General features: G+C 42.8%; 2 protein-coding genes, 1 long non-coding RNA gene and 1 pseudogene across 4 annotated transcripts; 2 read left to right on the forward strand and 2 right to left on the reverse strand.

Moving 5' to 3' along the window:
• Nucleotides 1-6,600: 6,600 nt before the first annotated feature.
• On the reverse strand, nucleotides 6,601-8,909 carry LOC113884802 (annotated as a pseudogene).
• Nucleotides 8,910-11,405: 2,496 nt separating this feature from the next.
• On the forward strand, nucleotides 11,406-15,903 carry CDKN2AIP (CDKN2A interacting protein). 2 transcript variants are annotated; one of them, XM_027529929.1, is made up of 3 exons: nucleotides 11,406-12,787; nucleotides 13,233-13,332; nucleotides 13,792-15,903. In XM_027529929.1, exons 1-3 carry the CDS (start codon nucleotides 12,018-12,020, stop codon nucleotides 13,798-13,800), a joined length of 879 nt encoding a protein of 292 aa, XP_027385730.1. In that variant the 5' UTR covers nucleotides 11,406-12,017; the 3' UTR covers nucleotides 13,801-15,903. The 2 variants fall into 2 exon arrangements, with proteins under 2 accessions (XP_027385730.1, XP_027385729.1); XM_027529928.1 differs by having other exon boundaries at nucleotides 12,270-12,787; nucleotides 13,233-13,363.
• Nucleotides 15,904-30,651: 14,748 nt separating this feature from the next.
• LOC113884823 lies at nucleotides 30,652-53,332 on the reverse strand. The gene is made up of 4 exons (XR_003509022.1): nucleotides 52,192-53,332; nucleotides 45,527-45,598; nucleotides 31,458-31,932; nucleotides 30,652-31,360 (listed from the first exon to the last, which is right to left on the reverse strand). It is a non-coding gene; the product is annotated as an uncharacterized LOC113884823 (long non-coding RNA).
• Nucleotides 53,333-53,453: 121 nt separating this feature from the next.
• On the forward strand, nucleotides 53,454-60,355 carry ING2 (inhibitor of growth family member 2). The gene is made up of 2 exons (XM_027529815.1): nucleotides 53,454-54,073; nucleotides 58,899-60,355. The coding sequence occupies exons 1-2, from the start codon at nucleotides 53,890-53,892 to the stop codon at nucleotides 59,567-59,569; spliced, it is 855 nt and encodes a 284-aa protein (XP_027385616.1). The 5' UTR covers nucleotides 53,454-53,889; the 3' UTR covers nucleotides 59,570-60,355.
• Nucleotides 60,356-60,948: the final 593 nt, after the last annotated feature.

Consider the following 60,948-nt stretch of genomic DNA (forward strand, 5'->3'; position numbering starts at 1 on the left):
GTTTCCTTCCTTAAAATTAATTGAGGTTTTTAAAAACTCATCCTTATTCAACCAACATTTGCATAGAGGGGGAGACAGGAAGAAGATGGTATTTTTAAGTGTAGCCTTTGGTAGCCCAGCAAAGGCTTCCAGCACATTCTGTTTGGACCACTTGCTGAACACTTTTCTGCCCCTCAGCTTTATCCCTACCCCAATTATATATTATAACATTGGTCTCATTGATATGACCCTTGGTAGGGAGTTAATAGGTACTTGCTAGAATGAGAGAATGAAGGATTGAATCCATTGACCCAGATATTCCTTATAAGCTTGCAGATTTTTCACACTACGACTCTACTTATTCAGTGGGGTTAAATAAATTGCTGATTAAAAATTTAGAAGTAGTGTCTAACATTAATATCTGAGGGGTCTTGGTAGATAGGTCAAGGGGAGCCTCACTGACTGAAGCTGTCTGCCCTGACCACGCAAGATAGTAACCAATTGTATGAGTTACTTTACACAGGAGGTCCTGGTAAGGAATGCAGAACTAACAAGCTACCACCAAACTGAAGAATTTGGGAAGGGTCAAGAAGAGAGAGGAGACGCCAGTCCCTGTCCTACCAACCTCCCAGAATCCTCCTTGCTGGAATCCATCTTGGCTGAGCAATGCACACACACCCAGGGAGGACCCTGAGTCAGAATGATTGGCCAGAGACAACCGGGAAGCTAATCCCATCACCATAAAACCTGAAACTGTGAGCCACGTGGCAGAACAGTCCTCCTGGGTTCCCTTACCCTCCTGCCTTCCACCCGAGTTCCCATCCCCAACAAAGCCTTTCGATCTGTCAGTACATGTGTCTCCTTGGACAATTCATTTCAGAGTGTTAGGCAAGAGCCCACTGTCAGGCTCTGGAAGGGGGTCCCCTTCCTGTGACAGATATAGCTAAAGATGCTTCCTTTGCCCATTTTCCTCAGAATTCCAGAGGTGGCTCTGACTTCTGTTACCATTTGGCCAGTTTGTGATGGTGGAGGGGGTGGGGAGGGGAGGGGAGCTGTGGTCTCTGCCTTTTGCAAGTTGCAGCAGAATGTAGAAGGCAAAAGACGTATTATCAATGTGATCTTATTTATTCCTTATAATTCATATGTACCATTTTCCTTGTTTTAAAATTAAGAAAACAAAGACTTGGGGCTCCCCTGGTGGCTCAGTAGTAAATAATCCAGCTGTCAATGCAAGAGACACTGATTTGATCCCTGCTCTGGAAAGATCCCTTATTCCTCGGAGCAACTAAAGCCATGCTCCACAGCTACTGAGCCTGTGCTCTAGAGCCTGGGAACCACAGCTACTGAGCCCATGTGTACAACTACCGAAGCCCCCGCCCTAGAGTCTACGCTCCACCAGAGAAGCCACAGCAGTGAGAAGTTTGAAGAACTGCAATTAGAGAGTAGCCCCTGCTTGCCACAATTAGAGAAAGCCCTCACAGCAATGAAGACCCAGCACAGCCATAAAAAAATAAATACAAATACCTAAAAAAAAGAAAACAAAGACTTGCCGAAGTTAAACACTTTGCCCAAGGCGGCAAAGGTGATATATAATGGAGCCAGAATTCAACCCTAGGAATGTCTGATCACCAAATGGTTGTTCTTAACCACTAAGTTAGGCGAAGTACCAGCCTCTCATTTGGTATCCTGGATCCCTCCAGGAACGCACCTTTCTGCTTCCTCCCCTGCCCATGGTTCCAAGGCAACCATACTTTCATGTATTGGAGTCCAGAGCATAATGAAGCACACATTTCAATGTTTCCTCTTTCTAGTTTTCAAATTGCCCAAGAATTAAGTGGAATATTGTTGTCCTATTTTAGTGCCTGGACTTAGCAAGTGTTGATTTAGTTCCTATTTCTTTTCAGCCACTACACCTTGACACTTAATCAGAATTAATTAGACTTCACCAAGGAGCAATGGCAACTCACTCCAGTATTCTTGCCTGGGAACTTCCACATCAGTTCAGTTCAGTCACTCAGTCATGTCTGACTCTTTGTGACTCCATGAGTCACAGCACGCCAGGCCTCTCTGTCCATCACCAACTCCTGGAGTTCACTCAAACTCATGTGCGTTGAATTGGTGATGTCATGCATCCATCGAATCCTCTGCCGCCCCCTTCACCTCCTGCCCCCAATCCCTCCCAGCATCAGAGTCTTTTCCAATGAGTCAACTCTTCACATCAGATGACCAAAATACTGGAGTTTCAGCTTCAGCGTCATTCCTTCCAATGAACACCCAGGACTGATCTCCTTTAGGATCTCCTTTAGGATCTCCTTGCTGTCCAAGGGACTCACAAGAGTCTTCTCCAGCACCACAGTTCAAAAGCATCGCTTCTTTGGGGCTCAGCTTTCTTTATAGTCCAACTCTCACATCCATACACGACCATTGGAAAAACCATAGCCTTGACTAGATGGACCTTTGTTGGCAAAGTAATATCTCTGCATTTTAATGTCTGGATCACAGTAAACTGTGGAAAATTCTGAAAGAGATGGGAATACCAGACCACCTGACCTGTCTCTTGAGAAACCTATATGCAGGTCAGGAAGCAATAGTTAGAACTCAACATGGAACAACAGACTGGTTCCAAGTAGGAAAAGGAGTACGTCAAGGCTGTATATTGTCACCCTGCTTATTTAACTTCTATGCAGAGTACATCATGAGAAAAGCTGGGCTGGAAGAAGCACAAGCTGGAATCAAGATTGCCGGGAGAAATATCAATAACCTCAGATATGCAGATGACACCACCTTATGGCAGAAAGTGAAGAGGAACTAAAAAGCCTCTTGATGAAAGTGAAAGAGGAGAGTGAAAAAGTGGGCTTAAAGCTCAACATTCAGAACACGAAGATCATGGCATCTGGTCCCATCACTTCATGGGAAATAGATAGGGAAACAGTGGGTACAGTGTCAGACTTTATTTTTTGGGGCTCCAAAATCACTGCAGATGGTGATTGCAGCCATGAAATTAAAGACACTTACTCCTGGGAAGGAAAGTTATGACCAACCTACAGAGGAGCTATAGTCTGTGGGGTCACAGAAAGTCAGACATGACTGAGCACAGCAGCAGGGAGCAATATATGACAGGGGACAGGGTCCTAGACCAAAAGTCAACAGGCTGACTGTTTTTCTTAGTTTCTCATTCTTGCTTTCCCATTAACCCACTGTTTGACCTTCGGCAATTATTTAACCACTCTCACCGTCAGCTCCCTCACGTATGAAATAAGCACGACCTCATGGTTCCCTTCTGGTGCTAACTTCCCATGATTTCGAAGAGCCAGGATCAAGTTTATTCTTTTATGGGAGCTCAAACTGCGCTTCTTCAAGTACCAACTCTTGTCTGATCTCTATCTGTATCTCATTCCTAGATTTAAACCTAAGGATAAGGCACAAGGAAAGACTGTCACAAACATACGGGAAAATACAGGTAATAATGACCTCATCTTATCAGCATTAGGAGGAACATGAAGACTAAAAAAATGGAATTGTTTTCCGGAAGGATCTATATGCTCCTCTGTCCGTAGGATTCTCCAGGCAAGAATACCTGGAGATTGCCATTTCCTCCTCCAGGGGATCTTCCTGACCCAGGGATCAAACTTGCATCTCTTGTCTCCTGCATTGGCAGGCGGGTTCTTTGCCACTAGCGCTATCTGGGAAGCCCAATATTGGGTAAGGAACTATACTAGTTGCTGTGAAAAGGTTTTATCGCCTTGGCTAAAATGTGGAGGAAAGGAAGTCATTTTATAAAAGGGCTTCCCACAGGAGGATTATCTTGTGCCGTCTGAAACATTATTATCATCCTTTCTTTAAAATATTTTCTGGTATTTGGTGATCCTACAGTGCATACAGCTGTTACTCCCACTTTTTTGAGTGTGAATTCTTTATTTATTGATTTTGTTATTTCTCTTGCATAACATTGACCCTACTCAGATGTTTTATTGTTCTTAGGGTAGACACATGACTCAGACCTGCACAACCAGAATACTTCACATTCCGGGCTAGACTGCTTGACGAATAAAAATACGCCTCAACAGAATGAATGAATTCCCAAAAGGACCTCCAGCTGATCACAGAAACTACCAGGAAAGGCTCTTTCCAAAGTCTTTGCTGAGGTCTGGCAGATGTACATGCTATGGGCCGCTGGGGACCATCTTGCCATTTTGCAAGAAGAGCTTATCTGAGATTGAGGCTAACATAGAGAAAGCAAAGTCTAGAGGTGAAAAGAAACAGGCTTCCTGATTACATTGAGTACCTGGATCTCCAAAAGTCTACTTCCTGGAATATCAGTAATATAGCCAATAAATTCCCCTTTTTCTGTTTAAGCAGAAGCTGTTTTAACTCATAATTAGTTTTGTCACGTGCAACTAAAATTAATCAAACTAGAATTTGTGAACCTGTAGAGGAAGCCCACAGTTACCCCACTTCTTCACATCAGTAGATACCCAAAAAGCCCTTATAAAATTGAGGTTATTGCTGTGCCACAGGTAAAGAAAGCAGAGTGCTATCACGTCTTATCTGACTTTCATTTTATATGCTAATTTTTTAGAAACTAACCCTCATGAAAGATGTAACTTCACAATCCTATTTAACTCACACAGCAGCAAACACATTTATTGACATTTATTAATGTCAAGGCTTAATGCAAAAACAAAATGGAGGAACACTTTAGAATTCTCTACCTGAGGCCAGTTCACCACTAGGGGTTAGATTTTCTCTTCGAGCCAGATTTTTCCTGAATGTCCAAATATCTGTTATATGGCCTCTGCCCCAGAATTTTTTTACCTTACATGGGAATCAAGAGCTAACCATCTAAAGTTGATAGATTAAGAAATTAAAGATTAAATATAATATTTAAATGTGTGACAGGTGACCAACAGAAGAACACGAAATATTTAACAAACATTGGGTGAGGGAAGAGACTGTGTAAGTGATACAGATTTATCATTTTTCACATTCAGAGGTGAAATTAAATGCATAAAGTTTAAAAATCAAGAAATAATGTAAGTATGGGCTTTCCAAGTGGCACTAGAGGTACAGAATCCACCTGCCAATGCAGGAAATGCGGTTTCCTTCCCTGGGTTGGAACGACCCCACTATTCTTGCCTGGAGAATTCCATGGACAGAGGAGCCTATTAGGCTACAGTCCATGGGGTCACAAAGAGTCATCAGACATGACTGAGTGCGCGCACGCACGCGCACACACACACACACACACACGATGTAAGCATATAATGTGGAGTTATGAAAATAGCTCCCCAAAGAAACCAAGACAGAGACTGATATTAATTATAATCTCTATAGAGGGCAACCAGGCTGAGAAGGGAGGGATGTTTTCACTTTCAATTCTCTTTAGACATTTTCTTTCTGTATGTATGTATAATTTACAATTTTAAAAAACTTTACCAGAACTTAACTGTTTATCTAGGCAGCTTGCTCCCTGTTCTCCAAAACGTCCATTTCAAGCATTCTCTACTCCATCACACAGACTCCATCTCACCTCCCATCTCCAATCTTTACAAACTTTTTTTTCTTTTAAAATGGAGGCAAGATTTCTCCATCTACCTGAGGTTAATCTCTCCTCCTCCATGTTGGATCCCAGACCCTCTGACTTCTTCAGAAATTTTCTTTTAACACCCTTTTCGACCGTATCCTCAAACCCTCTCTCCTTTAGCTCCTCCCAGTCAGCTGGTACACACACTGAAGCTACTCTCATCTTAAATTTAAAAACTGCCTGGATCCATGACCCTCTCTAGCTTCCTCTCTCTTCTCTCTTTCACAGCCAGTGTCTCCGCTTCCTACTCCTGAAGTTACTCCAAGACAGAGCCTGCCTCCATCACTCCACCAAAACTACTTTTGCTAAGCCAATGGTTCCAGTCTCTAATGTGTGTGTTCTGTGTGCTCTGTCATGTCAGCCTCTTTGTGACCCCATGGACTTTAGCCCACCAGGTCCCTCTGTCCATGGGATTTTCCCGGAAAGAATACTGGAGTAGGGATTGAATCCATGTCTCCTGCATTGACAGGCGGATTCTTTACCACTGAGCCTCCTGGGAAGCCACTGGATCATTAATACCAGTATTCCTCGCTTTTGATTTCTCCACAGGGTTGACCTAAAACAATAAGACAGTCAGTTGTTTTCCCAGTAAAAATGGATTTACTCAGGAACAGCAAAGGATTGCAATTTAGAACATGCAAATTTGGATTGCCATTTCCTTCTCCAGAGATCTTCCCAACCCAGGGCTTGAACCCAGATTTCCCGGGATTGTAGACAGACGCTTTACCGTCTGAGCCACCAGGGAAGTATATAGGCCAGATAGAAAAAATAGGCAAGTCCAAAAACCAAAGGAGAGGAGGGCTGTTTTATAGAGGAGAAGGAATTGGGTAGGGCTAGTATAAACAAAGAGTCCATTGGAGGAAACTGGAAGTTTGAAGTGTAGTGGCTTTTTAAATTTTTCATTTTTAACTGACAGATAATTGTGTTACAGTATTGTGTTGGTTTCTACCAAACATCAACATGAATCAGCTGTAGGTTTACCCATGTCCCCTCCCACTTGAACATCCCACCCACCTCTTTCCCATTCCACCCCTCTAGGTTGTTACCGAGCTTGAGTTCCTCGGCTGATTTTCAGTCTCTCATTGACTAGGTTGTTGCCTGGGGAGGAGAAATTCATCCCCCAGCTGGGTTGTGAAGTAATAGCCTGTTTCCTGTTGAAGACACAAAGGCACCTTTTCTTACTGGGTCAGCAATTGACCTTGAGTGTAACGGCTTGAGCAGGCTCCCTTCTGGACTCCCCACTTCATCGTATTTATTTTTTTTTTTTAAGGGACTGGTGAGATGGCAACACTTTATTAGGCTGGGCCAGCCAGGAAGCAAAGTGGACTGAGCCAATGCATGCCCAGCATCTGCGGGGGATGGGCTCCAGGGCACAACCCTGGTGCTCCCCACTCAGGGCGGCACCGTGGAGGGGGCACCGTAGGTCTGGAAGTGTTCATGGGCCCGCTGGTATGTGAGCAGTCTCAGGGACATGGTGGCCACAGCCACCTCTAGCCCCAGCTGCTGGGTGATCTCCACTGTGTTGTCATTAGCCAGCTACAAGGAGGCCAGCACGAAGCGACACACTTCAAAAGCAGCCTGGCCTGCCACCAGCTTTGCAAAGGGACGCCACTGGTTGAGTTGGCTGAACCTCGAGACCTGGTCCCCACAGGTATGGATGTCAAAGGGCATGTGCTCCTCCTGTTCCGGGAGCAGGGTCTGGATGGTGTCCTCCCAGTCCCGGACGTGCTGCTTCAGCTCTGTCTCCTGGACGAGCTCCTGCTTCCAGGTGGTGACGAAGAGCTCCACATTCTTTTGGACCAGCTCCTCCCAGTGCAGGGACACTGGTGTGGCTGCCGCTTCCCTCTCTGCCTTTTCCCCGGGCTCTGCCGCCTTGGGCTCTGTGTACTCCTCGGGCTCTAGGAAGTCATCTGCTGCTCCCAGGTCTTCCACGGAGTCCTACAGGCAGTCTTCCTCCACAGACCACGGCCCCTCCTCAGCCCTTGGAAGTGGCACTGCTCAGCCACCTTCCTTCTCTGCAGCTTCTGGAATGTCTCCAGCTGCTCCCTCACATGCTTCCAGTACAGAACCTCCATGGCTGCGAAGGAAGGGCCCTTTTCGCCAGGGCCTCCTGCTGCCGGCGTGGGGCCGAGTACTAGTGGAAGTCCTGCAGCTTGACGCCACCCTTCCTCTTTCGCTTCTGTCCTGGCACCTCCTCCTCGAGGGAGGCACGGAGTAGGGCCTCCCTTTCCTGCAGCGCTCAGAATCCAGGGACTCGAAGGGCTCCAGGCCCTGCCAGGGGTCTGGGGTCTCCTTCAGCCAGGATGCAGGCTCCAAGGCCTCCTTCCGCTCCCGGAGTGGGCTTTTGAGGCTCGATCGGGACCTCAAGGGCTGAGGCCTCAGTGGGCTCCGCTGTCCGCTCTGCATTCTCTTCAGCCTTTTCCGCACCCCAGCTTCTGGGCACTGGGCCCTCCGGAGAGGTGCCTGGCTCCTGGGAGATGCTGAGCACCAGGCCGGGACTCCCCCACACACAGAGATTTCCATGGGCTGCTCCTCAACCCTACCAGGCTCCTTCTGGTTCCTTGGCAGCAGTGCCTCCATGAGAGACACTCCCACCGGCTCCAACAAGAACATTATTCTGGGGCGGGGATTCATCCTAAAATCCTTCCAGCGGGCCAGGACCTCCCCCTGCCGGCTGTACAGGGGGTTACTATTCTTCATCTCGTCAGGGGCTACCGGGGCATCGGGCAGGAGGCTGATGAGGGTCCCACTGAGGACCTGGTGACCCCGAGAGCCGCATTAACACAGGAGTCAGAGAGGTCGTCCAACGACAGGAACTTATGCGCCACCTCCTGGGGGGCCCTAGAGTTGCCTCCCCTACGGTCCCATCTTCCAGCTCGGAGAAGGGCTGCTTGGCCCGCTTCTGGCCAGAGATGAAGTCGACATCCTGGTGCGCCAGGGAGTAGAGCTAGTCCGCCTTCTGACTGGAGATACAAAGGAGCCTTGCATCAACTGTGCCGCTTCAGTGAAGTTCATTGTGGTTTTGCCTTTGTCAAAAGAAACGCAGATCTGGTCCAGCTCCTCTAGATATTCGCCCAGCTGGGCCGTCACGTCCACCTCCCAGTTTCTGCTGAGGTAGCGGGTGGGTAGCAGGAGGTGGGCGAAGAAGCTCCTCAACGTCCTCCATGTTCTGGAGGGGCCGGATCAGCCCGGGGACCGCAGTGCCGGCTTCAAGAGGGGCCAGTGTGCTCAGCCCGCCACTAGTTCTGGAGCCATTTTCCTCCACTCCATTTTAAATGGTTTCTCTCTGTTCACAGAACAGCTTCTGACACAGGGGACTATGCTCTTCTTAAAACAGTCTCGTCATTGACTTTCAGGACACACACACATCACCACTGTGATTATGTTATCAAAAGCTCGGCCTCCCTGTACACCAATGCTGAATCAAATCCTGGAAACAGAGTTTTGGGAGAAGTAAAAAAGGGTAGATAGTTTTATTGCTTTACCAGACAAAAGGCGGCAGACTAGACTTCTGCCTCGAAAAACTGTGTCTCAACCCTGGAGAACTTGCTAAGGGGTTTGAACAGGAGTTCAAAAGGTGGGGGTCTCTGACAAGATTAGGGCATGAGCACGGCTTGTGTGTGTGTGTGTGTGTGTGTTGCTCATATCCTCTGTCCGTGGGATTCTCCATGGCAAGAATACTGGAGCAGGTTGTCATGCCCTTCTCCAGGGAAAGATTTCCCAACCCAGGGATCTAACCTGGGTCTCCTGCATTACAGGCAGATTCTTTACCACCTGAGCCCCCAGGGAAGCCCTTAATCTTGTCTCACGTGATGGCCTCCTAATCTTAATAAGTTTGTCTGATCCCTTTAATCTCATGTCAGGTGATTTCTTGATCTTCTCTGTGCTCACTTCTCTCCTAAAGGCCAGCCCAACCTGGTTCAGGGCACTAGTGGCTTGTCTTTTTCCAAAGGTCCAGGCAGAGCCTCCAAGCCAGGCTTTAACAATACATGAACTATGAACTTCCAGATGTTCAGGCTGGTTTTAGAAAAGGCAGAGGAACCAGAGATCAAATTGCCAACATCTGCTGGATCATCAAAAAAGCAAGAGAATTCCAGAAAAACATCTATTTCTGCTTTACTGATTATGCCAAAGCCTTGGACTGTGTGGATCACAGTAAACTGTGGAAAATTCTGAAAGAGATGGGAATACCAGACCACCTGACCTGCCTCCTGAGAGATCTGTACACAGATCAGGAAGCAACAGTTAGAACTGGATATGGAGCAATAGACAAGTTCCACATAGGAAAAGGAATACCTCAAGGCTGTATATTGTCACCCTGCTTATTCAACTTATATGCAGAGTACATCATGAGAAACGCTGGGCTGGAAGAAGCACAAGCTGGAATCAAGATTGCTGGGAGAAATATCAATAACCTCAGATATGCAGATGACACCCCTTTATGGCAGAAAGTGAAGAAGAACTAAAGAGCCTCTTGGTTTTTCCTTTGATGAATTATCTGGCATGGGGGAGACAACAAGTATGATTCCACACCTAGATGATATCTGGACATTTTATTTTTTTTATTTAAATTTTTTATTGGAATATAATTGCTTTACAGTGTTGTTAGTGTCTCCTGTATAACCAGGTGAATCAGCTATATGTATCCATATACCCCTCCCTCTTGAGCGTCCCTCCTGAGCCTCCCTCCCACACATGCCACCCTTCTAGCTCATCACAGAGCACTGAGCTGAGCTCCCTGTGCTATACAACCTCTCCTTCCCCCGTGAGTTCACAAGTCCATTCTCTTAAGTCTGCATCTTTATTCCTGTCCTGCAAATAGGTTCATCAGTATCATTTTTCTAGAATCCACATCTATGCATTAATATACGATATTTGTTTTCCTCTTCCTTTTAAAAAAAATACGCAGATTCTACTTCGCCAAAAAAGAGGCTAATGATTTACATTTAATAACTTCAAATTATATGTGTGTGTGTGTATATATATATAAACTTAGTCTAAAATAAAAATGACCTTTCAATGTTCCTAGCTATTCAAAAATAAATTACTTTTATTTGTAATATAGAGAAAACATGATTGCTACTTTGGGGTATTTAATAACTTAGTAAATTGAGTTATTTGCGGTTTTCCTCAAATAACATAATTTCAGATTAGCATTACTGTAGAGTGCTCAGTCTCTAAGTCCTGTCCCACTCTTTGTGACCCCATGAACTGCAGCCCACAGGCTCCTCTGTCGATGGGGTTTTCCAGGCAAGGATACTGGATATCTGGACATTTTAAACCAAAAATTTCCTTTTCTTTCCCTGTTGCTTTGGAGGGCACTCAAATAGAGCCTGGATTTCAAAATTGATTGTTAAAATTATAATAAAAGCATTTTGGGCTGAAAGCTGGAGTATTTGTTCTTTGAAGGAGCCAGATGCTTGACCTAAAAGATACGTCTTTTTTTTTTTTTTTTTTTTTAAGGTTTACTTTGCATATGAAGGTTCAGGGCATAGATCACGGACCACGAAGTTAAGAATAATAGCATATATCGTACTAAAAAAAAAACCTGCCTTCTCACTATTAGGAGACAAATCACTGGACTAGAGGGAGGAAGGATTCGTAGAGAAAAGGAGAGAAGGGAACTTGTGAAAACCAATGAGGGTAGGGTAGGCTGAGAGGGAGGGACTGTTGACTCCGCCTCAGTTCAGTTCAGTCGCTCAGTAGTCCGACTCTTTGCGACCCCATGGACTGCAGCATGCCAGGCCTCCCTGTCCATCACCAGCTCCCGGATTTACTCAAACTCATGCCTATTGAGTCGGTGATGCCATCCAACCATCTCAACACCTAATATTGGAAACATAAGCAAGTCGGGAGTAATGTTAAGTGTGGACATTCTAAAATGGGAGAAAAAAAATGCAAAGAAAAAAGTGCTCTAAGAGGGTAAAGTTGGGGTCATGGAGACAAATGACTTCTTTCCGTCCAGCTAGACGTCACTCTTTATAAATTTAACGAAATACGGAGCCAGAAGTTCCTGGGGCAGCGTTTGATATTGACCAAAAATCCACCCAAGAGGAAGCAGTACAGCTTGAGTTGAACTGTGGAAACCAAACCCAAATCTGCGGGGTCAGGGCTGGTTTCAAAGACTGGGCTCCACAGAGCAACATCGACCTGGATAAAAGTTATCATTGATCTTTAATAGCACAATTTAAACGAAAATGCCCCTGCACATCCCTAAATGCCCCGAGACCCGAACGGCTTCAAAATGCCTCGCCTATCTATATTCGAAACGGCGCTGGATGCTGTTTTCCACATAACCAAAAGATGAAAGCGAGCTTTATTTTGGCCCTGCTCGAAACCAGCGTCCTGGGGCCGAGACGCCAGACCTCGCGTTGGGACAGCAGCTCGAGTCAGCGGGGACGCGCGCCACACGCGAGGACTCGGCCGGCCCCGCCCAGCCAGTCCGCATTCCCAGATGCCCTCGGCCGCCCCCAGGAGCGGCGGGCCAGGGGCGGGAGGGAGGAAGCCGGAGCGCGCGGCGTCACAAAGCCGACCCGGAACGGGGAGGCGGGCGCAGAGGTCGAGGGTACCCCAGGCCAACCCACAGGCGAACCGCCCTCTTGGGGCGGGAGGCGCGCGCCCGCCTGCCCTTGCTCCGCCTCCCCTCCCCCCGCTGCCGTCGGGGCCGCGGCGTCGCGGCAGCTCGCGCGCCGCAAAGCGTCCTGGGAGAACCGGCTCGCGCCGGAAGGACGCGCGGGCGCTCGGCGGCTACGAGGTTATAAAAGGGAAGGAGCCGGCGGCGGGCGGAAGTGGGCGGTTCAGCTGTTCCCGGCGCTGTTGTTTGGGCCTCTGGAGGGGCGTTCTCTGGAGGGCCGCCGGTGCAGGCCGCAGTGACAGGGCCGCTCACCTCGCGCCCCGCGCCTGCCTCCCGGCTCAGAGTCCGCTCCCGGCCTCCGCGACCCGCAGGCCCAACATGGCGCAGGAGGTGTCGGAATACCTGAGCCAGAACCCGCGGGTGGCCGCTTGGGTGGAGGCGCTGCGCTGCGACGGCGAGACCGACAAACACTGGCGCCACCGCCGAGAGTTCCTGCTCCGCAACGCCGGGGACCTGGCCCCCGCCGGCGGCGCTGCCTCCGCTCCCCGGGAGGAGGCCGCCGATGCCGAGAGCGGGACCCGCAATCGGCAGCTGCAGCAGCTCATCTCCTTTTCCATGGCCTGGGCCAACCACGTCTTCCTCGGGTGCCGGTGAGTGAGCCCGCGTCCCCGAGCAGCTCTCCCGAGGCCCGGAGCCGTCGGCCGAGAGGGGGAGTGGTGAAGCGCGGGAATCCGCGGGACCTGCTGCCCTCTAAGGGCGAGAAGGGCGTCTCTTGGCAGAAGCCGACACAATTCACGGTCCGGAGGTGCCCCCGTAGCGTGGGGGAGCTGCCGTTGGTGTCGTTGGCGATGAGCTGACAATGCTCTTGTGGGGAAAGTGACACTAAATCTAAATTAGGATTGTAAGAAAGGGCCCCGCCTCCCAGACCCTGGGCGTTTGTGTGTGAAGTTCCAGGAAACCGAAAGTTCCTGGCGGTTGGTTCAGTTTCTTGTTTACTACCAGGAAATGCAGTTCCTGTGGCCTGCAGTTTTTGTACCCTAGAGGTGGCAGCGGAGCAGAAACACTTTCTGAAGCGTCTCTCCCTTCTTGTTACAGGTACCCTCAAAAAGTTATGGATAAAATACTTAGTATGGCTGAAGGCATCAAAGTGACAGATGCTCCAATCCATATCACAAGAGACGAACTGGTTGCCAAGGTGAAGAAAAGAGGGATATCGAGTAGCAATGGTTAGCAGATCATAGATGTGAACATACATAGGAGTTTAGAACTTAAGTTTGATGTAATTAGGAATTATCGTTACTAATTTTTTAATGAGTTATAATTTTTATAATGTTAATAATCAAGTTGGAATGTTAAATTATGTGTTTATATGCTTTAGGCTTTGAATTTGATAGTTTCCTTTGACTGCCATGAGATTTCGAAGTGTCAAATGTTACCTATGCTGTTAATGTTTTAATGTTAGAAATTATTGATGTTATTCAACGCTGTTTTAAGAATTAATGAAGTTATTCCACACTTTGTAAAGAATTTACAAATCCTGAAGTAATTTCACCTTACCTTGTGCCTTTGTTTTAATATGTGTATCTGTCTTGTACATTTTGAGCTGATGTGTGTGTGTGAAGTAGACTTATATATCTGCTTTCCTTTTTTTCAGAAGGGGTAGAAGAGCCAGCCAAAAAACGAGCCATAGAAGGGAAAAACAATTCTGCAGTTGAGCAAGATCGTCTGAAAATTCCTGCTAAAACATCAGGTCAGCAGGAGAGCAGCTCAACCTGTTCGGGTTCCTCTTCCAAATCACAGAGTAGTGGGAACTCAGCTCTGAGCTCCAGCAACCCGAGTCAGAATAGCAGCGCCACAAGTGATGGAGAGCGGGCAGTTGCCAGCCAAAGCAGCAGCAGCACTGCCTCTCAGGTGACAGCGGTAGGGTCTGGAAAAGCTTCTGAACCAGAAGTTCCAGATAAACATGGTTCGGCATCATTTGTTTCTTCATTGTTGAAATCCAGTGTGAATAGTCATGTAACCCAGTCCACTGATTCCAGACAACAAAGTGGATCGCCGAAAAAGAGTGCTTTGGAAGGCTCGTCCACCTCAGCCTCTCAAAGCGTCTCAGAGATTGAGGTGCCCTTATTGGGCTCCTCAGGAAGCTCAGAAGTAGAGTTGCCACTGTTGTCTTCTAAACCTAGTTCAGAGACAGCTTCCAGCGGGTTAACTTCTAAAGCCAGTTCAGAGGCAAGTGTTTCATCATCGGTTTCTAAAAACAGTTCGTCATCAGGCACATCTTCACTAACCCCCAAGAGCAACACCTCAGTGAACACAATGCTGACTTCCAAAAGCGCTTCACAGGTAGCTGCGTCACTGTTAGCTTCCAAGAACAGCTCCCAGACCAGTGGCTCTCTGGTCTCCAAAAACACTGCAATAGCAAGTGTGTCCCAGCTGGCTTCTAAGAGTAGTTCTCAGACCAGCACGGCACAGCTGCCTTCCAAAAGTACTTCACAGTCGAGTGAGAGTTCTGTCAAGTTCTCTTGTTGCAAGTTAACCAACGAAGATGTGAAACAGAAACAACCTTTTTTCAACAGACTGTATAAAACAGTGGCATGGAAGTTGGTGGCTGTCGGTGGCTTTAGTCCCAATGTGAATCATGGCGAGCTCTTAAACGCAGCTATCGAGGCTCTGAAAGCCACACTGGATGTGTTTTTTGTCCCGCTAAAAGAACTGGCAGATCTGCCTCAAAACAAGAGTTCTCAAGAAAGTATTGTTTGTGAATTGAGATGTAAATCTGTGTATTTGGGCACTGGCTGTGGAAAAAGCAAAGAAAATGCTAAAGCAGTTGCATCAAGAGAAGCCTTGAAGTTATTTCTCAAGAAAAAGGTAGTGGTAAAAATATGTAAAAGGAAATACAGAGGCAGTGAAATAGAAGACTTAGTACTCCTCGATGAAGAATCCAGGCCTGTAAACTTGCCTCCAGCATTAAAACATCCTCAAGAATTACTGTAATATGTCCAAAATATCAGTGTGTACATTATCTGGTATTTGAAGAGACAAACTGGCTTACTTTTGTATTTGAAACACAAGCTTTCACAAATTTTGTATTGCTTTTTTCCAGTTTTGCAGAAAATTTACATTCTAGTTCTCTTCACACAGTGGAAGTTGTAAATAATTTGTGAATGACAGTATACATTAAAAGGTTTATGCATTACCGGCATACCAGTATGCTGTTTTATTTGCTGAAGAAAATACCGTCTTCTATTTTTAATGACACATTAGGTACGATGTGTAGTTCTGTAGTCTTGAAATTTTTGTACTACTTTCAATTTGGTGAAAAATGTATAAGTTGTCTACCATGCTTTTTCTTTTCCTAGCTGAATAAACTTTCACATCAAAGAAAAGGGGACCATAGTATTTGAATGTCTGAAAGTCTGTGAAGCTTAAGGTTTTAAGAATGTTGCCCATAATACTGAACGTCTGTTAAAGAATAAGAGAAAATAGTTGCCTCAGACTATTTTTATGAGAAGTTGTAAGCATTTTTAAAATATAAAGCAGTGTAAAATACTTGTTTATTTTATTCTGAAGTTGTTTGAAATTCACCATGATTTTGACCTCTGCAGATTCTTTAAGTGGGTTAATTTATGTTTTGAGGTAAACTATATTACCCTTTTTCTTAAAGACATAAATGTGGGTTTCTATATTAAGCATATTTTGTGACTACTATAATTAACGGATTGATTTGTTTAGATATTAAATGCTTTAAGCTGTTTTACCTTTTCGAGAAGTTGTGGGTTTTTTTGGTTTTTTTTTTTCAGCCCCGAAGTCAGAACCAATTCTTGCGAATAGGCTTCATGTTACTAGTCATCGTAAGTTACAACTGGGTAATTTTTCACAACTTGATGCAGTTTTCTATGGATAGTGAGGTTAACAGTTTGCAAATCTAGAAGCAGAACCAGGTGTTCTATTTTTGTTTACAAATCTCAGAAAAACACTGGGCAGGCAGTAGAAAAGCTAAGCTCAGCTCTTTAATGAGCCTGTTCAATTGAATTACATTTGTAGGTAATGAAATGAAGTCCTGCTTCTGTGTCCTAAGTGATTCAGACTGGATTACTCTCTGGCCTTCTGGCTTTCTAAAATTGCTGCACTTTGACCATTGATGTGATAATGTACCGAGAAAAATCAGGACATGACCTTTTACATGGCAGTTGTGTTGGAGTAGGAAAATTGGGCATAAACAGTAAAATTTAAGTATGCAGAAGTTACTTCTAAATTTTATATTTTAGAAATAATAGAAGACAGTACATATACTTGAAATAATTTTTTATTTCACTGGACAACTTAAAAATGATTCATTTTCGAGCATGTTAAATTGGATACCAAAGTTTAAAATGCATAGTCTGTGAATGGGTTGCCTTTATATATTGTGAGGAGCAGTAACATGAGTGTTGTGAAAGCTGTTTTAATTACCTGTTTCCTCAGCCTTGTAATTTGTGGGTCAGTGATTACAAGAATAAATTTCTGTAATGTATCTAAATTAGATGGTTTAATAATTGTCTAAATTGGCTAAATTTCAAGTTAATATAAAAGCAATTGAAAATGTTTTAAATTACAGTAAACTTTTTATATGGTAGAACTGGAGGAAGCTGCTTAGTGTAAAAACACATCTAATTTATAAACACTTGCTATCACTATTTAAAGAATCCCTGGTTTAAGAGAAACGCATATTTTACAGTTCTTCATAATAGCATAGGACAGAAGAAAAGCAGCTTTGGAATCTTATTCTTGAGATAGAATCTTGGCTCTGCCCCTTTAAGTAGGCATGTAACTGGGATTTCAACCTTTTAACTTCATCTGTAAAATAGACAAGCTGCCTCAGAACCTAGGGGAACAAACAAGGTAATACCTGCAAAGCGCACCATAACTGAGGAATTGCCTGGATGTGTGTTCTCATTTTCTCAGATTCTGATGAGTAGCTTTTATCATTTGGCCCATTTTCAGATGAAACTAAAAAAGTAATGTGGTCAAAGAGCAAATTCAAATCCTATCTGATTCCAGAGTCCAAGCTTACTATGTTTTATTGCTTAACAATCTTTCTCACTTCTCTAAAGGCCAACATTTCTGAAAATTCCTTAAACTGGTTTCCTACTAGTTTTAAGTGACCACATTATTCCAAAGGCTCATTTCCTTGAACTGAGTCACTTTCAGTTCAGTCCAGTCAACTGCTCAGTCGTGTCCGACTCTTTGCGACCCCATGAATCGCAGCACACCAGGCCTCCCTGTCCATCACCAACTCCCAGAGTTCACTCAGACTCACGTCCATCAAGTCAGTGATGCCATCCAGCCATCTCATCCTCTGTCATCCCCTTCTCCTGCCCCCAATCCCTCCCAGCATCAGAGTCTTTTCCAATGAGTCAACTCTTCCCATGAGGTGGCCAAAGTACTGGAGATTCAGCTTTAAGCATCACTCCTTCCAAAGAACACCCAGGGCTGATCTCCTTTAGAATGGACTGGTTGGATCTCCTTGCAGTCCAAGGGACTCTCAAGAGTCTTCTCCAACACCACAGTTCAAAACCATCAATTCTTCAGTGCTTAGCTTTCTTTATAGTCCAATTCTCACATCCATACATGACCACTGGAAAAACCATAGCCTTGACTAGACGGACCTTTGTTGGCAAAGTAATGTCTCTGCTTTTGAATATGCTATCTAGGTTGGTCATAACTTTCCTTCCAAGGAGTAAGCGTCTTTTAATTTCATGGCTGCAGTCACCATCTGCAGTGATTTTGGAGCCCCCAAAAATAAAGTCTGATACTGTTTCCACTGTTTCTCCATCTATTTCCCATGAAGAGTCACTTTAGGAGCCCTAATACTTGTACTTTTTATACTGTTCATGGGGTTCTCAAGGCAAGAATACTGAAGTTTGCTATTCCCTTCTCCAGTGGACCACATTCTGTCAGACCTCTCCACCATGACCCGCCTGTCTTGGGTGGCCCCACAGGGCATGGCTTAGTTTCATTGAGTTAGACAAGGCTGTGGTCCTAGTGTAATCAGATTGACTAGTTGGTGATAGCCAGGGAGGCCTGGCGTGCTGCGATTCATGGGGTCGCAAAGAGTCGGACATGACTGAGCGACTGAACTGAACTGAATATTTGTACTGCTTCTCCTTAGTACTTGCATGTCTTGAATATTCTTAACTGGGGAATTGTCCCATATGGATGCAGTTGAAGTTTGCTAATAAAATAATTTGCAATCAAGTTTACTGAATAAAATGAGATATTGAGATGGGAAATTCTGGTTTTTCTTCTAAATCTGAGAGAAGATGCTGTCCTAAAACTAATTTCCCTCGATGGTGCTAAAGTCCAGGAATTTTTTTTTCTCCCCTGATAAAGTTGACTTTAAAAAATGGTATTGTTATGAGTTTTTAACCCAAATTTGGGGGCCTTCCACTGCTGCCATTGGCTGAAATAATTGTCATGAGGATAACATGTAATTCCAAGGCTTTTGATACATTATCAAAAGCATGCTCCATTTTAAATTAGATATAAAAGGGCCATCTATTTTCCCTGCCAAGTACAACTTTCCTTGGTACAGATTTCTCCTTTCTCTTTGATTTCCTGAGAAATGAGAAGGTAACCAAAGCAAGCAGCGGCTGGGAACCAGGCATCTTGTGTTGTTTGAGAGGACTTTGTCGACTTTGTCTTAAAAAGGGGTGCCATCTATTGACTCACTTCCTAGATGCTGGCAAATCGATGGGTATCTGTTTAAGCATGACTTAAAAGAAATTTGTGTGGTTGATGATTAAAGGAATTCTTTGTGGCTTTCTACGGTTTAAACAAATAGATAAAGGCAGGGTTGTCAAGTCACTAATGTTGCTACTCCCTCTGCAAAAGAAAATGGATAGAAATTTGAGTGAATGTTAGCTTAGTTGCCATTCAGCTAGAACCATTCCTTTCTCCATTTCTTTCCTTATTACCAGTTTTACTCTCCACTTTTTTGTTTTTTCTTTAAAAAGACTACTGGAGAAAGATCATTGTCTTAAAATACTAATTTTTAAATTTCTCTTTATTCCTTTGTGGTTTACACAGCAAGAAAAATGGTATACTTAGTGGACAAGCTCGCAAACAAAACTGACTTAACTTGGTGGTGGTGGGGGTGGGGCTGGGGGAAGGGGGCGTGGTGCAGGGAGGTGGCAGAAGGTAATACCAAACAGGAAGGGTTAGATACAGGATATTCCTTTGAGTAAAAACTGGAGATTTCATATGCCAATCCTTAAACACTTTATGTGATCTTAAAATTTTCATGAGTAGAATCAGAATTCTTGGAAGGTGTTAGGAACAACCAAACTAACAGCATAAGCAGTAAGCATACGTAGCTATAAAGCTGTGCTATGATACAGAAGTGGCACTGTTTTTTATATATATATATAATATACATAAAACTTGAAGTATAGATGCAAATGTAAGAAGATGATCACCTAGTGTTTTCCTTATGACTGTGTGCATGTTTGTCAGTTTAGCAGGGCTTGGACATTGAAATGATAAAATCCAAACTCTGAATATGCAATCAGTGGTTTTCAAACTTTTAGTCATATTTCTTAAAAGATGGAATCCTGTGTGTAAAATTGACAGGAGCCGACCTACTTAGAAAGAGGGCAGCCATACCCCATGGCTGAATTCCTCTACCTTCTGTTCTCAATTCCTTGGCATCTCCTTGGGCTGAAAAGAAGGGGGTTTAGCAATAGATGAGACCTTGTGTAGACGCCAGCTTCCTTCTGCAACAGGTATTTCAATGGATGGAGCAGAAAGCCTCCAATTTACTCTAGAACTAATCTGTTTTAAAGTAATAATGTGATTAGAATTTGCAATTAGTAGAGACTCAGGCTAAAGGGACCATCACAGAAATTAACCTTTAGTTAACTCCCAAAATAGCTATCATTTTTTTCTTTTTTGTGAAATATAATGGCAGAAGTTCATATATAAAGCCCAATAATTTATAAATGCCCATATAATGAGATCATCTAGCTCAAAAAACAAAACTATCAGCACTGCAAGAACGCACCATGAGGACAACTACCATTCACTGGGTGCCTGCAATACACTGATGCTTTATGGACAACTTACTTAAGTCAGTCTCCTTACCTGTAGTTGGATTGCTATTGTTGATCTATTTCACGAATGAGAAAACTGATGACCATTTTGACTTGTCCTCCTCAAATCACAGGATGAGTAAATGTTGAAGTAGGAACTCGAATCCAGTGTTCTAGAACACTAAACAATGTTCAGTTCAGTTGCTCAGTCGTGTCCGACTCTTTGCGACCCCATGAACGGTGGCACACCAGGCCTCCCTGTCCATCACCAGCTCCCGGAGTTCACTGAGACTCACGTCCATCGAGTCAGTGATGCTATCCAGCCATCTCATCCTCTGTCGTCCCCTTCTCCTCCTGCCCTCAATCTTTCCCAGCATCAGTGTCTTTTCAAATGAGTCAGCTCTTCGCATCAGGTGGCCAAAGTTTTAGAGTTTCAGCTTCAACATCAATCCTTCCAATGAACACCCAGGGCTGATCTTTAGGATGGACTGGTTGGATCTCCTTACAGTCCAAGGGACTCTCAAGAGTCTTATCCAACACCAGAGTTCAAAAGCATCAATTCTTCAGCACTCAGCTTTCTTTATAGTCCAACTCTCACATCCATACATGACTACTGGAAAAACCATAGCCTTGACTAGACAGATCTTTGTTGACAAAGTAATGTCTCTGCTTTTTAATATGCTGTCTAGGTTGGTTATAACTTTCGAGTTGGTTCTAATTTGGGGCACTGAATATCAACCAGTGATATATGCTCTCCCATGATACTTGTTTGTATCCTAGAAAATAGTGTAATCACACTTTGAAGGAAATTTGAAATTTTTTATTTAACAATTTAAATTAGGAAGTTTCTAAAGAAGTAAACTTAAAAGGAAGTTGCTCATATGTATCTGAAATAATTGTTAGGAAATAGTTTCTAGACATTCTATTTGTAGAATTTTAAAGGCACAGTCTACAGAGGCAGTGGTGTATAATCAATGATGTAACCAATGGTTGAAACAAATTTCATATGTAATAAAACCCATCCCATTATGCTTTACCATTTGTTTGTTGTTAAATCTTTTTCTACACTAGCTGATAAAAAAAGAGGATTCTCATGAAATCAAAATTAACAGAGGTTCACAGAAGCAACTCTAGTAAATCTTACCTGTGTGCACTGTGGTGGATTACTTAATGAACACCCATGCTCAGTGGCCTCCAGTTTGGAAACCAACATGGGATAAAGTATGTGGACCTTTGTCATCATTTTTCATTTCAAAACATTGAATGCAATTAACAAGAGAGCAGATCAGATCAGATCAGTCACTCAGTCGTGTCCGACTCTTTGTGACCCCATGAATCACAGCACGCCAGGCCTAACTGTCCATCACCAACTCCCGGAGTTCACTCAGACTCACATCCATCGAGTCAGTGATGCCATCCAGCCATCTCATCCTCTGTCGTCCCCTTCTCCTCCTGCCCCCAATCCCTCCCAGCATCAGAGTCTTTTCCAACGAGTCAACTCTTCACATGAGGTGGCCAAAGTACTGGAGTTTCAGCTTCAGCATCATTCCTTCCAAAGAAATCCCAGGGCTGATCTCCTTCAGAATGGACTGGTTGGATCTCCTTGCAGTCCAAGGGACTCTCAAGAGTCTTCTCCAACACCACAGTTCAAAAGCATCAATTCTACACCTCTCAGCCTTCTTCACAGTCCAACTCTCACATCCATACATGACCACAGGAAAAACCATAGCCTTGACTAGATGGACCTTTGTTGGCAAAGTAATGTCTCTGCTTTTGAATATGCTATCTAGGATGGTCATAACTTTCCTTCCAAGGAGTAAGCGTCTTTTAATTTCATGGCTGCAGTCACCATCTGCAGTGATTTTGGAGCCCAGAAAAATAAAGTCTGACACTGTTTCCACTGTTTCCCCATCTATTTCCCATGAAGTGGTGGGACCGGATGCCATGATCTTTGTTTTCTGAATGTTGAGCTTTAAGCCAACTTTTTCACTCTCCACTTTCACTTTCATCAAGAGGCTTTTTAGTTCCTCTTCACTTTCTGCCATAAGGGTGGTGTCATCTGCATATCTGAGGTTATTGATATTTTTCCCGGCAATCTTGATTTCAGCTTGTGTTTCTTCCAGTCCAGCATTTCTCATGATGTACTCTGCATATAAGTTAAATAAACAGGGTGACAATATACAGCCTTGATAAACTCCTTTTCCTATTTGGAACCAGTCTGTTGTTCCATGTCCAGTTCTAACTGTTGCTTCCTGACCTGCATACAAATTTCTCAAGTGGCAGATCAGGTGGTCTGGTATTCCCATCTCTTTCAGAATTTTCCACAGTTTATTGTGATCCACACAGTCAAAGGCTTTGGCATAGTCAATAAAGCAGAAATAGATGTTTTTCTGGAACTCTCTTGCTTTTTCCATGATCCAGCGGATGTTGGCAATTTGATCTCTGGTTCCTCTGCCTTTTCTAAAACCAGCTTGAACATCTGGAAGTTCACAGTTCACATATTGCTGAAGCCTGGCTTGGAGAATTTTGAGCATTACTTTACTAGCGTGTGAGATGAGTGCAATTGTGCAGTAGTTTGAACATTCTTTGGCATTGCCCTTCTTTGGGATTGGAATGAAAACTGACCTTTTCCAGTCCTGTGGCCACTGCTGAGTTTTCCAAATTTGCTGGCATATTGAGTGCAGCACTTTCACAGCATCATCTTCCAGGATTTGGAATAGCTCAACTGGAATTCCATCACCTCCACTAGCTTTGTTTGTAGTGATGCTTTCTAAGGCCCACTTGACTTCACATTCCAGGATGTCTGGCTCTAGGTCAGTGATCACACCATCGTGATTATCTGGGTCATGAAGATCTTTTTTGTACAGTTCTTCTGTGTATTCTTGTCACTTCTTCTTAATATCTTCTGCTTCTGTTAGGTCCATACCATTTCTGTCCTTTATCGAGCTCATCTTTGCATGAAATGTTCCTTTGGTATCTCTGATTTTCTTGAAGAGATCCCTAGTCTTTTCCATTCTGTTGTTTTCCTCTATTTCTTTGCATTGATCGCTGAAGAAGGCTTTCTTATCTCTTCTTGCTATTCTTTGGAACTCTGCATTCAGATGTTTATATCTTTCCTTTTCTCCTTTGCTTTTCACTTCTCTTCTTTTCACAGCTATTTGTAAGGCCTCCCCAAACAGCCATTTTGCTTTTTTGCGTTTCTTTTCTATGGGAATGGTCTTGATCCCTGTCTCCTGTACAATGTCACGAACCTCATTCCATAGTTCCTCAGGCACTCTATCTATCAGATCTAGGCCCTTAAATCTATTTCTCCCTTCCACTGTATAATCATAAGGGATTTGATTTAGGTCATACCTGAATGGTCTAGTGGTTTTCCCTACTTTCTTCAATTTCAGTCTGAATTTGGCAATAAGGATTTCATGATCTGAGCCACAGTCAGCTCCTGGTCTTGTTTTTGCTGACTGTATAGAGCCTCTACATCTTTGGCTGCAAAGAATATAATCAATCTGATTTCGATGTTGACCATCTGGTGATGTCCATGTGTAGAGTCTTCTCTTGTGTTGTTGGAAGAGGGTGTTTGTTATGACCAGTGCATTTTCTTGGCAAAACTCTATTAGTCTTTGCCCTGCTTCATTCCGTATTCCAAGGCCAAATTTGCCTGTTACTCCAGGTGTTTCTTGACTTCCTACTTTTGCATTCCAGTCCCCTATAATGAAAAGGACATCTTTTTTGGGTGTTAGTTCTAAAAGGTCTTGTAGGTTTTCATAGAACCGTTCCAACTTCAGCTTCTTCAGCGTTACTGGTTGGGGCATAGGCTTGGATTACTGTGATTTTGAACGATTCTATCATTTTTGAGATTGCATCCAACTACTGCATTTCGGACTCTTTTGTTGACCATGATGGCCACTCCATTTCTTCTGAGGGATTCCTGCCTGCAGTAGTAGATATAATGGTCATCTGAGTTAAATTCACCCATTCCAGTCCATTTCAGTTCGCTGATTCCTAGAATGTCGACATTCACTCTTGCCATCTCTTGTTTGACCACTTCCAATTTGCCTTGATTCATGGACCTGACATTCCAGGTTCCTATGCAATATTGCTCTTTATAGCATCGGACCTTGCTTCTATCACCAGTCACATCCACAGCTGGGTATTCTTTTTGCTTTGGCTCCATCCCTTCATTCTTTCTGGAGTTATTTCTCCACTGATCTCCAGTAGCATATTGGGCAGCTACTGACCTGGGGAGTTTCTCTTTCAGTATCCTATCATTTTGCCTTTTCATACTGTTCATGGGGTTCTCAAGGCAAGAATACTGAAGTGGTTTGCCATTCCCTTCTCCAGTGGACCACATTCTATCAAATCTCTCCACCATGACCCGCCCATCTTGGGTTGCCCCACCGGCATGGCTTAGTTTCATTGAGTTAGACAAGGCTGTGGTCCTAGTGTGATTAGATTGACTAGTTTTCTGTGAGTATGGTCTCAGTGAGTATGGTTTGAAGGTCGGGAAGGGCGGCGGTGAGGAGATACCCCTCGTCCAAGGTAAGGAGCAATGGCTGCGCTTTGCTGGAGCAGCTGTGAAGAGATACCCCACGCCCAAGGTAAGAGAAACCCAAGTAAGATGGTAGATGTTGCAAGAGGCCATCAGAGGGCAAACACACTGAAACCATACTCACAGAAAACTAGTCAACAAGAGAGATATGATACAGGTAAAATAGGTAAAATCAAAATACTATTTTGAAAACTCATTCCTTTCCCCTGAAATTGGCATTCTCTGGCAGTCATTCCACCATCATGGCTCATATAAAAAAGGAGAGAAGGATAAGGGGACTTCAGCAAAGTCCATACAGGACTTTCAAGGAAGTGAAAATGCACCATTCCAGCCCTGGCAGATTTTGAGGAGGGTCAAAAGATGGAATTCCAGCTGAGCTAAAGATGATGCTGTTGAAGTGCTGCACTCAATATGCCAGCAAATTTGGAAAACTCAGCAGTGGCCATAGGACTGGAAAAGATCAGTTTTAATTCCAATGTCAAAGAAAGGCAATGCCAAAGAATGTTCAAAATACTGTACAAGTGCAATCATTTCACACACTAGCAAAATAATGCTCAGAATTCTCCATGCTAGGCTCAACCGTACATGAACTGAGAATTTCCAGATGTTCAAATTGAATTTATAAACAACAGAGGAACCAGAGATCAAATTGCCAACATCTGTTGAATCATAGAAAAAGCAAGAGAATTCCATAAAAATATTGGCTTCATTGACTATGCTAAATAAAGCCTTTGACTGTGTGGATCACAACAAACTGGAAAATTCTTAAAGAGATGGGAATACCAGACCACCTGACCTTCCTCTTGAGAAACTTGTGTGCAGGTCAAGAAACAACAGTTAGAACCAGACACGGAACAATGGACTGGTTCAAAACGGGGGAAGGAGTATGTCAAGGTTGTATATTGTCACCCTGCTTATTTAACTTATATGCAGAGTACATCACGCGAAATGCTGGGTTGGATAAAGCACAAGCCGGAATCAAGATTGCCAGGAGAAATATCAATAACCTCAGATATGCAGATGACACCACCCTTATGGCAGAAAGTGAAGAAGAACTAAAGAGCCTCTTGATGAAAGTGAAAGAGGAGAGTGAAAAATCTGGCTTAAAACTCAGCACTCAAAAATGAATATCATGGCATCTGGTCCCATCACTTCATGGCAAATAAATGGGGAAATGAAACAGTGATAGACTTTACTTTCTAGGACTCCAAAATCACTGCAGATGGTGACTGCAGCCATGAAACTGCTCCTTGGAAGAAAAGCTATGACCAACCTAGACAGTGTATTCAAAAGCAGAGACCTTACTTTGCCAACAGAGGTCTGTCTAGTCAAAGCTATGGTTTTTCCAGTAGTCATGTATGGATGTGAGAGTTGGACCAAAGAGAAGGCTGAGCACTGAAGAATTGATGCTTTTGAACTGTAGTGTTGGAGAAGACTATTGAGAGTCCCTTGGACTGCAAAGAGATCAAACTAGTCAATCCTAAAGGAAGTCAATCCTGAATATTCATTCAGTTCAATTCAGTTCAGTTCAGTCGCTCAGTCGTGTCCGACTCTTTGTGACCCCATGAATTGCAGCACGCCAGGCCTCCCTTTCCATCACCAACTCCCGGAGTTCACTCAGACTCACATCCATCGAGTTGGTGATGCCATCCAGCTATCTCATCCTCTGTCGTTCCCTTTTCTTCTTGCCCCCAATCCCTCCCAGCATCAGAGTCTTTTCCAATGAGTCAACTCTTCCCATGAGGTGGCCAAAGTACTGGAGTTTCAGCTTTAGCATCATTCCTTCCAAAGAATACCCAGGACTGATCTCCTTTAGAATGGACTGGTTGGATCTCCTTGCAGTCCAAGAGACTCTCAAGAGTCTTCTCCAACACCACAGTTCAAAACCATCAATTCTTCGGCGCTCAGCCTTCTTCACAGTCCAACTCTCACATCCATACATGACCACTGAAAAAACCATAGCCTTGACTAGACAGACCTTTTTTGGCAAAGTAATGTCTCTGGTTTTGAATATGCTATCTAGGTTGGTCATAACTTTCCTTTCAAGGAGTAAGTGTCTTTTAATTTCATGGCTGCAATCACCATCTGCAGTGATTTTGGAGCCCCCAAAAATAAAGTCTGACACTGTTTCCACTGTTTCCCCACCTATTTCCCATGAAGTGATGGGATCAGATGCCATGATCTTCGTTTTCTGAATGTTGAGCTTTAAGCCAACTTTTTCACTCTCCACTTTCACTTTCATCAAGAGGCTTTTTAGTTCCTCTTCACTTTCTGCCATAAGGGTGGTGTCATCTGCATATCTGAGGTTATTGATATTTCTCCTGGCAATCTTGATTCCAGCTTCTGCTTCTTCCAGCCCATTGTTTCTCATGATGTACTCTGCATAGAAGTTAAATAGGCAGGGTGACAATATACAACCTTAATGGACCCCTTTTCCTATTTGGAACCAGTCTGTTGTTCCATGTCCCATTCTAACTGTTGCTTTCTGACCTGTATATAGGTTTCTCAAGAGGCAGGTCAGGTGGTCTGGTATTCCCATCTCCTTCAGAATTTTCCACAGTTTATTGTGATCCACATCGTCAAAGGCTTTGGCATAGTCAATAAAGCAGAAATAGATGTTTTTCTGGAACTCTCTTGCTTTTTCCATGATCCAGCGGATGTTGGCAATTTGATATCTGTTTGCTCTGCCTTTTCTAAAACCAGCTTGAACATCTGGAAGTTCACAGTTCACGTATTGCTGAAGCCTGGCTTGGAGAATTTTGAGCATTACTTTACTAGCATGTGAGATGAGTGCAATTGTGCAGTAGTTTGAGCATTCTTTGGCATTGCCTTTCTTTGGGATTGGAATGAAAACTGACCTTTGCCAGTCCTGTGGCCACTGCTGAGTTTTTCAAATTTGCTGGCATATTGAGTGCAGCACTTTCACAGCATCATCTTCCAGGATTTGAAATAGCTCCACTGGAATTCCATCACCTCCACTAGCTTTGTTTGTAGTGATGCTTTCTAAGGCCCACTTGACTTCACATTCCAGGATGTCTGGCTCTAGGTGAGTGATCACACCATTGTGATTATCTGGGTCGTGAAGATCTTTTTTTGTACAAGTCTTCTGTGTATTCTTGTCACCTCTGCTTAATATCTTCTGCTTCTGTTAGGTCCATACCATTTCTGTCCTTTATCGAGCCCATCATGGTCAAGAAAAGAGTCTGAAATGCAGTACTCGGATGCAATCTCAAAAACTACAGAATACTCTCTGTTCATTTCCAAGGCAAACCATTCAGTATCACAATAATCCAAGTCTATGCCCCAACCAGTAACGCTGAAGAAGCTGAAGTTGAACAGTCCTATGAAAACCTACAAGACCTTTTAGAACTAACACCCAAAAAAGATGTCCTTTTCATTATAGGGGACTGGAATGCAAAAGTAGGAAGTCAAGAAACACCTGGAGTAACAGGCAAATTTGGCCTTGGAATACGGAATGAAGCAGGGCAAAGACTAATAGAGTTTTGCCAAGAAAATGCACTGGTCATAACAAACACCCTCTTCCAACAACACAAGAGAAGACTCTACACATGGACATCACCAGATGGTCAACATCGAAATCAGATTGATTATATTCTTTGCAGCCAAAGATGTAGAGGCTCTATACAGTCAGCAAAAACAAGACCAGGAGCTGACTGTGGCTCAGATCATGAAATCCTTATTGCCAAATTCCGACTGAAATTGAAGAAAGTAGGGAAAACCACTAGACCATTCAGGTATGACCTAAATCAAATCCCTTATTATTTTACAGTGGAAGGGAGAAATAGATTTAAGGGACTAGATCTGATAGATTGAGAGCCTGATGAGCTATGGATGGAGGAGGTTCGTAACATTGTACAGCAGACAGGGATCAAGACTGTCCCCATGGAAAAGAAATGCCAAAAAGCAAAATGGCTGTCTGAGGAGGCCTTACAAATAGCTGTGAAAAGAAGCGAAAAGCAAAGGAGAAAAGGAAAGATATAAGCATCTGAATGCAGAGTTCCAAAGAATAGCAAGAGATAAGAAAGGCTTCCTCAGCGATCAATGCAAAGAAATAGAGGAATATTCATTATAAGGACTAAAGCTGAAGCTCCAGTACTTTGGCCACCTGATGCAAAGAGCCGTCTCATTTGAAAAGACCCTGATGCTGGGAAAGATTGAGGGCAGGAGGAGAAGGGGACGACAGAGGACGGACGAGATGGTTGGATGGCATCACAAACTCAATGGACAGGAGTTTGAGCAAGCTCCAGGAGATGGTGAAGTACAAGGAAGCCTGGCGTGCTGCAGTCCATGGGGTTGCAGAGTTGGACATGACTGAGTGACTGAACAACATCATCAAAAGAGGGGGAGCGGGAATTTGAGACAAGTGGATCCTGAGGGACATGGACTTCACTTGTGTCAGTATCGCAGCAGTGGAAGTAATGACAGTTTCCATGTATGAGCCTGCCTCATCTATCCCCTGGCTCTAATCAGAGAATGCATCCTTCCTTAGGAGGGCCCAAGAGATTGAAATAAAGAGGGTTTGAGTAAGAAATCCCCATTATCTTATCCTGCCAGAGTTGCTTCTTTTCAAAGTCTGGGAAAACAGGATAGAAATACAGATAATCAAGTAAATTGAATTCATAGTATTAATACTTTGGTATGATTTAGGAATACGTTTTATGATCCTTGGGATATTTTGTGTGTTTTTGTTTTTCAAGGTGTTCAAAATAAATATGGCATATTAGAAGGGGGGGAAGAAATAAACCAACAACCTTAAATCCAAAGCTGCTGAGTTGCACAACACCAGGAGGCCGCATTCTGGTGGAGTACTGTGGATGTTGTGCAGTACACTGATGTCCTTGGAGTGTGGAACAAGGTGGCCCTTTTTGGAATTTCTGAGATTGCTGTACAAGTAAACTTAGAAAACTCTTACTTAAAAAAAAAAATTTGAAAGAAACATTGGTGGTTTTATGAAGATGAAAATCCCAACAAACTGTTCTTGGGGGCAGCATATGCTAAAGTGACTTGATAATGCTGGGGGCACTATTTATACTTGGTCAGGTATTACTTTGGCCAACACATTCTTCTATGGGAGAAATTATTTCAAGACAGTAGCCTAAAAGATCATACCAGGTGAAGTAAAGGCTACTTGAGTTATGATAAAGAATTGTACCTTACCACTGAGCAAGACATTGTGTGGAAGGTTGTACAACTTAAAAATGAGTTCTGCAGAGCAGGTTGATAAATTAAAATGATTTACTTATTTAGTGATATCGGATCACAAGTACTTCCTCAACCATTTAATCCCAAAAGTCTAATAAGGGAACCTCTTTTTACTCCATGAACCTTCAAATAAGAGACCGTAAGGGTCAAGTAATAGAAGCAAAATGGAAGCTTCAATGGCAAACAAGTTGTTGACAGTTTTTCAAGACTTCGTTTGGAGCGTAATAGATTGGAGAGAATTGCAAGTTTGCCCTAAAGAGGCTGGAGGGTGTGGAAATGGATGGAAAGTAAGTGCTCTATGGCTGACTTCATTTACCTGTTGCCTGCTTGACCTCGAAATTGTTGAAAGTCAGCTTCTCACTGTTGAGCAAAATACACCTTAATGTTGTAGCTCTCAAGTATAGCTGGACAAATGGTCAAAAGGCATGCATAACTATTCAAACAATCATCTATACATTCTTTATAGTTATATAAGTATATAATAGTTAAATAATTGTAGGCATTTGAAAAATCATGTTAACTTTAAACACCTAGCATGTCAGTGCAAGTATCTCAGGGTGTAAAAGGTTCATGAAGAACATGGCAACACACATCCTGCTGCAGATAATATGTAAACATCTCAAATCAGTTCTGTTTAAAGAAAAAAAAAACAAATTTACAAATCCTGATTTTGTGTATTTCAAAGAAAAATTTTATTTGAAAAGAGCATCTTTATTCCATTATACTACTACTTTCAAAACATTTTTAGGGCACCTCGTTTGGAATGGCCTTTTGTTCCAGAAGCATATTCTTTTGAATTGCCTTAGCAATTTAGTGGTAGAAAATATTTGTATTTTGTTGATTGACTTGTTTTTTATTTACTTGAGTTTATGGTACAAAGTACACTGATCAGACAGGTCCTCAAATATTCTCATCAAGTTAGAAGATTCCCAAGCCCTCACTTTAGAGTTTAGAGCTGCGGGACCAGAACAAAGGGGAGTTACTTCTGAGTTTCCAAAGCTGGCAATAGCTCTCAGACCAACTAAAGAGGTGGTCTTGAGCTGGGCATGTTGATTGACATCTGAACTGAGACCATGAGGCTAGAGGGGAGAGAGGTGTGAGGGGAGGTGGGGGTTGGGGATAGTACAATAAAGTTCTCAGGGCCTCAAGGGTCATTCTACAGAGGGATGTTTTAACCACTGAAAGGGGAAGGTGTGCTGGTACAGATGACCTGTAGGTCGACTTAAAGAAAAATTAGCTATTGTGATACCCAGTGAGTTCTTCCCAGGGCCCACACTGAGAGAGGATGGTCATTACAGCCACCCAGCTACCCAGGTGGTGGAGAACACCCTCTTCCCATTCTCAGAGTCTTTTCCTCCAACAACATCTCAAATGATTATGCCCTGGAAAGAAAAGAGGGCAAGGGCTTTACCTTAGACACTTCCCCAGACAAGTGATAAGAACAGGCTGGTGCTGGAATCTTTCCCACAAAGCACTTACCTCTTGTTTTCCTTCCTCCTGGATGTCAAGCTGCTACTGCTCCCAGCTGAAGCGGCTCTTTGCTGTCCATGCTGTGGACACCTTTGCCACCAGATGTCTGCGGATTAAATCCACTGGGGAGTGGCTGCTGAACAGCGTTAACAATCTCACTTTGCCAACATCATTGGGTTACGATGAAGAGTTGTGCCTTATCACCAAGCAAGACATTGTGGGGAAGGTAAGGAAGTAAGTGTTAGTTGCTCAGTCACGTCCAACTCTTTGCGACCCCATGGACTGTAGCCCGCCAGTATCCTCCGTCCATGGGATTCTCCAGGCAAGAATACTGGAGTGGGTTACCATTTCCTAGCTTTTTGGTCATCACAGACTTCCTGGAGAAGACTGTTCTCATTAAAATAACCTCCAATGTTTTGTTCCATTCTGATAGTTAAGAGATGGCCATCACAAACACAGTACATGCTCTAAAATCCGACATGACCTATAAAAAGAATAAATCATTCAATCAATAAAATTGGCGAAATATCAGCAAAAAAAAAAAGACTTGTGATGTAATAACCAGTGGATGTCACACTAATGAAAAGGGAGAGGAGAGAGCCAGTTCTCTCTTTTGGACAAAGTTCATCTTAGGAGAGTCTGATAGCAGCCTAGCTCTCTAAATCTCCCTCCTTCCTTGAGAAGTCTTCGTATTGCACACAACCCTCTGCCTCCAGGAGGCAGCATTAGGGCATTGATTTCTCAGGGGATAAAAAACGCAGGAAACAGATAAACATGTCATTCATCAAACATGTACTGGGCATCTTATCTGCCAAACACCTAAGGAGTTTACATTGACTGGAGAATATTTGGAATGGTGCTAACAGGTTTCAGGAGCAAAGCTGCCTACTTCCAATTCTGCCAGTAGTTCAAGCTGCAACGACGTGATCCCTTCCAAATATGCCAGCTTTCATGTTTTTCTATTTCTCATTTCCAGCCCTTCTTCCTGTGATCAGCTCTCTCTTTAGATGGATGATAGTTTAGGAAATGCTCTGATCACTTCCAAGTGAAGCAAAAGAATGGTTACTATTCAGTTCAGTTCAGTCACTCAGTCGTGTCCGACTCTTTTTGACCCCATGAATTGCAGCATGCCAGGCCTCCCTGTCTATCACCAACTCCCAGAGTTCACTCAGACTCATGTCCATCGAGTTGGTGATGCCATCCAGCCATCTCATCCTCTGTCATCCCCTTCTCCTCCTGCCCCCAATCCCTCCCAGCATCAGAGTCTTTTCCAATGAGTCAACTCTTCACATGAGGTGGCCAAAGTACTGGAGTTTCAGCTTTAGCATCATTCCTTCCAAAGAAATCCCAGGGCTGATCTCCTTCAGAATGGACTGGTTGGATCTCCTTGCAGTCCAAGGGACTCTCAAGACTCTTCTCCAACACCACAGTTCAAAAGCATCAATTCTTCGGTGCTCAGCTTTCTTCACAGTCCAAATCTCACATCCATACATGACCACTGGAAAAACCATAGCCTTGACTATCCTTGTTTGAACAAACTCAAAAGATTCCAGACGGTACATGAAAGGCTTCTGTCTGCTTCTTCGATCACCCTGGCCTCATTCTCTTCTCTTCAGGACTTTAACACTTGCTGCATCCTTTCCCTGCAATGCCTATTATAAAGGCTCATTCTCATCCTTTGGGTCTTATCTCAAATATCCCTAACTCTTTTTATTTTTTCACTGGAGTGGGTTGCCATTTCCTTCTCCAGGGGATCTTCCTGACTCAGGGATCAAACCTGGGTCTCCTGCATTGCAAGCAGACTCCTTACCATCTGAGCGACCAGGGCATAAATATCACTAACTCTTAATAGAGTATCCCTTATCCTAAGGAATCACAGGTCCTTCTTTATCTTATTTTTTGCTTAGTCATTTTTTCCTTGACTAGTATGGAGGCTTCATGAGACCAGGCACCTTACTGTCTTGTTTATCAGCACCTGGCACTTAAGTAGGTGCTTGGTAATTTTTAAAATTGTAGTAAAATACACATAACACAGAATAAACCATTTTTAAGTGTACGGTTCGGTGGCATTAAGTACATTCATATTGTTGAGCTGACATCAATACCATCCATCTCCAGAACTTTGTCAGCCCCATGCCTTCTACCCCTGGCAACTATGGTATTCTACTTTCTGTGTTTATGAATTTGACTACTCTAGGTACTATTTGTGGAATTTCTCTATGTGAAAACCTATGTGTCCTTTTGTAACTTGCTTATTTCATTTAGCATGATACTTTCAAGTACTGTCCCTACTGTAGCACGTATCAGACTTGCCTACCTTTCCAAGACTTCCTTTTCCTTTCATTTATATGTACATATTGCACACTTTGTTCATCCATTCATCCATCGATGAACACTAGGAATTTCTTAATTAGAAATATAAATTAGGCTTAATTGAGTTTTAAAATCACAACTAGCTAACTAATGAACAATTAGTATGTGCTTAATTTTATAGCTAAAATCCCACTTGCAAAGCCAAGAAAGTAATAAGCATGAGCACTGAATTCTGATGGGGACAAGAAAAAAGGTAAGAATATATCACATGTTTTGGAAATATTCATAAGTCCTTTAGCATCAGACTACTTTTATTGTCAAAGAAGTGTTAACCCCTCAGTTGTGTCTGACTCATTGCAACTCCATGGACTGTAGCCCTCTAGGCTCTTCTGTCCATGGGGTTCTCCAGGCAAGGATACTGAAGTGGGTTGCCATTCCCTTCTCCAGGGGATCTTTCCGACCCAAGGATCAAACCTGGGTCTCCTGCACTGCAGGCATATTCTTTACTATCTGAGCCACCAGGAAAGCCCATTGATTGTCAAAACAGAATACAAATGCAATTTCATTCCATTTTCTTAATTTAAAAACAGCACCTAGAACAGCAGGCAATGCTTTATTAATTAACAGCAATCTTCTTAAAAAATTATTTTGTGCTACCTAGATAAAATTTCAGTTTCACAGTTATGAAGCCAAGATTAAAGGAAGAACTGAAAGAACAAGTTGCCTGAACATGAGGAAAATGTAATAGAGGAAAACAAAGAGAAATCTGGATTTTATTTATCTAATTACACCAAGGGGAAGTGGAAAATTGAAGAGGATCAGAATATGCCACCCCCAAATATGCCACTTTGGCATAAGCATTGTTTTGAGTTGAGGGCAACTGAGAAGCAGCAGATGCAAGAAAAACTCTCTGCTCTCCCCTTTCTGGCTAAAAGCTGAGCACAAGTTTACTTTTGTGAGGCTGTCACCCTCTCCTGGACCAGGAAGGGAAAAACAACTTTTGTCACGGGTGATGGAGATGGTGCCGAGATGAGTCCACATAAATAAAACCTTTCTCAGTAACCCATCTTCCATTACTGTCCTCCTGTATTTACTTTCCCACAACTTACCACCCACAGAAGTCCAAACCCCTTTCACTTTGCCTTGTCACTTCTCTAGGATTTAGCACCCATTGTTAAGATGGTATATAAGCCCCCTGCGTTTAATTGATTCTTTGGATATTCACTTTATATGAAGGTCTCCATGCATGTGAAAATATTAAAATCTTAACATCAAACAGACAATAAAGAAGGCTGAGGGCCAAAGAACTGATGCTTTCAAACTGTAGTTTTGGAGAAGGCTTGAGGGTTCCTGGGACTGCAAGGAGAGCAAACCAGTTAATCCTAAAGGAAATCAACCCTGAATATTCATTGGAAAGACTGATGCTGAAGCTGAAGTTTCAATACTTTGGCCACTTGATGTGAAGAGTCCACGCATTGGAAAAGACCCTGATGCTGGGAAAGATTGAGGGCAAAAGGAGAAGGGGGCGACAGAGGATGAGATGGTTGGATGGCATCACCAACTAAATGGACGAGATTGAGCAAACTCCAGGAGATAGTAAAGGACAGGGAAGCCTGGCATGATGCAGTTCATGGGATCATGAAGAGTCAGAAACGACTTATTGACTGAACAACATCAAACAAAATTTGTATGCCTTTTCTCCTGTGAGTGTGTCTTTTGTCAGTCTTATTCACAGGCCCCAGGCACAAAAATCTAAGATGAGTGTTTTCATCCTCTACATAATAATTTGAGAACTTAATCCACAAGGAATTTGCTCAATGAGTTTTCTTTTAATGAGGAAGGAACAGTGGTATAGTAGAAAGAACTTTGAAGTTAGATAAGCCTGGCTTGAAGTCTTGAATATACTGTTTAATATATGACCTTGGGCAAAGTATTTAAATTCTGTGCCTCAATTTCTGCATCTATAAAACAGATAAGACTGACTCAGTGTAGTTGTTGTGAGGGTTACGTAAGATGAAATATGTAAAATATTTTAATTTGTATCTGTGTTGTTAAAGATGGATGGGAAGAGCTAAGAGTTTAGGAAGCAGGATAGATGAAAAGCGAACCTTAAGCTTTTCTCTCTTTCTCAACTTCGGGCTAATATGGAAACATAGAGGGGGCCCATTGGGTTAGCTGGCAGTTTTGTGCAAAGAACTTTGCAACTGAAAGAGGTATTTGAGAAAAACCCAAGACCTCAAAGAGTACAACATAAAGCACAGAAGGGAAGCAGCTGCTGTGGGTATTGCTGAATGATTCACAGGAAGAAGGAAGAAAGGAAAGAAAAGAGACTGTCTGGCTGAATATCAATATGTAGCAAGAGCTTTTACCCGATAATTCTGCTTTAAGGGGCCTCTATTAAGGACATAATCCAAAATACATAAAAGCATACAGATGGTCATATCAGTCTTATGAGATAGAAAACCCCAAAACAACCTGAATGGCCAAAAATTATAATATTTTTATATGGTAGAATATTACTAGGACTTCCCAGGTGGGCCAGTGGCTAAGACTTTGCACTCCCCATGCAGGGGCCTGGGTTCTATCCCTGGTCAGGGAACTATATCCCAAATGCCACAACTAAAGTTTCCGAGTGCCACAACCAAGACCCAATGGAACCCCCCCCCAAAAAAAAAATTTAGTCATTATATACAAATGAGTATAAATAAATATTATCAGCTCAATTATGTAAAAAAAAAAAAACAAAGGAACAGGTGAAAAAAGACTGGAAGGACATATAAAAATAATGTTAAAAGTACTTTGGGTGGTAGATTGTGAATGTGGAAATTCAATGTATTTCTTTTTAGTGTTGCCTATTTTGAAAATTTCTACCCTTAATTAGTGTTATTTTAGATTTTGCTTTAATGTGAACCATTTTTAAAGTTTTTACTAAATTTGTTACAATATTGCTTCTGTTTCATGTTTTGTTTTTTTTGGCCTCAAGGCATGTGGTATCTCAGCTCAATTAGGCATCAAACCCTGACCCCCTGCAGTGGAAGATGAAGTCTTAACCATTGGATCACCAAGGAAGCCCCCAATGTCATGTCTATAACCTTCCCTCTCTAAAAACAAACAAACAAACATCAGCACCACAACAAAAAAAATTATTCAAAAACTATACACAGAAAAATATCTGTAGTGCAGGCGATCTTTGATATTGATTAAAAGGAGATCCAGTCCCTTCATGTTTCAGAATTGTAGGTGGCAAGATGGAACTTAAAGAGCCTCAGACCAGTGTTTCCTCCAGAGTAGGGGCATCTCTTCCCACTTCATAGGGAGAAAGCCCTCAAGAGAGAGTCTGCACACTTTCAACAGTAAATTGAGAGTCTCAATGGAAGCCTCAGAACTTTGTACTGTAAAGCATGGAAGAGAGAACCCTGGTGAGACTTTGGGGACTATAGTTCCCAATATTCCACATTACCATAAAAAGACCTCAACACAACTACTGGAGAACATTTGATCTGGAATAGGACCATGTGCGTATGTTTGATAACAAGAGATTTAAATCTGATTACTAAATCAGACAGCTTCCCATTTCCCGGTTACAGCAAGAGTTTAAGACTATGTTTTTATATCACAGGCGCTTTTGTCCTTCTGAGAAGGCAACTAGGAACAGATGACTGTACCACGGCTCAGACAATGTATTTTCCTCTTGCTGACATTTCACTGCAAATAACATTTTCCATGGTCCATTCCACAGGGACTTTTTTCTTTTTGGAGTTCCATGGTTCTTTGAGGTCAGAATTTTCGACAGTTATAGGCTCTGTGCCCCTCATCTGATTTGCAGGAAATATGTGAGTAACTTCAGGCCAAATGCCAAGGATACCAAGCTGATCCCAAAGTGTCAGCAAAGCTTCTTTCAATCCTACCTTCACAGGAGCTACTCATCTCTTCGTTTTTAAGATTTTCTAGGTGAGTCAGTTCAGAGAAGGCAATGGCAACCCACTCCAGTATTCTTGCCTGGAAAATCCCATGGACGGAGGGGCCTGGTGGGCTGCAGTCCATGGGGTTGCTAGGAGTAGGACACAACGGAGGGACTTCCCTTTCATTTTTCACTTTCATGCATTGGAGAAGGAAATGGCAACCCACTCCAGTGTTCTTGCCTGGAGAATCCTGGGGACGGGGGAGCCTGATGGGCTGCCGTCTATGGGGTTGCACAGAGTTGGACACGACTGAAGCGACTTAGCAGCGGCAGCAGCAGGTGAATCAGTTAATGAACTGTGTCTCCTTGGTTTATAAGCAAACATATTAGACCTTCTTGACAGTTCTCACTGAAATCACTCTCTCTTGACTTTCTGAATGACTCCACAGCACAGCTAAGTTTAAAGTAATCTTCACATAGCTTCTTTCCTGTTTTTAATCTTTAATGTGGATAAGGGGTCAAGACTCATATATTCACTCTGAAATTTTTGCATGGTGGTCTGTTTAGAATAAAACACATAAAGAATTCTTCTCTCAGCTAAAATGTTATATTCTAACATATATATGCATAGAAAATCTCTGGGAAGACTGGTAAGAAATTGGCTTTCTCTGGGAAAAGGGGTGGGGAGACAGGCATGAGACTGTACATACACAGTATATCCCTTTTTACTGTTTGGATTTATCATCTGCATGTATTTTTTAAAGATGTTTGAATAAATTTAAAAAATCATAAATGAAAGATAAGAAATCCTGCTTAAATTGACACTTATATCATGTTCTTGGTTGGGACGACTTATCGTTGTAAAACTGTTTAGCCCTCCCACAATTATCGATGAATGTACTGCAATTCCAATAAAATTCTAGCAAGATTTTTTACGGGAGTTTGACAAATGAAGGTCAAAATATCTACAAATAAATAAACCTCCACAAACTCCCTAATTTGAGAAAAAGGAGGGATTCACCTATCAAATATTAAGACGTGGTATTGAGCCAACAAAACTTAAAAACTGTACTTCAGGTAAGGGACAGACAAAACAAACAAGGAAACAGAATAGGAGTGTGCATGAGGGTTGAGTCAAGTCATAGGGGAAAAGAAGGATTATTTAATGGATCATGGTAAAATGGTTTGCTTCAAGAAGAAAAAAATAAAACTTTGTCTCTACCATACACCATATACAAAAATAAATCCCAGTTGGATTAAAGGTGTAAAAGATTAGAAAATATAAAAGAGAGGAAAGTTTCTTTAAGATTTCTTAAAACAAGCCTCTCAATTCACAAATGGATACATGAATACACCAAAAGTAGTTTTGTTTAAGTAGTTTTGTTCAAAGAAAACATACTGGCAATGTTTACACATAGCTAACAGACTGGTAAGAGATATTTATAGTATTTAAAATCAATAAGGGGAAAAATAGCTACAGAGAAATCATGCAAACCAGTAAGAAAAAACAGGAAACCCTACAGGAAAATGGTCAAAGAATTTTCATAAAGAGATTCTCAACCTCACCAGTAATTAAATCCAAAGTGAAACAGTTATGTGTTTGTTTTTACCCAGTAAACTGACCAAGATTAGGAAGTTGGATAGAACCAAGTGATGATGAGGATGTACAGAAGAAACACCCCAAATGTTGTTAACTGGTGTTAACTGAGTGTTAACTGGTGAAGCCCTTTCCAAGATCAATTCGGAAGTATTACATGAAAGTGATAAAGTCCACATGCTATTACCTAGTAATTTCATTCCTAGATATACACTAGAGAAAATTTTAAATGGTTCACAGGGTAACTTCACAAGTACTCACTGTTGTGTTGTTTGTGGTGGCAAGGCTGGCAGCAATTACTATTACCCAATAATGGAGAATACTAAACATTTCTCATAACTTGTAAAAATGCTAAATACATTGCAACAGTTAAGCAAATAAGTGTCACTTTAAGAAAAAGACTCTTCTCTAAAAATCTAAATTTATATAACAAACAACATGAGAATTTGTATTATTAAAATATTCTTTTAATTTATATCAGGATAATGGAAAAATTTTTATTAGAAACCAGAATACCTGACTCTACCATTCAGGAGCTATTTCACTTGGGGCTAGAATGTAGCCTAGATACTTAATCTATACAAGCCAGTTCCTTCATCTGTGAAATGCTGTCTGCTTCAGTGTCAGTGTGAAGAATAAGCATGAAAATATTTTGTGAAATATGAAATGTTATAAACAAAAACCTAAGGATTCATTAAAATTACCCTTTTGATGTAAAGTAGCAACTCCTTTAATATATTTTTAAATGGGTTTATAAGAACAGAATTTACACATGACTCAAAAGGAAATGTGCTATAATACAGAAAACTCTATTTCTGGGTTAGTTACTCCCAAGCACAGTAGGAGGTAGAATATATATATATTAAAACATTCTGGATAACGTAAAGACAGAATGAAAGTAGGCTATGGGAAGCTCCTATTTTCTCTTTAGAATAAACTCATTACTTCTTGAACAATTTTTAGAGTTCCATTTTAATTGATTAATTTTAGCAAAACTTTTAGGATTTGTGTGTGTTTGTGTGTGTGTGTGTGTGTGTGTGGTGAGTGGTTGTCCTAGGGTTTACAATACACATCCTTAACTTTTCGGTGTTTCCTAAAAGATATTTACTTATTTATTTAGCTGTGTTGGGTCTTAGTTGCCACAACTCATGTAGGATCTTAGTACCCAGACCAGGGATCAATCCTGCATCCCCTGCATTGCATGGCAAACTCTTAACCACTGGACCACTGGGGAAGTCCTAACTATCCAGTGTTTTTAATGTTGTAGCCACATAAAATAGAACACTAAAAATTGCATGCCTCATTCTTTTCCTTCTAGAACCCTACATGTTAGATCTTTTGGTATTATCTTATATAATAGGTCCCTGAGGTACTGCTCATTATTTCATTTTATAGCAATTTTCCTCTCAGACCTTCAGAGTGAATAATTTCTATTGATCTGTTGTCAAATTCGCAAATACCTCCTTCTGTTCTTAAGGTTATGCAGTGTAAATTTTATTTCAGACATTATACTTTTCAGTACCATAGTTACCGTTCAGTTCTTTTAAAATTTCTTTACTGTTCTGAGATTTTCCGTATTTTCATTCATTACAAGTGTGCTTTGAGTCCTGAGCATAGTTGTGACAGCTACTTTGAAATCCTTGTGCTGAATTCCAACAACTGATTCACTGTGGGGCTAATTCACCACTGAACTAGGTTTAGAGGGTACATTTGCCTACTTCTCTGCATGTCTAGTAGTTTTAGATACTATCCTGGACGTAGAGAATGATGTACTTTAGAGCTCTCACTTCTGTTATGTTCTCTAAAGAGCAGCAATGTCTTTTTGTCTTCGTATACAGTGGACTTGACTGAACTCAAGTCGGTGCAGTGTTCTTGGGTTTATCTGGGCTGCTTGGAGTCCACCTTGCATTTGGGTAGTTTAGGAGTTAGCTAGAGACTTGGGCAGTTTCTACACAGACTTTAAGGCTCCCTCTCTGTGGCGTTCCTCTTTCTGGGATTTCTCCTCCACTTTCCATTTTTTGTTGTTTTAATTGCCTCTTTTTCATCTCTTTGGTGAGGCAAGGATTCCCAACCTAGGGTTATGGCAAAGGCCTGACACATGACACCAAGCACTAGTCATGAGACTGATGGCAGTTTACAGTCAGTCACACGTACTCAGAGCCTGGGGGAGGATACCAGACACCATTTAGGGCTTGCAGGGATGTACCCGGTCCTCAAAACAAGAAGGGTTGTTTGGCTACAGGACCTTTTAGGACCATGGGAGCAGAGTGGGGAAGGGAACTTGGTGTTAGGCCATTTGTAGCCTTCCTGTTTCTGCCCAATGTCAAAGCAGCACATGATATTAACTCTAGGCCCTGTGTCACACTGTGGTTGTGCTGGAACCCACTCTCTGGCTCTTCAAGCCAGTACATCTGCAAGTTTCCAAGTTTACATCATCCTACAGAACTGGGTGCTGCAGGCTAAAAGACATAAAAATAGGAAACTTCTGAGTGCCATTTCATTCTTTTAAGTATTGACTTCCCTCCAGAATTTGCCTTCTTTTGCTTGCTCTCCAGTGCCTCTTGGTATTTTTAAAATATCTTATCCAGAATTTATAGCTGTTATTTGCAGAAGAGTGATTTGATGGGAGCTCTCTGGTTAATACCAGAAGCAGAACTTTTGAAGTTCATTCTTAATCTTTGGCTGAAAGCAGTTTAACTAAATAGCTGAAGAAATGACCAGATACAATTTATTGATTATAAAAGGAATTGGGTGGAGTCTTTGGAACAATAATAGTAAAGCATATTAACTCATAGCTGTAATTAATAACTGTAGGGCTCAAAAAGTATCATCCCATAAGATATGTACATTTTGATTTAGTACAAATTTTGATTCCACACAAATAATTCCAAGTTCAGTTGGACTCAGCACTCATCAGATAAAATCCAAGAAAAAAAATGTGTTTTATTTCATATTTTTTTACATACTGCTATAATAGATATGAAGGGGAAAAAGCCATTATTTGACAACATAGTCCCATATTTCTTCTTGAATATGCACCATCTTCCATAAACCATGATTGACTTCTACCAATTTTCTCTTATGCTGCCTTGCTTCTACATTTATTCCTAATTTGATTTTATTTATACTTATTCTTATAAGCATTTTCCTAACACTCTATATTCGTTCTTCTGTATCCCTACAAGACTATAAATGTCTCCTGGACATGGATCAAAGATTTGATTCTGTTTAAATCCATATACATCACATACTTGCGTATGTCAATTATTCTTTTTTCAGTGAATCCTATCAAGACTTGAATGGATAAATTGGGTTTTAAATTTCTTCAGAACTCCGGATGTGGCTGTTGTCTTTGGTGAGCCCAGAACCACTTACAAGAGTCAATGGCAGATTACGAACACGGCTAAGACTTCTTATGGCAAAGGATAGAGAGCAAAGTAACCGGAAAAGATGTGCTGGGAAGTCCAGAGAAGTTACTACAGGCTTCCAATGTCCTTGGTCTGAAGCTGCAAAGAATCCTCTCTCTCTCTCTAGCGGCAAACTACAGGCATATTTAAGTACCTCTACCTGTGGAAGCCCATTTGAGTCTCAGGGTCCAAGATTTTTATGGGGAGCTGTTAAAATACACACATTATGCAGTACAATCAGCTACAGCAGCTGAGACTCAGGTCCCCAGCCGTGAGACCAGGTGGCCGTGTTGCGCAAAGGAACCTGACAAGCCAGTATGGCGTGTTCCATTTCTCCGGGTTCACCACAAAATCGTCACTAACATAAAAAACATTCCACAGGCCAAATTCCCAGGGCCTGCCAGGTCAGTCATGGTTTCCTTGGAGACATGCAAGAAATAAGCAACCAGACCCGCTGCAGAAACTTTTTCTCCCAAGGGTCTGTACGTCCTTGCTATCCCTTATTACCAACTCCCAGCTTACTGACAGAAGTAATACGAAGCTAGCTAAGTCCTGGCATGTGGGAAAATGTTTTTAAGACTATTGCACATCTAAATCATTTCCTCTAGTCTCTCTATCTACCCTTTCCAACACGTTCCCAGACTCCAATTTCTACAGTGGGCTGTTCTTTACAAACAAGTAGGCTACATTTAGGAAGCAACAGTTAATGCTGTTTGGAAGAAACACACGTGCTCAGTCGTGTCTGATGCTTTGCAACCCCATGGTCTGTAGCCCTACAGGCTCCTCTGTCCATGGGATTTCCCAGGCAAGAATACTGGAGTGGGTAGCCATGCCCTTCTCCAGGGGATCTTCCCAACCTAGGGATCAAACTTGGGGTCTCCTACATTGCAGGCAGATTCTTTACCATTTGAGCCACCAGGGAAGCCTACTAACCCCAACTGATATTACCTCCTGGAAATTTTCTATATCTAGCTCCTTCATTTCCTATAACCTCACTTCCTTGTTAATTACTCCTTCCTGGCTTCTCCGTCTCTCTCTTCCCAGGTCATTATTCATTACAGAAGTGCTGTCAGCCCCATTCTTTCTAGAAAGCAACACATCACACACCGAAGAATAGTTTCTGAAAAAGATCCCTTACGTGAGGTATCATAACCACTCAAGTCACTATATTCAGTTGTTTTCCTGTGTGTTATATATGTAACACATATAATATCAATTTTATTAAAAAATTAATTGATTCCTATCCCAAACTGAAAAATACGCCCAGTGGGATGGAATCTATTTCTTGGAACCCTTTGAACCATGGAACAGAAATAAGAATAACTGCTTCCTGTACCTCATCCTCTCTTTGCTTTATGACATCTGGACTCTTCTCCCAATCTTTTTCCTTTTTCAGCTGCTATATTCAGAGTCCTCTTCATTAGGTACTTCAGCTTAAATTTCAATCATGTAAAGACCACAGCTCAGTAAGGGACAGCAGGGACGGACTCCTTCTGCGGTAGACACGGTTCATAGGTCCCTTCTGTGGTTGTAGGCACAACTTATATGTGGCATGAACACAGAACATCAGCCTGAATATGAACTTTCAAACATTTAACTCATAACAATGATAACCTAAGGTATTCAAGTAAGATTGCACAAAAATTAAGAAAGCTCTTAACAAGTTGAGGGCTATACTGAATGAGGAAAAAGCTAACAGAACTTCTCCTAAACTGCTAAAAAAAACTTTACACACAAAAAAAATGTACTTCTGAGTGAAAACTGTCTAGATCAGTTTCTAAAGGGTGATGTCTTCAAATCTTCAAACTTACTAATTGTGGTATTTCTTAATGTATGCAAAGTACAGACATTACCAGCAATAGTAGCAGAAAAATCCTCATTAAAAGTGAACTGAAGCTAAACACTATGTGCTCCTTTCCCAGTGAGTAGTATACATATACATTTTGTTGTTGTAGGATGCACGGAAATCTTTTTGCTTCTCTCATATTAAAAATAAAGTTTATATTTTGTTAAAGCAATAAATATATTTAAAAAATCAAATGTGTGAAATAATATATGTGAAAACAATGCTCCCTCTGACTCCAGATCCCCAGGCTCTAAAGCCAAGGCAACTATTATTATAGATTAACACTGGACTATTCTTCCAGAGATACTTAATGTGAATAGTAAATAGTAATAATTCTAAAGCTAACATCAAGGAACTATATTCAGTATCCTTTAATAAACCATAATGGAAAAGAATATGAAAAAGAGTGTATATGTATAACTGAATCACTTTTCTGTAGAACAGAAATTAATATAGCACTGTAAATCAGCTATACTTCAGTAAAATAAATTTAAAATAATAATAAAGCTAACATCATGTAAGGAAGTCAGTAGGCTCTTTTGAAATTATTTTTGAATCAACATGCCACTTTTCAAAGATTACATTAGATAGGCTATTAGTCCAACCCTGAATTACAACTGTATTTTTTGTTATACATAAGTGTTATGAATAGCTCCTACAGATATAATTTAAATGTCATGATCCCTAAATCTTAATTCTCATGTTATAACCACTACCATGAATGGCTCAAATAATCATTCCTTTCTCTGATTCTTCTATTTTCCCTATAACAGAAAGTTTTTCAGCCTCTAATACTTTCCACATAAATTTCCCCCCATATCTTTTATATCTTTGTTCTTTTAATCTAATTCTAGTATTTACTTTCAGCAGATAACAGGAAAAAATATTTCTACTGTCACTTCAGGCATTTCTTCAAGGTTGTCTCCCTGATGATGTCATTTCCATGACCAAAGGGTATTATGCTAAAGGATCTGGAATGTACACCAGAGTTAGAACATGCAAAAGATGCCACACCTCAGCTGCAGGTAGGTAATGAAGAACACAATCTTGTGTTTTCTCCAGCAGAATGGAAAAAATGAGGGCAGTCTAGAAGACAAAAGAAAATGAGATAAATTATTTGTTAAATAAATATTTCCAAAATGTGGCTATTTTATAGAACTAGCCCATTTAAAAACACTTGTAGCAAAATAAGGTTATAATTTTCCAGAAACATATATACTGAGTAAATCCAGATACACTGGTTTCCATAGATTAAAGAATCAAGAGAACCCCAATTCATGGAAATAAATTAGATAAGCAATTTTTTAAAATCTGTTACCCTCAGAGGCTAAATCAATATTCACTGAAATGCTGGATTAAATTAACCAAGCCAAGAGCAATTAATGAAACAATAGCTCCAATAAAGCCTCATTAAGTAATCAATTAGAATCATTACAAGGAACAAAAGATTTAGCAGAAAGCTCCTGGCCAGTAGCGTGAAAGTGAAGTCGCTCAGTTGCATCCAACTCTTTGTGACCCCATGGACTGGAGCCTACCAGGCTCCTCCGTCCATGGAATTTTCCAGGCAAGAGTACTGGAATGGGTTGCCATTTCCTTCTCCAAGGGATTTTCCTGAGCCAGGGATTGAACCCGGGTCTCCTGCATTGCAGGCAGATACTTTACCATCTGAGCCACCTGGGAAGCTCGGCCAGTAGCATAAGTTTTATTTTTAAAAGACCATTTTTATTTTAACCAGAGCTGAAGGCATGAGGCATTTGCCCTTGAAAATAAGTAACAGTCTAAAGGAATATAGGAGGATTTCTCATAATTTTGATTTTGTGATTATTTGGATAATTACCATTCAGGAAATTCTAATTTTCCTTTAGAGGTGATTTTGTCAAATTCGCTGCAAGATTTCTCAGAAAAAGTAATTTTATAATATCCCAAGTTCTTAATTTCCCCCCCCTCTATGGGTACTGTTCTCCTTTCCAGTGATTATGAGCCAAGATTAACTAATATTTGTTTTACTCTTAAATTTTTAGGTGTATACTTATTTCATGTATCGCAGTATGACCTTGGGCAAGTTACTTAACTTATCTGGGTCCCCATATTGAAGTGAAGTAAAGTGAAAGTCGCTCAGTTGTGTCCAACTCTTTGCAACCCCATGGACTAGCCCATGGAATTCTCCAGGCCAGAATACTGGAGTGGGCAGCCTTTCCCTTCTCCAGGGGATCTTCCCAACCCAGGGATCAAACCCAGGTCTCCCGCATTGCAGGTGGATTCTTTACCAGCTGAGCCACAAGGGAAGCCCGTGATCCCCATATTATCACCTGTAAAAAGAAGTTAGTCTAGAGTTGATCTTTAACAGAGATTCTCAACCTCTTCACCATCTTTCCCTACAGACATTGTTAGGGGAACCATTGACTGAAACTGCCTGCCCTGGCCAGGCCAGATAGTAGCCATTTGCATGAGTTATCTTAAACAGGAGGTCCTACAAAGGAAGGCAGAACTAACAAGCTACCACCAACCCGAAGAATTCAGAAAAGTTCTAAAGCAGAGAAGAGAAGCCAGTCCCTGTCCTACCAACCTCCCAGAATCCTCCTTGCTGGAATCCATCTTGGCTGAGCAATGCTCACACACCCAGGGAGGACCCAGAGTCAGAATGATTGGCCAGAGACAACCGGGAAGCTAATCCTATCACCATAAGATCCAAGACTGTGGGCCATGCACGTAGCAGAGCTGTTCTCCTGGGTTCCCTTCCCCCTTTGCTCTCCACTTGGGCCCCCCTTCCCAATAAATCCTCTTGCTTTGTCAGCATGTGTCTCCTTGGACAATTCATCTCCCAGTGTTAGACAGAGCCCACTCTCAGGACCTGGAAGGGGTGCCCCTTTCTGCAACAACACAATGGTTACGATGAATTAACATCAGTAGTGGTTCACCCAGCTACTGGGTGAGGGCACCTGTTGCCTGTCCTGTCTTCCTTTAGGGGACATCACTGATCTAAGATTAGTGTTAACTATACAAGTCTGTGGAGAAGGAAATGGCATCCCACTCCAGTATTCTTACCTGGAAAATGGGGTTGCAAAGAGTCAGACATGACTGAATGACTTTTACTTATATAAGTCTATAGTGATCAGATTAAAAATGACCATCTGAAATTGTGTAACCTTGAGAGCAATTTTTTTGTTTTTCCTTCATTCAACCTATATTTACTCAGCACTGTGCAGGGCTCTGAGACAACAGGCACAGTTCTTGAATAAAATCATCTTTTTTGAAGTACTTAGTAAAAAAGAAAAAAAACATAATTTAAAGAGGGTTAAGCCTATGCTACCATGGCTTTCAATACATTACCTCTTCACCACACTTCTTTGTCCATTTGATGAAATTAATAGGAGAATCTCTACACCAGATTAAGCATAGCATATGTCAAGCACTGCCCCAAGCTTTAATCTCAAACTTGCAAAAGTAAGAGGTCAAAACTTCAGTTTACAGATTTTGGCTACTCTATGATTCTAGGCTATTGTTGGGTTTATTGCATATCTGCAAAAACATTTTAAGGTACGGTACCACTCACTGAGATAAAGGGGTATGGATGAGGACAAAATGTGCTGGCATCTCTTTTACCACACTTATGGATCAAGCTATTTCATTATTTGTACAGGTTAAATGATTTACACCTGCAATATCAACCATTTAATTTTGGACAGATTTACTAAGTTTCCCCAGCAAAATTAGGCCAGAGTTTCAATTCTGAACATGAATATAAATCTCTCTTCCCTAAATTTTAAACCCTTTCCCCTGCTTTTAGGAAACATAATTGCATAATTCAAACTCCTTCAATACTGTGACCTAGTTCCCCCTCCTGGTGTTATAAATGGCTTGTGTAACTATGGTAACCATCCAGGGAATACTGAATGTTTTTCTGGTCAGCAATATGCAAAGTATACCATATGTTTTATTTTTCTCTCTGGGATAACCAAAGTGGATAATACATGCTTGCTTTTCTTCTTAGTTATGGGAATGACATTTTATCATACTGAATTTTCTATGACGATAGACCAAGTCATTCACAGTAGCTCCGTTAAAAGGTTTTAGGATCGTCTCTTGCTGCTAGTGGTCATTCTAATTGCTGCACAGCACGATAACCCACAGCAGGATTGATTGTGTACACCAGTCTGTGCTGTCTACCTCATAAACATACAGGATAACAATACTAACATTAGCAATATTCCATCCTGAGAATCTGGTATTTTCTTAACTTCGTCCTTTAGTCCTAGATAAAGTGTTTCCTTAAAGCAAAAAACTAAAATGGAATCATCTTGGGGGTCTACTTAGATACCAAGAAGACTCATTTCCAGTTTTTAGTGATTTCATATGTCTTCTTTTTTGCTCTGTTTTCCTACAATTAAGGTGCGCTCTCGTGCTCTGCCGTGACTGACTCTTTGTGATCCCATGGACTGTGTAGCCTGCCAGATTCCTCTGTCCATGGGATTCTCCAGGTAAGCATACTGGAGCTGGGTTGCCATTTCCTCCTCCAGGGCATCTTCCTGACTCAAGGATTGAAACTCCATCTCCTGTATCTCCTGCATTGGCAGGTGGATTCTTTACCACTGAGCCACCTGGGAAGCCCCACAATTAAGGTATGCTACTTACATAATAAAGCAATCAAAAATGCTTTAAAATTGAGCTCACTGGAGATGTAGATTCTTAGTATTTGCGCTTATTGTTGTTGCCTATTGTACTAATGAACTGATTTCAAGTTTTAGGTTTTTTCAATATAATTAAAATGCTTCATTTGGACTTCTAGGACAAATTATACTCTAAAACAAATGCCTAGATTTTTAGAAGATTTATTTGCAATAGATGTAATTACATTTCTACAGGGGGCTATCAATTAGTAAACTTTCAATATGAAGATTTTGTTTAAAAGTGATTTCTTTGAATTTCACTATATTTTACATAATGCTTTCCAACAATCCAAACATCTTTAGAAAAACACTGCTATCTGCTTCACTGAATTAAATAGGGAATTAACTGCCTCTTAGTGGTTAGAATGGAGAAGGCAATGGCACCCCACTCCAGTACTCTTGCCTGGAAAATCCCATGGACAGAGCCTGGTAGGCTGCAGTCCATGGGGTCTCGAAGAGTTGGACACGATTGAGCGACTTCACTTTCACTTTTCACTTTCATGCATTGGAGAAGGAAATGGCAACCCACTCCAGTGTTCTTGCCTGGAGAATCCCAGGGACAGCAGAGCCTGGTGGACTGCCATCTATGGGGTCGCACAGAGTCAGACACGACTGAAGTGACTTAGCTTAGCTTTAGTGGTTTAGAAAAGGCCTCAGTAGCCAAATGCAGTGTGGAACAACTGTGCCAAGTACACTCATCAAACAAACCAAGTGTGAAAAGGCATCAATTAGACAATAGGGAAATTTCAATTGTCTGGATATTAAATGATAGGTAACTTTTGAATGTGATAATGATGTTGTAGATTGTGTTCATATTTAAAGTATTTATGGAGAAAAATCATAATAATGCATAAAGGATAAGGGAGTGAAATATTATGGGCCATATATTGATAAATGTTCAAGCTGGTGAATGGTATATTTGGATTTATTGTACTATTACCTCTACTTTTGTGTGTGCTTGAAATTTTTCAAAGTTTTTAAAAATATTAAAAAGTAGAAAAAAAGAAAAGGATTTCAAATTTAATTGGCCTGACTCAAGCAGTAGCTGAGTTTTCTCAAGAGGTGTCTTTAGGAAACCTTCAGCACTGCTTGCTAGTTAAAGTTTTCCATCAGTTTGCAGAGAGTTGTTGTTTTTTTTTAAGAAGAGTTGTGTGTGTTTAGTTGCTCAATGGTGTTTTTAGTTGCTCAGTGTGTGTTTAGTTGCACCTTTTTGAGACTCCGTGGATTGCAGCCCACCAGGCTCCCTGTCCACGGGATTTTCCAGGCAAGAATACTGGAGTGGGTTGCCATTTCCTTCTCCAGGGGATCTTCTTGGCCCTGGGATTTGAACCTGTGCATCCCCTGCATTGGCAGGTGGGTTCTTTACCACTGTACCACCTGGGAACCCGCCTTCATAGTTTGAAGGGGCCTCCCGAATACCCTGCCAACCCTTTACAATATAAATAAGGGCCTCCAGGGACCTCTTGGGCTTCCCCTGTGGCTCAGCTGGTAAAGAATCCACCTGCAATGCAGGAGACCTGGGTTCAATCCCTGGGTTGGGAAGATCCCCTGGAGAAGGGAAGGGGTACCCATTCCAATATTCTGGCCTAGAGAATTCCTCATGGACTGTATAGTTCATGGGGTGGCAAAGAGTCTGACAGGACTGAGCAACTTTCACTTTCACTTTTTTCCAGGGACCTCTTAAAAATTTCCTACCAGGAACCTCTTACAGTAACAGATTTATAAATTAATGTTAACATCAGACAGTTCTACTAATTTGAAGGTGTCAGTAACTTATCTTTTTTAAGGTTACTTTTGTACTTTTTCACTTTCATACTGAAAAGCAAATAAGATGTCTTTTTTCTTTACTCATACAATTAAACGTCACCAATTAACTTCTATATTTTGGAGAATTGGGGACTTTTAAATATTGCATTTAGCAGGGTAAAGGAAAAGGCCCCAAATTTCCAGTTCAGTGACTATTGAGAAGAAAAGGACATGATAAATAACCAAGGTCAAGGGCTGAGTTTGGGGAGTACAGTGATTTTTTTTTCATCTCCCCCCACGCTCTGCTTTCACAACTATGGTAGGAATAAACGTTGATTATCTTTTATAAATCAGCATAGCAAGAAAGCACATCTCCAACAATTCACATACACACATATATTACCGTATCAGAGTGTTCTTTATAGGTTTAGAGCAACACAAGCTGAAAAGTCATTATTTAGATTTTTTGCTTCTTTTCAGCCTGTTCAATAGAATTGTGAAAGGTGAAACTAATGTTTTCATTTCCATATTCATCCTTCCTTCCTCGCATGCTGTTCATAGTTCCTGGAGGGAGTGCTTTAGGTATTATGAATCATTGCTTTCTCTCTCTCACTTCCAGTTTCTAACAATGTGTCATACCGGCCTGCAAATCACTTCTTAGGCTGAATAAAACCTATAGGCGCATTTTGTGTCAAATCTGAATCAGTAAATTATAGGGCATCTTGTATTATTTGGGGCCTTCATTAAAAACTGGCTGATTTAAATATATTAGTACACAAATTAGCAGAATTTAAGAAAAAGGTGATTAAAATTCAATTCTTAGCGGTGACTTTTTTGACAAGACCTGGCCACTTAATCTGAAAGACTTCCAGAATGACAACAAGAAAATCCCTAGGCAGTTCTCAAAAATATCAACACAATACACTGTACTGCCTAGGTTGATTTAATATTCGAGTGATCAAAACCTTGAAGCCTCACAGCACAAACACACGACAGTTTCTGAGTCCTGAGCCATGTTATCTTGTTCCCAAGACTCAAATTTCCAAGAGTGCTTTTTTTTCGGTTTGAAACTTAAAATATCCTCCAGATAAAGGTCTAGATTGCTCTTTGCATGTCAGTGGTTATGTACTATTAACAGCTGTTTCAAAAGGGCTCTAAATAGGTCACCAGACAGGTGGCCCACCACTGCGAACCAACTGCATGTAAGGAGAAATTCAAATTTATCGCCCATTCAGGTTTTCTTTTTAATGCAGAGGTACTACTCACAATAGTGCTTGTTTACACAGGCAATTGTTAAAGTTCCCCATGTATTTGTTCTCTTTACACCCATTTCTTTGAAAAAATACACGCTGTTATATATACACCGAGTCCATACGGAATTCAAATCAACTCCTCTGCTGGGCATTTCATTTAACACCAGACAGAAATTTAAACCGTGAGTGCCGATCACGTAAGACGAGGTAAGTGCCTGACTTCTCATTAGGTTTATCCCGGCGTCTCCATCACCCCTTCAAGCTGGGCCCACAGTGGTTTTGTTTTAGGTCGAAATGTTAAGTTGACCGTGCCCCTATCGCCGCCAGGAAGCCGTCACCTCCGATGTTTCAAGTTTAAACGTTCTGATCCCCGAGGGTAAAACATTAAAAACAAAAACAAAACAAAAAAAAAAAACGTTGTCTGTTGGACAAACAGGTACAGGGCAGAGTCTGCCTAAAATAAACGCGAGTCTTCAAAAGTTGGAGGGCGGACCAAACCTGCAGGTCCTGGGGCGGCGGGAGACCCCCCGCAAGGCCGGGCGCAGGACGAAGCCGAGAGGGAAGATCCCAAAGGCGGGCGGCCTAAGGCAGAAAGAGACGCAGGAGGCCGCGGGGGCGCCACCGCCTACCTCCGCGATCGGCCCCCGGTGCGCCAGGAGCCTGAAGGCCGCGGTGGGAGGAGGTCGGGGCCCGAGCGCGGCGCCGGCCCGGCGGGCACACCGCCGCCGCCGCCGCCGCCAAGCATGCCCGAGAGCCGCCGCCGCCGCGTCGTCCCCGCAGGCCGCCCTCAGGGTCGCGGCGGGAAGCGGCCGCCCGCTGCGGCTTTCTGAGGCTCTCCAGGGGCAGCGCTAGGCCGCACCTGATGGGGGCGGGGGCGGGGCGGAAAGTCGGTAACACCAGGCCGAGGGAGCGGGACCCAGCTTCCCTCTCCCTGAGGGAAGGGCGGAAGGAAGGCAGTCGCCCGCCCTCGCGCTACAGTCCCATTCAGACACTGAGCGGAGAGGCGGCGGGGCCGTGCTGCCCCTTTAAGAGGAGGCGGGGCGCAGCCTGCCGTTTGGCCGCCCTCCGCACCCTCCCCCCGCCCGGGCCGAGAGTTGACAGACCAATCGCCCGGGTGGCGGAGGGAAGGCGGGAGAATGCGAACCCTGCGGTAGGGCGGTAGGGGCGGGCCCCCGGGCCTCCTCTAGAGGGAGCCCTGCGCAGGCGCAGAGGCGGCCGCAGCCGGAGGGGCGGGGGCAGCCCAGCGGGAGAGACTCTTCGGCAGGCGCGGGAGGGTGATTGAGGGAAAAGCGGGCAGCGAGAGGCTTGTCATGGGGATCCGAGTTACGGGGCGGCACTGGTAGCATCTGGGGCCTCCCGGGGGGACCGGAAGTGTCAACGCTCGGGACCCCGGCGCCAGCTCCGCTAAGGGAGATCGGGAGTGGGAGGGTCCCCGCTGCTCTAGTCCTGGGAAGGGAGGGGGAAAGGAGGGAGCCGCGATCTCGCCCCGCCCCTGGGCTTGTTACGGCGGGGGCGGGGAGTGAGGGCTTCTTTCGGGGGGGAGGGAGCGGAGATCGGGGGACTCAGCAGTGCCCTCCCGAGCGGCGGCCGGTGTCCCCGCGGCGCCGGGCTGCCGAGCCGAGGAGCCGCGGCGGCCGTGGCTGTTGCATGTGTGGCTGCTGGATGCGGAGGCGGCGGCGGCGGTGGTGGCGGCGGCGGCAGCAGCGGCAGGATGTTAGGGCAGCAGCAGCAGCAGCAGCAGCAGCAACTCTACTCGTCGGCCGCGCTCCTGACCGGCGAGCGGAGCCGGCTCCTCACCTGCTACGTGCAGGACTACCTCGAGTGTGTGGAGTCGCTGCCCCACGACATGCAGAGGAACGTGTCCGTGCTGCGGGAGCTGGACAACAAATATCAAGGTAGGGGCCGCGGGTCCTCCACCCCGACTCGGGGCCCGGGCACGGTCGCTCGGAGCCTGCCCCAGGGAAAGTGCCACTTTTCCAGCTCACCCCGAGTGTACACAGTGTGTGTGGGGGTCTGGCATGTGGGACCCGGGGCAGCGGGCCCCCGCAGGTGGGGTTCGCGGCCCTCCCCCTTCCCCCGCTGCGGACTTCTTGTGTGGGGGGGTTTGAGGGTGGAAGGGAGCGGTGGCCGCCCGTCAGCCCCCGCTGCAGACCCAGCGGCTGTAGCCGCTGTGAAGACGAAATCAGCCATTTTTAAGCAGCAAGCTCATTTGTTCCGGGTGTTCGCCCGCCGGGTGCCGCAGACCCCTCGGCGCCCCGGCCCGGGGAGCGTGCAGCCGGGCGGTGGAGGGACGGGTGCCGTGGGGAGTGAGCGGCCGGCCGCGGCCGGACTCCCGCGGGCCCACAGGGCCGGGCTTCCTTCAGCCCAGCCCGCCTCAGGCCCCCACCCCCTGAGCGCAGATGCACTGGAACGTGCTGGGGGGGAGGGGGCGAGGGCGGACTGCGAAGGCGGCCTCCGGGGAGGTCCCTCCCCTGGCGGTCCGGAGCTCCGGGCTCGGGAATCGAGTCTTCCCCCGTCTCCCGCCCCAGGGAAAGTTCCGGGCCGCAGCCTTTCCCGGCTGCTACAGCCGAATGGTTGAAAGGCTAGGGGGCTCCCCATGGGGGAGCCGAGGGGTGTGTGTATGTGTGTGTCTCTGTGTGTGGGGCGAGGAGGACCCCTACCCCCCGCCTGGGGGCGGGGCTTGCAAGGTGACGTAGATGTGGGCGGGGCGCGGGCACGCGCGCTCCCGCCCGTCCGGAAAATGGCTCGTCGAGGGCAGGCTCGGGCGGCTGTGCAGGACGTTAGCTCGCCGTCGGCGCAGTCAGTGTTGGGATTCGGGACACGTTTGTCTGAATTTTCGACTCCACCTCCCCCCCCCCGCCCCAATCACTCAAATCACGACAGAAATACAGTCAGCCTCCGGGACCGTCGCCGATCCCGGCACCGCGTAGGTTCCGGGCCCTGCGTCACTTCCGGGTCCCCTAAGGGTGTGAGCTGGTTGACTGGGCAACCGCCTGGCGTCTCTCAACTCCGGAGTCCCTCCTTCGCCGAGTTTAAATGCTGTGGCAAAAGCCGCCCTTTGTGGTCAGACCCAGACAGCTAGGACAGGGAATCGACTTTTCTTACAGAGCGTGTTATTTGTTATTTGTCATTGGTGACCCTTTCACCTGCAACTGCAAGGGGAGGAGTTAACTTAAATGGGGAGCCGTTTGCGGTTAATAATCCCGAATCAAGCAACCGACCTTGGACCTGATGTGAAATCAGCCCTCTGAACTTTAAAAAGATAACTTCTTGGACCCATTCTCAGTTTTTCGACCCGTCGCTAATCCTACAATTTAGTGTCTTAACGCATTTCTGGGGTGGTATTTTGGGGCCTGCAGCCTGATAGAATATTTAGTTGTCTCTGTGTCTTGTTTCTTAACCTATTAAAAAACAGTTTAAAGGCAGTTTATTTCTGCCTTTTGAATCCATATTGACAGGACTGGTCTCTTTTGGGGTGGGGGAAGTGATTAATACAGATTACTTACTGGTTGTCAGTTGCTGCACTGCGTTCAGAACATTATCCCATTTAATCTTCACAGCTCAATGAAGTAAACATTCATTTTTCAGACAAATTTAAATTTACAAGGAGTTTGAGTAACTTGTCCAATTAAGCGGGGAATGTTTGACTCCACAGCGGGGCTTCTTCAGGTGCACATGGTCGTTTCTAAAGTATTTAAATCTTTTTTTTTAATGCTCTCCAAAGGTGTTTTCTATAGACATGGAGCACATACCTGAATTGTAACCTAAAGATATTACATGTGTGCCTCAGAGTTGTATGTGGAACCTTTTTAGTTTTCCAATGATAACTCTGAAGTTTGTAAAACTTGGATGCTTTTACATTTCTTTAAAGACCTGTTTGAGTTCACAGAAGTTAAGATACTTTAATTTGAATTGGCGAGCGATAATTTGTTATAGGAAATATGCAGTCTTGACCATGTAGATTTGACCACGTGAGAAACAGTATTGGGCCTTGAAAGACTGCTAAGTCGCTTCAGTCGTGTCCGACTCTGTGTGACCCCATAGACGGCAGCCCACCAGGCTCCCCCGTCCCTGGGATTCTCCAGGCAAGAACACTGGAGTGGGTTGCCATTTCCTTCTCCAATGCATGAAAGTGAAAAGTGAAAGTGAAGTCGCTCAGTCATGTCGGACTTTTAGCGACCCCATGGACTGCAGCCTACCAGGCTCCTCCCTCCATGGAATTTTCCAGGCAAGAGTACTGGAGTGGGGTGCCATTGAGAGATTATAAAAAGTTGTAGCTCCCTTAAGACTATCAGATCAGATCAGTCGCTCAGTCGTGTCGGCTCTTTGCGACCCCATGAATCGCAGCACGCCAGGCCTCCCTGTCCATCACCAACTCCCGGAGTTCACTGAGACTCACTTCCATCGAGTCAGTGATGCCCTCCAGCCATCTCTTCCTCTGTCGTCCCCTTCTCCTCCTGCCCCTAATCCCTCCCAGCATCAGAGTCTTTTCCAATGAGTCAACTCTTCGCATGAGGTTCGTTTCAAAAGTAATACAAAAACAGTGATCTAGTTTCACTCTATGCACATGCTTCCTAAGCTCAACTTTCAGTTTTCTGTTAGCTTTGTATACTTGTGTGTTTTTGATTTTTCATGTCTTTAATTTCTTTGCTAGTTCTTAAGTATTTTTTGCTTTTTTATTTCATATTTACAGTAATAGTGATATAAGTTATTTAGACAGTCAAATTTTTTTCCTATTTCATACATTTTCAGAAATTACTGAAGAACCCTAAAAGTAGACTTAAAAACTTTTAAAGATAGAGGAATGAAGAAAACAATTGCATAATTGAATGAAGTATTTATTATGTGTGTGTTAGCCGCTCAGTCGTATCTGACCCTTTGCGATGTCAAGGACTGTATCCTGTCAGTTTCCTCTGTCCATGGAATTCTCCAGGCAAGAAAACTGGAATGGGTTGCCATTTCCTTCTCCAGGGGATCTTCCTGACCCAGGGATTGAACCCAGGTCTCCTGCATTGCAGGCAGAATCTACCGTTTGAGCTATCAGGGAAGCCCAGTTTATTATGGGGTATTGTTATTAGAGAACCTCAATTTTTGTTCCGGTATTCTTGTTCATAATTTCCTTCATAATCAAAGGTTATTTACACCTTTGAGCTAAAATTTCGAATTTAATATCCAGTGCCTTCCATGCAGGTGTGTAGAATGTGCTTAAAGGGTAGAGCCAAACTGACAGGTATGGTGCAGTTCAAAGTCTAGGGTGGTTACCTGTTGAGTTTCAGTGTCTTCACATGCAGAAGTGGTGGCTTGCTCACAGGATTGTGATCATGAGAAAGTTGCATGGAAGGGACTCAGTGAGTGTTAGTGGCCTTTCTTCCGTCACTATGTAATTAAGGTGTCTTGCAAAGGTGAATTTTTACCTCATATATAGTATCTGTGTTACTATAATTAGCTTCTAATTCCTGATTATTGGATAAGGCTGCCTTTATTTTTTAAACTTCAATTTTTGTGTGTCTGAGGGGAAAATATAGAACTTTTTTTTCCTGGAAGAAAGTTGAGTTCTAAAGAAATCCACTTACATACCTAGCTGGGAAAATGAGCAAGATGTGAACATTATTTAAAAATACTCTGTGCGGGTGTGAGTACCCTCAGACATGTGGGGGCACATTGTCCAGTAAATAGTTGTCCTTTGTGTGAGTACCTACAGTTTCCAAGGAGGTTCTGTTTCATAAGTTGTGTTGAATACATGCTCTATATTACCTTACTTGGAGACACCCCCCAATGTATGTTACTCATCTAACATTTTTGTTCTTGTCGTTAGAGTAATGACATTAGAAGATAAAACAGTGATATGGCATGTGGTGTGATAAATTCCAAGTTAATTTTTGTTTCTGCGCTGTTTCTAAGAACTCTTTCAGGTAGCATTGTATCTCATAAGAACAAGAAAGAGGACAGATTTGAATAAGACACTTATGTAAATTTGGTGACATCTGGAACTATATTTTCAGATTTTTGTATGTCTTCTAATGACTCAGCCATTTTTAGTTGATTTAAGTGTATCCCACATTCTCTAAAGTACCTAAATCAGCAGATCAAAAAACTGAGGACCAAATGCTGAGTTATCTACAAAAGCACAGTGACCCATTGCTGACTTAACTATAATTTTGTTAATAGCTTAGTCAGTTGATGCCAGAACCTGAACCTAAACCTGTTCTGGAAATAGTTTGATTTTCAGCGTCTCCCATGTGATGCAATAAAAGAGCCATTCAAGCGAATATCATGGAAAGCTAAGAGTTATTTGTGTCTGCTTTGCTTAATCTCCAGGGGATGATCTGAAAGTCGAGGTAGAGAGTGCCTCTGGGGCCATGTAGCAAGTCACGGATTGAACTGTCTAGCCTAGTCCCGGTGAAAGACTTATTTTTAATTAGCCACACATCTTTTGTCCTTTCTAGTGTAGATTAATGAATATTAGGGAGGGCTCATTCTTTTTATTAGCTTATTTCTAAAAGTACTTTCATGTTGGATAATGTGTGGTCTTGGTAAGGACAATAAAATGTTTTTACTGTATTCATACTATGCAGGAATGTGGTTTTATGGTTGAGTTCTTTTTTTTTTTGAGTTCTTTCTTACTGTACCAGTTCTGGGAAAAATAACTAACTTGAAAAATGTTATATGTGCCAACGTGCATTTTCTTTTTTTTCTGATTTTTTTCTTTTCTTTTTTTAGAAACATTAAAGGAAATTGATGATGTCTATGAAAAATATAAGAAAGAAGATGATTCAAACCAGAAAAAACGCCTCCAGCAGCATCTCCAGAGGGCATTAATCAATAGTCAAGAACTGGGAGATGAAAAAATTCAAATTGTCACACAGATGCTCGAATTGGTGGAAAACCGGGCAAGGCAAATGGAGCTCCACTCCCAGTGTTTTCAAGATCCAGCCGAAAGTGAGCGAGCTGCGGATAAAGCGAAGATGGACTCCAGCCAACCAGAACGGTCTTCCAGAAGGCCCCGCCGGCAGCGGACCAGTGAAAGCCGCGACCTGTGCCACATGACGAACGGGATCGAGGACTGTGACGATCAGCCCCCCAAAGAAAAGAAATCCAAGTCCGCCAAGAAAAAGAAACGCTCCAAGGCCAAGCAGGAAAGAGAAGCTTCCCCCGTCGAGTTTGCAATAGATCCCAACGAACCTACATACTGTTTATGTAACCAAGTGTCTTACGGGGAAATGATCGGATGTGACAATGAACAGTGTCCAATCGAATGGTTTCACTTTTCGTGTGTTTCACTTACCTATAAACCAAAGGGGAAATGGTATTGCCCAAAGTGCAGGGGAGATAATGAGAAAACAATGGACAAAAGTACTGAAAAGACAAAAAAGGAAAGAAGATCGAGGTAGTTAAAGGCCATCCACATTTTAAAGGGTTGTCTTTTATATAATGCTTTCAGAATTTACTTTCAGAAAATGTTTTAGGGTAAATGCATAAGACTATGCAATAATTTTTAATCATTAGTATTAATGGTGTATTAAAAGTTGTTGTACTTTGTCTGTGACCTTAATTTTCTGCACTGAATTACCAAATATTTTAAACCAGGTAGTCTTCAGATCGCCTGATGAAAGGAGCAGGGACTAGAAAAGGGTGGCTTGAACATGATAAAAACTTCACACACCATGCCTATTTCATCTTCACTGAAACTGCAATGCTAATTTGGGGGGAAACACCAAAGTTTTGCTAGCATTTTAGTTCTGTGTGCTTAAAAAAGTTTAGATACAGTTGAGAGTTCTCTGTAAGCCTTCAGGTTATCTTGGATAATTTAAAATATGAACACTATACCATTCAGAGCTTCTTTCTCCCTGGCCCCATTTACACATACACTTGTTGATCTCTAGTCTTCCAAGAATTTAAGGAACTAGAGATAAGAATTTGGGATTCCATGTGGAATAATGTGCTCTTATCGGAGTATTTGCTGCTGTATTTTCCATAGTAGCGTTTTGATACACTGTCAGTAGCCAGTTTATAAATACCTTGCTGCTGCTTCACAGCTACATTGAGTCTAGTGCTTCATAAGGGAGTTGTTTTGTTTTAATTGAGGCTGGTAGGAGCAATTAGAATACCAAAAATGCTGCCATGGGCTTGTATTGGCAAAATTTGGGTTATGCAGTATCATGGTTCAAGGCACTTGAGCAATTTTAAAGAAGCATCTTTGTTAAGTATTTTTCATGTTGACCCATGGCTGGGATGCCTGGTCACAGGCCTATCAGCGGGAAAAAGGTGTATACTAGTCTTTAAATATTGCCTTTATGTCAAACAGTAGTTTAAGTAGTTTTGCTAGTGGCTGTAGTTTGTTTCTGTCCCAATCAGAAATTATATATTATTTTAAGTAATAGTGTATTTACTTTCTTAACTTTCTGGAATTGGTGCTGTTTGGTGTCTTCATGTTTAATGAACTAATTTCATTATAACAATGCAATTAATAATGTATTTGTAAATTGAATTTTCCAAGATTAATATTTTAAGGGTGAGCATCTTGATGGATACATATCCATATATTTGGAGAATTTTTGGTTTTTCAGGGGTGGGGGCAGTGGATTGAGTAGTCCTTAAATCTATATGTAACATACTTTTTAGTCCTCATTTCTTCCTAATCTGATGATCTGAATTCTTTTTGATTAACATGTGAAAAATCCTGTTTGCTTGTTTGGAAAAAAGAAAAAAAAAAAGAAAAAAGTGTTTTTCTCTTCTAGTTCTCCTGTGTGACTTTTAGGCATAACGTTTC

The sequence above is a fragment of the Bos indicus x Bos taurus genome, chromosome 27 (assembly GCF_003369695.1).
Source record: "Bos indicus x Bos taurus breed Angus x Brahman F1 hybrid chromosome 27, Bos_hybrid_MaternalHap_v2.0, whole genome shotgun sequence".
NCBI lineage: Eukaryota > Metazoa > Chordata > Mammalia > Artiodactyla > Bovidae > Bos > Bos indicus x Bos taurus.

What these genes read in the sequence shown, in the direction of transcription:
- CDKN2AIP (XM_027529928.1), top strand. Translation starts at nt 12,516, where the DNA reads ATGGCGCAGGAGGTGTCGGAATACCTGAGCCAGAACCCGCGGGTGGCC. An exon ending in CACGTCTTCCTCGGGTGCCG is followed by an intron (nt 12,788 to 13,232) that starts GTGAGTGAGCCC and finishes TTCTTGTTACAG; the next exon opens with GTACCCTCAAAAAGTTATGG. An exon ending in AGGGATATCGAGTAGCAATG is followed by an intron (nt 13,364 to 13,791) that starts GTTAGCAGATCA and finishes CCTTTTTTTCAG; the next exon opens with AAGGGGTAGAAGAGCCAGCC.
- ING2 (XM_027529815.1), top strand. Translation starts at nt 53,890, where the DNA reads ATGTTAGGGCAGCAGCAGCAGCAGCAGCAGCAGCAACTCTACTCGTCG. An exon ending in GCTGGACAACAAATATCAAG is followed by an intron (nt 54,074 to 58,898) that starts GTAGGGGCCGCG and finishes TTCTTTTTTTAG; the next exon opens with AAACATTAAAGGAAATTGAT.